Source organism: Lepisma saccharinum, unplaced genomic scaffold (assembly GCF_977018435.1).
Source record: "Lepisma saccharinum unplaced genomic scaffold, izLepSacc3.1 HAP1_SCAFFOLD_476, whole genome shotgun sequence".
NCBI lineage: Eukaryota > Metazoa > Arthropoda > Insecta > Zygentoma > Lepismatidae > Lepisma > Lepisma saccharinum.
The window spans coordinates 133,219-205,307 of NW_028143168.1; the positions used below are offsets into that span (position 1 = coordinate 133,219).

Here is a 72,089-nt window from a genome sequence, read left to right on the forward strand (position 1 = left end):
GAAAATCGCCGACAACGAAAGGCGGCACGTTAGCTTCATCTGTGAACACAACTTTCTACCATTTCCTATCATAAAAATTCCTCGCGATAATAGAGGCATCACAAACCCCTTGTGTCGGTGCTGAGAAAGGGCAAATTTGAGGGTGTTTTCCACGCACCCTCTAACCGGAAAATGCGGAAGAGATGAAAGATGTTGGTCGGTTCTTTCGGGCGGTTTACTTCCTTTTGTTTGAAACATGTCCACTCCTAAAATGGAGATCTTCGGTATATTTTCGCCAAACACAGGGTGCTGGGTTTAGCACCATTGTTACAAAAGTATCTGTGACGTTTACACCGTAAACAATGCGCGCCACTCCCCTTGCCCCCCCCCCCCAGTGCGCACAACAATGCCGCCCCTCCCCTCCAAGAACGTCGTTCATCCGCTACTATTAGATCATCTGATTTTGTAGCAGAACTTCTGGCTTCCAAGGAACAATCTCCCGAATTTTTCAAATCTGACCTGGCAACACTGCCCCGAACACCGATAACGGCAGGGAAGTTGCGCGAACGCTTTGGACGGAAGGTTTTTTTCCTTGTGGTCGAGCTATAGTGCGCTATGCTAACCACTCCGCCACGGAGGTCGGAAATTTTCGAAACCATAACATATTTCTGAGTTTTCCTTTGCTAAAAAATTAGTTAGCCGAATGGTTATCGCTCTCGTGTATGGTGCAAGGAGTCCGGGTTCGATCACCAGTGGAAACTAAAAAAAATCAATGTTTACTCAGCGAGGGCAACCAGGGAGCTACTTGAAATAACAGTAGATTCTCAGTTCTTAAAAGCCCCCCCCCCCCCCAAGAAACAGTGGCGATGAAGTTCAATGCATGAGAAGTTGCTTAGCAAGTTTTGGTTCCCAAAGGACTGTCGCGTCACGTTTTAATTTTTACTTCTCTGATTTCATCTTAAAATGAAAGAAACGGGAGTTAGCACCCCTCCTTGCCACGTTCAAATTCAACTTTTTTAGATGACGAAGGAAACTTTTATTGCATACTTGAAGGAAAGGTGTCGTCCTCTGCAATATCGTTTCTGCGATGAGCTCTCTTGGTAAATGTCAAATTGCAGAGGTGCTAGATTTCCTTGGAGTCCCTTGCATTTTTTATGTGGAGGAAACACTTTTCGTCACTATGTTTTAGAACGGTCTTCCCAGAGCGCCCGTGGAGAAATGAAATTTCCTCAGAGTCGGAGAAAAGATAATGGAATTTCCATCCCTGCGCTGCTAATCGAATAACGAAGTAAGTTAATTTACGAATAAGGGCGAAGACCTTAAAAAGAGAGAGAGAGTGTACCAGGAGTCTATCCGTGAGAAGGAAAACAAAACTGCTGTTGCTTTGAAATCAACAAGGAAGATAAGGTTTCAAGCTTATGGGAAAATAGATCTACAAAACAGTGGCGTACAGAAGGTTGAGGGAAATGAGCGGGAGAAGACATAAATTGATCTGGGTTTTCTCAGGAACTACACTCTCGACAATACGTCTCTAGTTTCTGATTTAGATATAGGCATATACCTTAAATATTGCCTTCCTAAACCCTCGCCTCAGACGAGGCTTGAACATTAAGTGTCGGCTTCCTATGTTTAGGCTTGGGGTTTCCTCCATTGTAGTAAAATGCCCAAACCATTATATTGCCTTCCTCTCTCTAATGTATTTTTTCTTGCAACTGCACTCTAATAGTGATATTTCTGAATCTGTCTCTTCTTGTCTTTCCTATTGATCTTCTTAGATCATCTCGATCGTTTGGATTCCATTATTTTGCTTTGGTAGTAACGTCAAAGTCTCTTGTTTCATAGAGTAATGTAGGATTGTAGATTGTCTAAAAAACTGTCCGTTTCTCTTTCACTAATTAGTGTGGTGTTGAGTTCATAGTATACCTGGTTTGCCTTCTGTACTCTGCTATTCACTTCCTCGTCCATTCTTCCATCTATTACTGTTCCCTGATATGTGTATCTGGCTACTTGTGCCAGTTGATTTTCTTTCCAGTGAATGTTAGAATTTTCCCTGTCCTTTAGCACTTCCATAACTTGACTTTTGTCCACATTTATGCTCATTCCTTCATGTTCCATTCAGGCACGTATCTAGAAATATGTTTCGGGGTGGAGTCCGAACCAAGTGTCTCAAAATAATAATAATAATAACGTTTAAACAAAAATAATTATTATATTAAATTAATTAAAATAGTAGCTATTAATTAAAATATTCAAATTAATTAATATATTTTTATTACATGAATAGGCAAAAGGACGGTATAAGAATAGTGATAAACAGCACGTACTTGTATTCATTATCTATATACAGTTGACGAAAAGTAAAGTTCCTGGTGATATTTTATGAATGTTACGTTGCAAGTAGTAGTAAATCTTAAATAAATCATCTACTGTCATTCAAAGTCGTATGATCACAATATAATCCTTTCCTTCCAATAAGTTTGAAGGAAATAAATAACCCTCGATTAAAGAAAAGCATATTTTTATTATTTAATTTTTGTACTTGATAAATCTTTCGGGGGGGTTAGACCCACTGGACCCCCTAAATACGTCCTTGGTTCCATTGCTGCCCGTTCGCATTAGAGGCATCACAAAGAAAAAAGAACATGGTGATTGTCAATTGAAAACCCAACTCCGCAGCGTGTCTGTATTTATAAAATTATAAGACTCGCCACAGTTTTGCAATCCTGCAACCCTAGCTGTTTACAAAGCACTATATGAGATATGAAGTGGTCTTTACTACAGAACTTGCAATACGGACCTTGTTTTTGTTTAGGGATGGTAGGAGTGGAGTGGACATGGGAGTTTTAAAGTGGATCGAAAGCAATGAAATGTGCACCACAAACGATATCGAACCGGGACTTATTTATTTTAAAGGAACAGCAAATATTTATAAATGTAACGCGTTAAACCAAAACGTTCATAATACGTAGAAGGAAAGTCATCCGCATACTGCTGAAACCCCAGGAGAGAACAACTTCCGTAATTAATCTTGGGGAGAGGAAGGGGGGTTGGAACAAATGTTTGTGATGTGAAGGGTGGTAATCGAAGCGTGGAACATGCGAGTGAATTTCCGGTTAAGGTTTCGCTTGTTAGTCAGTGTTTTTTACGTGCCAACCACCCCCTCCCCTTCCCTGTGTCTTTCGCTTTCCGTGCATCAGACACTCGGCTACCTTTGGAGGATAAATGACCCGAAATAATTAAATTTGCTTATGTGCGAGCACGGAAATGTTGTAATTAGACGATTTTTTTCGGAAGGCAAAGTTTTTTTTTAATGTCCCCACAATTTGATTATCACGAAACACAAGCATAAATTAAGTTAGGTTGCTCGTAGGAGGTCTGTATTAACGATAGCCGTTCACTCCGCACGTAAAACTGTCACAACGTGTGAAGTTCTCAATGTACGAGGGCTATTCAGAAAGTAGTTCTCGTGGAGTTAAAGAAAAGCGGCACACATTATTGGTCACAAATTTATTATGGTAATAAACCTTACGCAAGTGCTACGCGATTGGTTATTCCGTTGGCGCTCTTTCTAGTAAAGTGCCGCAAAGAAGAATATACCTTCCGGAATATATTTTGGTTGCAACGCTGCATTAGTTATATTGTTTAAAATTCCAATGAAATGCACAATGGTTGTTCCAAACACTACGATAATCACACACAGAGTGCCAAAGAGATTCGAGAGAGAAAATTGGCTGTGCCGTAGATCTTTTGTTTAAAGAATTATCATTTTTTCACCTATTAACACACTAACTAACTAACTCTCTAGCTTTCTTAAACCCGAAGGTTCATGGCTGCAGCAACACAGGCCTTCCATCTTTCCCTATCTTGAGCAAGTTCTATATACTCTTTTCCATCCCTACCGATTTCCCTTAGGTCCATCTCAACGTTGTCCCTCCATCTTCGTCTTGGCCTTCCTACAGGTCTCTTACCATCAGGTTTCCCAACAAGAATCCTGTAAACTCCTCTTTCCTCTCCCATTCGTGCCACATGGCCTGCCCACCTAAGTCTTCTTGCTTTAATCATTCTAATAATATCTGGACATGAATACAAATTATGTAGTTCTAAATTATGTAACCTTCTCCACTCACCTGTCTCCTCATCCCTTTTAGGTCCAAATATTTTCCTAAGGATCTTATTTTCAAATACTCTCAATTTATGTTCCTCTTTCAATGTAAGGGACCAAGTTTCACATCCATATAATACTACAGGCGAAATTACTGTTTTGTATATTTTAACTTTTAGTTTCTTAGATATTAAACGAGAAGACAAAAGTTTATGAAGAGAGAAGTAACATGCATTTCCTGAATTAAGCCTACTTTTTATTTCCTCTTTAATATAATTTTCATTTTATGACAATCAGTTTTTGTCACCTACTTTTTTTATCCTAGGTTTTCGTTATTTTATATTTTTCTGTAACTTCGTATCCGCTTGAAGCTTCGGTAGAAAAACACCACGTGTCTGAACCTTTTGTGTTTCTCTGCTTTTGTTGACTTTTCCCCCTTTCGGTCGTAGGAGCTCGGGACCAACGATGTGCTGTGATAAATCCTTCACTGTTTTTGAGCGACTTTTGTGCATTTGGCGACGGGAAAGTCAACTTGGGAGGCCAATTACTGGAAGGAACATGTTACGTACCGGATGAGGGTAGAACTATTCTTTTCACCCCATTTTTAACGCAACACGTGTGCTTGAAGAAGCTGGACCAGGCAAAAAAGGGACGCTTGACCACCAACGTCGTAACTCCAGATTCCCGCGCCTAAAAGTCAGTCCGTTGTATTCGAAGTTTCAAGCTGTCTTTATATAGTGGCAGAACGAACGAACAAGTACAGTCTAGCGCCAGTTTTTGAACCGACAACACCTCTGCGACAGTCGGAGTAAAGATTCGGGACTTTGTCTTTTTCTACCGCGCCGTGTATTTTAACCTGCGTGAGTGAGTGACAGTGACTAGTTGTACGAATACGCAGTGTTAAATTAGTGGCCTGTGCACTGGATTCGCGTTATTCGTTTTGTGACGAGGAACATTAATACCACAATGGCGGGCTAATCACGAGAGAAGGAGGGCCTGGGGTCTTCCTAGCCTGCATGAAGCCGACAACGCAGCAGATCATCGCTCAGCGTCGCGACGCCACACCACTAAAACGCCGTCACAAACACCACATCGCCACGAATAACGCCCACAGCCCGATTAGAAGCCATGAAATGATACCGCCGAAAGCCGAAGCCGAATCAGCATCCTAGAGTACTTCGACGCCGACGCCCGACGAGAATTCTACGGAGAGAGAGAGAGAGAGAAATTGGAAGATGAAGCGACACCAGCCCACACTTAGATCTACCGTCTAGAAGAGAGATTGAGATAATGAAGCGACACCTACTGCGTCTTGAGACGACGCCGACGTCCCGCGTGAGATTAGCAGCGAGAATCCACGAGTACCCCCGGTAAAGGAACTTCGCCCGTTTTTCGCCGTCCCCCGAGTAGAGAGAGAGACGATGCGAATCAATTAATCGCTCCATTACGAGGCCGACAAGATGACAGAGAGGCTGTTTTCCCTCGTCTATAATCGCCGTGATGTAGGAGCATAGAAGGAAAGTGTGTCAAAGAAGATTGCGAAGTGCCGCTACAAAGAAGTAGCGTGGGGAAGTGTTAGTGTGGCAAAAAGGACCGCGGATTGACGTCACCACGCCGTTTAGAGGACTACGGTAAACGTCGCTGAAACGTCTAGAACGCCGAGATGGTATAGTATACTACTGTTAATTTTCTATATGTGTGAGTGATCATCTACCCAAGCCTCCAAAGATCGGCCGTCGGACGAAAAGATACCGGTATTTAAAGTTAAAAGTCGCAAAGGTATTGATTATAATTATTTCTCGCCAGCATCATCTAAATTTCACGACAATTGCTAATTCGGAAGATATATTCACAGCATACTGTTGTTTTTCCACGCTCTGCGCCGAACTGTTGAGTAATAATTTTTGTTTATGTCATCTTATATGCTTTACTCGGTAAAAATTTGATTAAAAACAGCATAAATCGTGTATCTATTGCAGAAATCATCCCTCAAGTTTGCTAAGTGAGGAAGTAAATTAACTGCGTGCTATTTTTAATATATATTCATACATAAGTGTCTTCATTTTTTCTGTAAACATGTATGCCTTGCAGTTGACATCTATGTTGCACGAGTTGCGTGCCCTGCCTAACGTTACTGAAGTTCCAAGGCGCATTAGTAATAATTTAAACAATAATTGTTTAAATGTTTTGGTAAATTGCAAGAATAAAAAGTTTACGTGTCATGCCCGTTGGCAGAATGTAATGAGCACGCGCAGATGAAAGTTTAGTATCTTTAATTCTAAGCCAATTAACGTCTTCGGGCGCAGTTTAATATTCATAAGAAAAAACTAAATATTGCATGGTGTCTAAAAAAGGGCCAATGTATTTATCTTAATGTAATTATTCCCCTGCGGTATGAGAGAGTGTGTGAATGCTTGAATGATAGTGAGGGGTTGTGTAATCTGTCTATTTTTGTGTGTTATATAATATACATTTTTGTTATTTATGATTTGACTATGATTTGTGTTTAAACATATAGTATACTTATCCTCATAACTGGTGGTATTGATATTTTAGTTCAACGTTAAGTCAGCAAAGCATTTCTGCTGGCTAACATCAATTATTATTATTATTGATTATTATTATTATTATTATTATTCAACGTCACTTTATGCACGAGTCGGCTATTCGTCGGGGGTAAAAACCGATCCGGTCACACGTACCCTGGAATCAAAACCGTTAGCTGGGCCCGGCACCTAGGAAGGGGACTTCGGTCTCCGGACTAAGTGTCAAACATAGGTCATGTAAAAAGGTCCCGGTGAGAATTTGTTAATATTACTCCTAAGTATTTGAATTTGGAAACTGTTTCAAACCAGTTGTTATCAATAATTAGATTTTGATTATTACCTAACACTTGGTTTCGGTCTGTAAGCATATATTTAGTTTTCTCTTTGTTAACTTCCAAACCTATCTCTTTAGCAGTTTTGAAAAATATTTTAGCATTATTCTTAATTGTATTCACATCATCCCCCAGTAAGTCTACATCATCTGCATATGCTAACAACTGAGTCACACCATTTAATTCTAGTTCTTCTTTAGTTTCTTTTACCTTCCTAACAGCATATTCTAAGGCAAAATGAAAGAGCAATGGAGATAATGCATCTCCTTGTTTTAACCCATCATGAATTGTAAATTTTCAGACATATTAATACCCACACGAATTTTACTTTCTGTTTCACTGGTGCATATTTTTATCATACTAACAAGCTTCTTAGGTATTCCAAACTCTACTAATATGTTATATAATTTATCTCTTTTGACCGAATCATATGCTTTTTTGAAATCAATGAATAGCTGATGGACATTTAGATTATATTCCCACTTTTTTTTCAAGTGTCTGTCTGATGTGAAAAATTTGATCTGTAGTTGATCTGTTACGTTTAAAACCACACTGATAATCACCTATAATTTCATTAGCATATGGGGTTAGTCTTGTTAAAAGAATGTTAGACAATATTTTGTATGTTGTAGAGAGTAGAGAAATTCCACGGTAATTATTGCAGTTCATTTTGTCACCTTTTTTAAACACAGGAACAATTATGGATTCTTTCCACTGTTGAGGGATTTCTTCTTTATTCCATATTAAACAAATTAATTTATGAATTTGACATATTAATGAATTTCCACCATATTTAATTAACTCAGCTGGTATTAAATCAATGCCAGGTGCTTTGTTATTCTTTAGCCTTTTAATAGCATCATTAACTTCAGTCAACTTAGGTTCTGGAACTAAAGGTTCTGCTGTGTGGACTTCATTTACTTCTGATTTATCTCCTACATGGACATTTAAAAGGTCATTAAAGTAGTTCTTCCATCTATTTAGAATATCGCTTGGGTCTGCTAGAAAATCACCGTCTTTATCTTTTATCAAGTTTACTTTAGGTTGCCACCCCTTTCTAAACTCATTTACACCTCTCTGATATTTTTATTTTTGCTGCTTGTTTCAATTTCGTTAATTTTACTTTTCAAGTAATCTCTTTTTTTACTTCTAAACGTGCGGTTAACTTATCGCTTTATTCTATTATAATTGTTTAGATTTGTATCATCAGAGTTATTTAACCACCTAAGTCTGGCCTGATTTCTTATTTCTATTAGATTATGACATTCATTATCAAACCATGGCTTACTTTTTCTTGGTTTATGGTATCCTATACTTTCTTTAGCTGCTGATTCTATTGCATTAAGTATGTGTTCCCAATTCTTATTTACGTCTGTTTCATTTATATTTTCATCATCATTTAAATCCTGCAAAATATCAAATCTATTTGACAGTTTAATTTGGTAATCTTTCTTAATTCTTTCATCAGTAAACTTTCCTGTATCAAATTTTATAACTTTTAGATTTTGTTGCTTATGATTTATCACTGAGAGTCTTTCTCTTAATTTAACAATTACTAGGGACACAAATTTATGGTAAATAAAAACTGAGGAGAGCGGTAAATAAAATGTTAGATCAGCGGTATATACCAGCGGTGAAAAAAAAAAAATTGCACACACTTTTTCATTATGAGAGGAAACAACATACAAAAGAGCTATAAATTGATAAACTACTTCATATTTATATACTGTACACATGTACACACTTAGCTGTCCAACCAAAAAGAAAACATCAACACAAAATCACTTCATTTCTAAATTGCATATCTCAAGTGATTTATTCATTGTATGTATTTAAAGGATATCCTTGCTGTCCAATAAATAAAATAATCACTACTGCACATACACAAACACATGTTAAAAATCACATGATGATAAACAAAATTCATTCATGACTGAACACCAATGACACCATTGTTTCCCTTGATGTGCGGCAACAGACTAATCTTATCGCTGCTACAGTTAGCAAGTTCAATGAAACTGGAAGTTGAGTAGACATTCGGCGGAAGAAAGGAATGCAGCTTGACAGGGAACGAAGTTTTCGAACTGAGATTATGTGCATGGTAAATCCCAATTTGCAGCGTCTTCCTGATGTGATCGAAGATAAAACGTTCTTCAGCTGCTAGTGGTAGGAAACTTTAGGCAAACGTTTCGTTACAAATCGACAGTTTGCGCGCGCAACCTCGATTGCCGGTTTTTTGCCCGTTTTCTACTTAATTTGATGATATTTCACGGTTATTTCGCGAAAAAGCGTTCATTTCGTGGAAAAGCACACATTTCGCATTACTTCGCGAATAAAACTCCTGCATATTTCATCATTGGGGGTGTAGTTACGTGCAGAATGTTCAAAATTGAATCTTTTTTTCACATTTCGCGATTTCGCGCATCGCGAAAATTCAATGTCCCTAGCAATTACTAAATAATGTTCACTGGCACAGTCAGCACCTCTATGTGTACGAACGTCAATTATACTAGTATGCCTTCTCTTATCAATGCGAATATGATCTATCTGATTATGAGTTTTACCATCTGGAGAAGACCAGGTATATTTATGGATATCTTTATGTTTAAAAGTGGTACTTTTCACAATTAAATTCTTTGAGGTTGCAAAAGTAATCAATCTTATACCATTATCATTACTTAATTCATGAAGACTTTCTTTACCAATCGTAGGTTTAAATGTCTCTTCTTTGCCAATCTGTGCATTACAGTCACCTAACAGAATTTTCATATCATACTGAGAAAATTTATCAAAGACCTGTTCTAACTCTGTATAAAAATCATCTTTAGTATTATCATCTTTATCTTCCGTTGGTGCATGTATGTTTATTAAAATAATTTTACACCACCTACCCTGTAAAACTGCATATGATATCCTATCATTAATAAATTCTACTGTTTTAAGAGCCGAGATAATTCTATTATTTATGAAAAAGCCTGTTCCAAAATTATGATTTTCAGTACCACCATAGAAAAATGTATAATTTTTAGTTTTACAATTCCCTTCTCCTGGCCACCTAACTTCCTGGACAGCTACTACATCTAATTTATACTTAACTATCTCATTAACTGTACACTGAAATGCCCCAGGCCGGTAAAGGCTCAGAACATTCCAGGTGCCTAATTTAATATCCTTATTCCTAACGTAGATCTTATCCTTAGTCCAGGGACCTCCCAAAGTAGTCCCCACCCGGAGATCCGAACGGGGGACTATTTTACCTCCGGAATATTTTACCTTGGGAACATCCATGGCCTTATATTGCTGTTTCTTGACTTTTTTTTTTTTACAGTGCAGAGTTGTCAGCTCTACGCCTAACCTATTGACACACGCTATATATAAGTCTTTATTGTTCTTATGTGCTGGGGAAAGGCGAAAAATCTGGTTAGGGTAGCATTATCTACTAAATCCACCTCAGATTCATTGTAGTAGGGCATTTCCTACAAAATTGTGTTCTAGTGCACTCAATAAGCCCATACACTGCGAACCAAACTTAAATATTCCCACCACCCCACCAGAAGGGCGGAATATTTTTCCTCTCTTTATTAAATATGTAAAGTTTAATTATAGTTAATTATAGAAGTATAAGCCAGAATAAAACTTTAACTATCCTTGAAAAGAGAGGTACAATTTATTATATTAAATGGTATATATTCAATTAAATTAGATAGGAATGTTGATTACACTTAAAGTGATCAGATCGTTCATTAGACTTGTAGACAGAACTGGGCAATATTTCATGATTATTCGTGTATCTCAACTCAAACACTTTAATTATTCATAACTCAAAAAAAGTCAAGTTTGATGTTTCTGAAGGGGAAATGTGCAGGAACGTATCTGGAACTATATATCGAAAGGGGTGCGTATCAAGTACTTCACATGTAATAATAATAATAAAGTTTTCGATTAATACGTTTACAAGATCGATATGTTCATTAATAATAATATAGGTCAATTATTAATAGTGAAAAGATGGTAAGAAGATTATATCTAATACTGCACGTATTCATTATCTGACAGACGTATGTCGAGTTACAATCACTAAAATTTGTGTAAAGCAGGTGTCTTTTTAAATAAATTAATGTCATTTTTTTAAATGGCTGATTTATTGAATTAAAAAAAATATTCTCAGATCCAGATGATGAAAAGTAAACTCCCTGATCACTAATTTTTATGCGTATTATTATTAGCAGCGAAACACATAAATGTTCGTAGGCACTGTCAACGCAAGGCTTTATAATCGCAATCTAATCCTTATTTATATGTAAGTTCTGCGGAAACGAATCAAGTTTATATAATACAACATTAAACTATTTAATTTTGGACTTTGTAAGTCTTTGGGGGGGGGGAGGGGGAGTTCGGAGTCCCCTCTAAATACCTTGTTGGAAATGTGATATTCACAAGAACGTAATCCAGTAAGACAGTAAATCTTTTGTGATGTCTTGGCTGGAACGGGAAGAAAAAGATTGTCCGTGTGAAGTGCCCCTATCCACGTTTCCAGCCAGTAAAAGAATAACAACGGGTATTCTTTTCTCAGATGGCAGAACTGGAAAGCCTCCAGGAAATTCCTCCTCCGTCATCCAGAGAAACTTGTAACCGTTCCAGCTGGTCCAGATGTTCCCTGGGAAACAAGAGTCCTGGAGAGCTGTAATAACCCAAGACCTTCCAATTGTTTTATTTTCGGTTGTTCCGAGGAAGCCATCGGCAGCTGTTTTGGCAAACCACGGCTCTGTGCTATTGAAACCGTTACGATGGTGGTAAAACGTTACGACCCGGCATGTTTTCTTCTTTCATCGTATGAGTGTTACGAAGACTATGAAAAGTTAGATTACACGTGTTTTCATCTTTTGCCGTAAGTACGATTATTACTATAACGGTAACAAATTTCTCTTAAGCGATTCCTTCTTTCACCGTAAGTACGAGTGTTACGATGACGGTTAAAAGTTAACCGTAAGGCTGGCTTTCCCTTCTCTCTGCAAGTACAATTGTTACTATTACTGTGAAAATTACAGCAAGTCTAGCCTCTTTCTTTCTCAGTAAGTACGAATCTTTATTTACTTTATTTATTACGTCTTGTTTATCATGGCGAAGTTAAGGCTTTGTTTCTGAAATTTTAGTGTACGAAAACTAGAAAACAACATTTAACCATTACATCAAAGGATACATATTGGAAACAAAGAAATAAAAATATAAAATTACAAGAAAAATAAAAAAAAAGAATGAATGAAAGTCTAACCTATATTCACGGGCATACAACAAAACATACACACACACTCTCACATATTCATGTTACTATGACGGTAAAAGTTACGGTAAAACTGCCTTCCTTCTTTTAAGTGCTTTTCTTTGAATAATCCAACAGCATTTCTTCAAAGGTGTCACACAACATCAATACGAACATTAAGTAAATCGATAGAGTTCATCGAGTGTTTAAGGTGATCGATCCGTATTCAGGGTGTTTCTTGTTAATTTACTAAGGTGAATCCCACAATAATGTGGCACTGAAATCTGGTACACAGTCAACAACATCCCTGGAAACTCTTCGTGCGACCATTGGTCACGTTGTATTACGCTTCCGAAGGGTCATTTACGTTGACGGCGCGCACATAAACTAAAAATAAAGTTTTGCATGCATGTCTGACTGCTGTTTGTTATTGCAGCGCCATATTTCCATCTGATGGTGAAAAATTAAACTAAATTATGTCAACAACATTCGCTTCCCCACTGTCTCCATAGCCTCCATACCAAGTTTCACAGCAATCCGTTGCTTCGAACGGACTCCAGAGGGCTCTGTGTTCAGGATCTTTAATTATCAGCGCCACATTTCCACCTGGCGGTGAAAATTTGAACTATTTTTTCCCCCGTCTTTATCTTCTCTACCAAGTTTCACAGCAATCCGTTGCTTCGAACGGGCCCCAGAGGGCTCTCAGTACAGTCAACGGCAAAGATAATGGTAGGCAAATTGTCTACAACTATTTTCATTACTTTTTTATTCTACATGCTGTGTTGTTTTAAGGAATGAAACTATGTTGGTTCTCTGCTTATTGACGTCATTATTTCAATTCATTGTCATCACATTGTGTAATACAGACCGAATGAAAATGGTGGTGGACAATTCGCCTACTGTTTTTTTTTCGCCGTTGGGTGTACATGAACTTTAATTCTCAGCGCAACATTTCCACCTGGCGGTGAATATTTTAACTATTTTTTTCGGTATGCATTCGCTTTATACCTTCTATACCAAGTTTCACCGCAATCAATGCTTCGAATGGGCTACAGAAGGCTCTGAGTACGGGAACTAATTTTGGTCATCCGATACCTTTAACAACGGCTAAGGCTCTTCTTTTTAATCGTTCGTTCCGTCTTCCTCGCCGCGTTAACTTGTTGATACAAGTAAATAAATCAACAGCACAATAAGAATCATAAGTAGGGCTCGAAAGTTGAGGAAAAATCCTTTTTTTTTTCCTAGTGTCCAAGGACGAGGCCCAACATAATATATGTTCATTTTGGGTCATTGTAGGCCAGAAAAATGTGGATTTTATTTGTCCTTTTTTGCCTTTTTCGGCGTTTTTTTTGGGCTTATTGGTCCTTTTTTAGCCTTTTTTAGGTCTTAACGGCTTTCTTTTGCAACTTCACCTTCTTTCGACTACGTTTTTACTGCCCATTCTCAATTCGAATCATCGTTAGTTCCTGAAACGAGAGAAAAACATTTTTGGACAACTGAAGCAGGTACGGTACAAGGTCCTTTAACCGTAACTTGTCTGGAAGGTCGCGCTGGAGATCACTATTGTGATATACTGCAATGCCAACTGAGGTAAGGTTTCCGAAGTCCTATTTCTGTAACCCTAGTGTGGTTAGGCCAAATATGATTCTTATGATTTTTCAAATTATTTTAATCTAAAAAATATATGATGTCTGAAAGAAGATGCATTTCATTCATATAGTTTTTTCGTACTGTGTGTTCCATACCACCAGAATTTTAAATTTTTTTATTAATTAAATATGTAATTAAAACTGAAGTTATTAATTAATTTGGATCACATTTATACGTCCTTTTTCCCGTTTTTAGGTCCTTTTTAAAATATTTTTAGGTCTTTTTATGGGTCTTTTTTTTGGCAATTTATAGGTCTTCAACTTCCAAGCCCTAATCATAAGAATTGCACACTGTAAAGTACGTAAACCCTGCACTTGTATTTCAAGGGTGGATAGGCCTTTCTGAATCGAAAGCTTCTGTAGAAGTTGTTTCTGAACTCATGGCGCATCTCCCGAGAAATCCACAGGGCTTTGTCCTATTTTAGTTTTGGTCTCCATCCCCTCTTTTTTTCATTTATAGAGCACTCTTTATCTCTCTCTCTCTCTGAAACGAACGTGCCGTTTAACTGTTACGGAGAGATTGACTCCCCCCTGCTCATATAGATTCTGAAAACGTCCACTCCAACCGACAGTCTAACAGAAAATGGGTTTACTGGTGGCGCCGGCGCCACTAAGCTATTACCAGAGACCGGGTACAGGACTCGCAGTTCCCATGGTCAGACTCATCGACGCTGTTAAGGGATTTCCAAGCGTCCTTGCGTATTCGATATCGCACTAAAGGAGTCCCCTTTTGTCCCTCTGAAATGGTAGTTTCGAAGCAATTCAATCGACAACCAATACCCACATGTTTGGCAATTGCCACTATGCTGAGCTATGCCTTCTCGTAACAAGGCCTGCGCAGAGTCTGCTTTACATGCAACGTCATCATTGGTAGGTCAAAGATCGAACACTATACCAGCAGCCCAGTTGTTGAGTAGGAGAAAAATTGATGTAAATGTAGCGAATATAGTGTAATAGCTGCAATATGGTGATTACTGTTGCTGATATCTTGTTGCGATTCATGACCTACCAGTGATGACGTTGCCTATTTTGCCGCCAGGGGAGGATTTGAACGAGGCAGTCACCTCACCCGTCAGAAGATTACTACAAGCAGGGGCGTAGCCAGGGTATTCTTTTTCGGGTGAGTCCAAAACTTTGATATAGTGATTTGCGAGAAAATGGTGCAGAAATGGCGACTTGCAATGTCTGTGTCCCTATAAATTATTACTACTGCGTTTTACCTGTACAGGGTGGGAAATAACCTTTTGCTAGGGGTCCACAGTAAAAAGTAACAACAATTAAGAAATTATGGTAATACCAAATGTTTACTACGACAATTGTGGTTACAAAAACAAAATTAAAAGTTAGTATGTCCGCAGTTTGCTTCTCTCACAGCACGAAGACGATCAGGGTAGGAGCTCAGAAGATTCGCAAACAGTCCGTATTCCATTCCATGTCACGGAGGTCTTGTTCCAGATGTGCAAGGAGTGTTGCCCGGGAATAGCGGTCAGGTCCGTGTTCCACTATCATCAGGGAATCAGAATAGCCCCAAAGTGCTCCGCTGCATTCAGGTCCGGTGATGCACCCGGCCATTCAGAACTGCTGAAGAAGTCAAAGCCACTTCGCCGAAGAAGGTCTTGCTTGGGTAGCATTTGCCTTGAAGCAAGGTGCTTTGTCGTGAACTAACTTTTAATTTTGTTTTTCTAACCACAATTGTCGTAGTAAACATTTGGTATTACCATAATTTCTTAATTGTTGTTACTTTTTACTGTGGACCCCTAGCAAGAGGTTATTTCCCACCCTGTATATTCGCGAACGTCTTAAACTTGCATGACAGAGAATTTACGAATTACTACACTCTGTTCTTCACATAGTTGTTTTCAAAAATAAATAAAATTCAGAACAATCAAACACTACTTTGTGTAGCTCAGACGAAATAAGTGCATCATCGAAAAAGATGCAGGAAGGTGCATCAAAACGCATCAATTGATGCATTAAAGTGCATCTCGACTGATAGAAATTCTCGCATGCATCATATGATGCACTTTGGCACGACATACGAAATTCATCAAACTGTGAATCTTGATTCTTCGCAGAGGCCATAAAACACACTTCAGTACATCAATCGATGCGTTCTGATGCATCAGTCGATATGATGCATTTAGTTTTCTGTGTGATGGTTCGGGTCCCACTTTAAACGGTGTACGTATAAACAGAAACTCGAATCCGGGACCACTTGATTGCAAGATGAAAGCGTAACCATTACGAGTAGGACACGAAAAACAAATAATCTTCAAAAGTCACGTGATATTGTTTACTGTAGCTTTGTTCTTACATTGGATGGAGAATAGGGTACAACGTGAACGGTAGACAGAAAGGAAGCAACAGCAAACAAGACGTTTGTTTTGCAATTACAATCGAACCAGCCCGGAAGATACGCCACTGCTTTCTGGCATTAGCATTGACGTCAGCATTCGCAGTGGCCATTGTCCATCCTCGCACGTTCTACCCAACGCAGGCAGAGGAATGCGCCCCTTGACAGGAGCTAATAATAGAGGTGGTTGCGAAGGAAAGTCCGCTGGGACATGTCATTACGGAAGGTTTCCGTTCGCTGAACTACTTTTCGGCGAATGGAGGAGGTCCCACGATGCCACCGTTAGTCCTCGGGCGGAGGAAATGAAGCTTCCGCGATGCGAGACGATGGGATGCGACAAAGAACACTTCCACTGTCGTGATTGCGATAGCGAAGACGAAATCTTACCGAAAAAACACTTTTCTTGATCATGGAACCGAGACCAACTTTCTAAATCGACTTTTTCTTTCCTCTTTGATTATCTATACTGCTAGCTTTTATTTTAAATGTACCGCTAGGCTATCCACGTCGAGGAGATCGATGGAAGTAAATTCTTGGCCACCTCAGCATTCGACTGATGGCTAAAACAATTAATCGAATGGGGTTAGCAAGAGACAGGTACAGTTGCCAGCAATAAAAATAAGGTGACTAGATCCTGAAACACACTCTTCCCTGCAGTGCATTGTGTGTGTTGCATAACTTTAGGCAAGCGACATTTCTTACCGTTGAGGATTTGCTATTTAATCGTCGTAGATTTAGGCAACACACATCAGTGATGCTGATGGCGTCAATGGTAACACGCATCTCACAGGGAAGAATTGAACATTGCATTATATTTTGGCCCACACAAGAGGAAACTTGACGAAATGGAGACTCGACCAGGACTTGAACTTAAAAGTAAAGGTAACGTTACCCGTGCATATAGCACCGTGCCAAGAAGGGGGATTTGCCATTTAGGGGATTTGGGGCTAGGGCTGTGGAGGTGATGTGATGACCACTTAACTGAATATTATAATAAATTAGGGTGGATTAAAATGAGAGAAAGACGGAGGTACAGAAAACTAGTGTTGCTAGGAAGTTCTTTATATCTCACAGACAGATTGCTTCCCTTAGGAAACCCAGAGTTATCATACACAAGATCCCAAAGTTCCAATCTTCTGACAATTAAAACTCACAAAACTGAATTTTTTAGTAACTCTTTTACTGTATCAGTGGTTAGGGACTGGAATGCACTCTCACATGAAATGAGAAAATTAATTTCCATAGGTATCTTCAAAAGAAGATTAAGAGAAAGTTTTATGGAATAATTTTTTTTGTTTTGTCAAATTAATACGTTTAATAAATATTTGTAGTGGCCTGTTATGTATATAGTAGACCTATGAATGAGTGTGTGTACATGTATATATATGTTTCATGTATTTCTTTGAATTACATATTTTTACCGCTGTTGGTTTGACATGAAATGTATGTGTGTGATCGTTATTTGCAATGTTTGTATATGAATCAATTTATGAATATGTTCTATATTATGAAATTTTGTATGTTGTTGAGTGTAAGAAAAGGCATGAGCCTTAATTTCCGCCACAAAAAAATAAGAGACAAATAAATGAATAAATAAATGAGCGCCACTCTCCGGCCGCCTTCACCCGTCAGGGTTGCTCCTAGTTACCCATTGATTTGAGGCTGAGTGAGCTCCAGTACCGCATTTTGCGGGGAAAAAACCGGAAGAATTTCGACCTTAGATCACGCACCTCCGGGAATCGAACCCGGGTCTCCCGCGTTGCAGTCAGACGTTCTATCGACTTTTTTTCTTTTTAAAAGGAAAACCCCTATGCGGAAGCTTCCCCCATCATACTTCATTCACTCATTCATATTTCAATTTCAGGACTTTTCAGGACATACAATCACAAACATCCATGTCCGAGCCAGGATTCGAACTCGGGACCCCCGGCGTCGTAGCGCGATGTGCTAACCACTCCGCCACGGGGGCCGACGTCGACTAGACCACCGCCGCTCGGACTCGAACATAGATGTGTATTACATTTATTACAATTTACACGCTTCAAGAAGACCGTTGTGCTTTGCAACTCTATAAACTAACCGAAATACTTCCTGAATTGACAACAGCTGCCACAGTTCTTGGCATGAGTAGATGACCCTGCCCATTTCCCTATACTTGTCTTTGAAATGTACACGCTCATTGTCCTCAAAACAATTGTTTATGCATTTAAGACAGAATCAATTAAGGGAAGTCTAAAATTATTAGATTCATTTTTTCCCCCGATATATCGTTCGGCGCCTAGGGCCGACTTCCGCCGCCCCCTAGCTACGACTCTGAACTTGATAAAACTAAGAAAAGGAGTCAATGCGAGCGAAGCGATCAACAAAATTTTACGAAAAGTATTTTTATTTGCATAAAATTTGAAATTGGGGACGGTAATTGCCCCCCTAGAAATCATTTTTGTCCAAGTTTGGGGTTAGCAACCCCCGTGCTTCCGCCACTGATTAGAAGAAGTCCAAGACTGTGAATTTTAAACTCTACACTACTCTTTTCCTTAGCCCGAGCTTATGGGAAGAAGACATGCTATGATGACTGTCCATCCGCGTCACCCTCCTTGCGTATCTGCAACGAAGCAAAAGAGATTGACAATTCGGAAGGAACTTTGTCGGTGGTTCTGAAACCGGATATGGCTGTCCCGGGATAGGAATGACGAACACCGTCATACTTTGTCACGAAGAACATGCTCAGTGAGGTTTACCCAATTCTTCTTGCATCACAATTTATTTTATGGACAAGCTGCGCCAGAGAGAGAACTTATATCCCTACCAACTCTTCCCTCTAGGCACGCTGCTGCCTGAATTCGTCTGTAAATTTTCTGGAGTACAGTTTCTGGGAGAAAAACCAGATTGTCGGTCGCTCGAAGACTTTCTATGCAACATAACACTAGCCATGAACCTTCAGGCAGTAATCATTTTCGTTACCGTCGTCCCCTCGCCTCCTCCTCTGTCTTACGGGTAAAGAAGGAAGAAACAGAAGAAAAGTAGCCTTGTTACATGGGTTTCTTAGAGAAGATACCATGCTTGATTTCGAGTTTTCTTCTTCATGAGACCAATTGTGGAAGCGAACCGTGTAAAAACAGGAAAGTTTCTTTTTTCCGTCCGGAATTCCTGTGGATCAGTGGTCGGAGAACTCGTGCCGCTATTTGAATTGCTTTTTGGTTTCTGTTTTCGTTGAAAGCGGAGTGGGAACGACCAAGCTGAAGGTAAAGGACGACAAATTCGTGGGGATCTGCTAGTCTTGAGAGTCTCAGCAAACGACCTGCATTTATTTATTCAAGATGGATGATTTTTTTTTCCAAAGCTTGATTACAGTACATTAAAAGCCATATTGAAATGAGTTGATCGAGTCCGCTGAGGTATCTAGGTTCAGCAATGCTCCAAGATACTAGGTGATCTAAAAATTTCAACTCACTGTCTCTCAATAGTCATTCTTCTACGTTCGCAACATAGGAAATAATAGATTTTTTCTTTCACAATCCAATGCCTGAGAATTCGATCAGAAAACCTATCATATAGAAAAATTGGTTGATTGAGTTGGTGTTTTAAGTCCACCTTATGCACTGTAAGGCTAATCGGTACTGGACCTACAGAGTTTTTTTTTTTAAAAAAAAGTGGGATCCGAGCCAATTAGAGTCTCCACCGGGTATCGAACCCGGGACCCCTTGATTACAAGGCGACGACGCTACCACTGCACCATCGGGGAGGTCCTATACAAAAATAAATCTGTTAACTTTAACCCCTGCTACCACATCACTCCCATACTTCTTCATTTCTATCACTATTATTTTTTTTCTACATCTGGTGAACTAGATTCTGATAATCAGTGGTAGACAAAACTAAAAATAATTATCTAAGCTATGAAATATGTTAAAACATTTAATTTATTAATTAATACAAGACTGGAATAAAAGTTATTAATTCTTGCACTGGAGTGGCCTTCGTGAAAAAGGCTTGACACGTCCTTTCCCAGTGCACTAATATTTATTGCTATCAATTACCTTTCTCGTTGTACGAATGTTTATTGTTCTTTCCTAATTACCTATCTCGTTGTACAAAATGTTTATAGTTATTAATCTTAATCTCTGTTATTCATTTTGTTATTCTTGTGGTATTTAATATTTAAACCTAACACTGATAATATCAGGATAGTGACGGACCTATATGTACATATCTTGTATGAGCCGTTGCCATTGGAATTACGATTGTGTTCTGTCTTAACTTTGAGTTCGGGCTTTGAGTTTTAAAGAGTTGTCAAGTTTAATTGTAAGAAGCTGTTATTTCTTTGAGTGAAATGGATTTAATGCACATAAGTATTTATTTTGCTGAGAAGAAAAATATACTTATTTTCTCTTAGTATAAACTTGACTTTGATTTTTATTTGACCAACGAACGAACAGATATATTACCCAATACCCTGAGAAGCATCACGTGAATGCTACGAGTCTTCATGTGATCATTTTTATTGCGTTTTAGTTAAATAGTCATGTTCTTTTGACTAAAAGAACGTGTGCTCAACTGGTAAGAGCATGAATAACTATGCAATACATTCTCTACCATATTGCTGCAGATATTAATTCGGCTAGCAATAAACAGTGCAAAAATTTATAAGATGAGGCGTATTTTTCTAGCCCGGGTAATAATGTATTTTTTGCTGCTATCTTTGTGACAGATACCAAGAAAAGGCGTGCTCTCTCTTTTTGGGATGGAGCAAATACATCTTTTTAAATGAAGGAAACAACCGCTAAGAAGCAGCAGCAAAAAAAAAAAAAAATACTGAAAAAGTTATCAATATGTACAAAACTACCCAAAATGAAAAATATAAACACTGTTTTTCTTTTAAAAGTACGTAGAAACAAAGTAGTACTGTATTGCGATTAACATTGTACCGGCTCGGTGGCCCAGAGCTTTTAAGTGGTCGATCTCGCCTTCGAAGTTCGATGGTTCGAATCCCGACCTGAGTGTTCTTTGTGACTGGCACTTTGTCAATTTCATCTAATCATTCTCAGAGTCTCGATTAAAGTGGCAGAAAAGCGGCGATAAATAAGAAACGCAAATAATTAGCATCGCCTTTAAGGTTCCGAAAAAAAAAAAACATCAACTTCGAAACCTTTCTTATTGTTATGCATCAAGGCATGCAAGAAAAACTAGAAGAGTTGACCAACTTGTTTTGAACTCTGTGATCAAGGACGTATTTAGTTGCGTCGGGGGGGGGGGGTAAACTTACTAATTACAAAAATGAAATAATAAGATAACTAAAATTAAATAATAAAAACATACTTGTTCTTTAATTGAGAGTTATTTATTTCCGCCAAACTTATTGGAAGGCAAGAATTATATTGTATTCATACTATTTTGAATGACAGTGACAAAGTAGATTTATGCAAGATTTATTAGCCTACTACTTACAATGTAACATTCATAAAATATCACCAGGATATTTACTTTTCGTCAACTGGATATACCAATCTTTTTATATATTTAATAAATATTCAATCCTTTATCTATTCGACATCAATTTACTTGGCAAATTTTGCCGAACTTAACTACGTAAGCTGAATCCGTGCTGTTACATCACTATCCTTATATCGTCCTTTTACCTATTCATGTAATAAAAATATATTAATTAATTTGAATATTTTAATTAATAGTATTTTAATTAATTTAATATAATTATTTTTGTTTAAACATTATTATTATTATTATTATTTTGATTGGTTCGCCCCCCCCGAAACATATTTCTAGGTACGTACCTGTAGGTGATATATCAAATTCATCCCCCATTCCTTCCAGAGAGAGAGAGAGAGAGAGAGATAGATAGATAGATTTAAACGCTAGGTTGGAAACGATTGTATTAACGATTTGACAATAAGCTCTCTCTCTCTCTCTCATTCATTCTCCGCGTGGCTTTTCGACGAAAAGGTTTCTATTCCGAAGCAAGACGAGAAAAAGCTTTCCTGCTTCCAGCTACGTCGAAGTTCCACTAACAGTATTGCCAACTGATGTTGGAAATTATCCCTACGAACGAGCATTACTTGTAATTTAGCGTCGCTTTTATTCCACTTCTGGCTGGTCGCGATGATGAGGATAAGTGATGATTAGGTGAATTTGATGAAGGGACATTCACAAGGAACACCCATGCCCTAGACTCGAACCTTGGAACGTCGGTGCCAAGATCAAAGGTATATCACATAACGCCATTTTTCGAATATCTACGCAGCACCCCCTAATTTTCCACAAAGGCCAAATTAATGGTCATTTTGGCTCAAAATATACCATTACATCTCCCTAAATACTAACTTACACCCCCTCCCCTCCGAGGGAAAATTCTGTGTAAACACCCCTGTTTACGTCACTCACAATTTGGCTGCCCCGTGTTCAAGTTCGAAACACCCAGTGTCTCTTCCTTGGTAGTGTACTTGAATCAATTTCGCGTGTAGTTCTAATTTTTCCAAACCTTTTGCTTTGTATACGAAATTCGTCCTCACAATTGTCTATCCACACTTAGTGAAACGATCCCAGGGTTGCCAAGACTGTCCACGCGCCAATTTCCCCTCCTCGCTCCCTACCCTCTCGCAGCTTCCAGCGGACCATCTCGTTGCCGCGGAGACGGTCGCCATGGCAACGCAATGAGATGAGTGCGAGAGTTTCCAGCCACGCTTCTGCCGCAGAGCGTAGAGGGAGGTTTAGTTCGCAAATAGTTCGAGAGGTCGCGCCAGTGTAGTGAGTATTGACTGAGGCCAAGGCTAAAGGACAATGACCTGTCTGTTGTTCCCGCCGTGGTAGTGCTCGAACCAACGATCCGGCGTCTGGAAGCAAGAGGTAGGGACGCTCTTACCTACTTCTTCAACACGTTGTTCCTTGATTTTATCCGCGATGTGCTTGGTGTGGATATACAGGGTGATTCAGTGTTGTGTGGTTCATTTTTCAGGCAGAAGAAGATGGAGGTTGTGAACAATGCCACGTGCTCATCCACTGTCAGTGTTGCCAACTCATAGGCATTTTAGATGGGCTACATCTGTGAAATATTTGTGCTGTCTCGGTGGTACTGAAGAGAAATTTCGTCGTGACGCCTCGCCCAGTTTGCATGTCGAGGTGATTTTAATTCCAATTGCGTTTCTCGTGCTGTAAAACTGCGAATTACAATAACCCGATAACAACACGATGAGGAAAGTCGGGATCCACCGCGGGTATTGAACCCGAAACCCCTTGATTACGCAAGATTCGGAAGCGAGGGCGAATTTAGGGGGGGGGTCCGGACACCCCGAAAGACTTTATTAAAAACTAAAATTAAATAATGAAATATTATAATAACTAAAATTAAGTAATGCAAATATGCTTGTTCAATCAAGGGTAATTTATTTCCGCCGAACTAATTGGAAGGCAAGGATTATATTGGGATCATACGACTTTGAAAGACACTACCAAAGAAGATGCATGCAAGATCTATTCTTGTTTATAATAATATGCATAAAATATAATCAGGTACTTTATTTTTCGTCAACTTTATCTAACATCCTTTTTTGATATTCAATAAATATTCAATTCTTTATCTATCTGACATTAATTTCCTTGCATAGGCAGCTGTTGTTTTTATATAAATTTTGCCGACATTAGCTGTACGTTAGCTAGATAATGAATAGGTTGCTGTTATATCACTATCCTTATACCTTCGTTTTACGTATTCATGTAATAGAATATAATTAATTAATTTGAATATTTTAATTAATACTATTATGAATTATAAATAATTTAATATAATTGAAATTTTAATTTAAATAATAATAATAATAATTACTATTATAATAATATGAGACACTTGGTTTGGACCTTTCCCGAAATTTATTTGTAGATACGTGCCTGCTAGTGTGAAAAAGATATTTGTGTGCGTACAATTTAATGCACGATTTTTACAGACTATGAATACAGTTAGCTTAAATTAATCAAACTACATGGCTCAGCGACCCTTCGTAGGCAAAGTCCTACCAGGTAGGCTTTCATTGGGTTACCCGTGGCCAGTACGTCGATTCCCATCTTGCTGTTCAGACCGGAGTCCGTTACTATTGGTTTAAAGTTGCTCTTCAACTCTCCTCACTATGCTGGGTGAACACCAAAAAATTTCGGAACTTCCAATGATGATCGAATCGGGGACCGTTTGCACCAAAGGCGACAGTGCGATAACCAATTTAGAAATGGCGGAGAGATGTATGAACGTGTGTAAATGCACAGTTCAGGAACTACACACATGAACGAATATATCACGACATATGTAATTTTTGTTCATGTATTTCTACTATCAAGACATCAAATGTTCATTGTATGCGATTCGTTGGCGGCTAACAAGGCGGTGGCGCCTGGGTCCATAGTTCTCTGTGGGGTTGTGTGTTGTCCTGCTTCATGTTTATTTTTCATGTTTATTTATTTATTTCTTGCTTTGGATGGCGAAATTAAGGCACAAGCCTTTTCTACCACTTAAGCATCTCTACTTTACATTTTATAAATTGATTATAATAGCTCTGCGAAATACTTAGGCTATATAAAAACCAAAAACCTTAAAAACCAAAGAAAATAAAAACACACAAAAGAGTAAACACAGAAAATACATATACGGTACGTACACTGCAAGAAAAGTAAATACATACACGTTAAACATAAACACACACATAATAAAGATACTCAAATTACAGAAAAGTCAGTGGATGTTGGTCTTACAAGTTTACATAAAAGGTTTCATTTTATTTTATTTCCCTGCTTTCAGTACTGGTAAGTCGACTCCAGAAGATGTCTTATTTTTTATTTGGATTGGTCGAGAGAGGAATAGTTTCTGTCATTAAGGAGATCGTTCCACGCTCTGGTAGCAGTGACTGTGAAGGAATTTCCGTAAAACGTTATCATGTTGTGTACCATACAGACTCAAGAGTATAGTTATTGTACATTTTTAGGTCTTAAAATGCGAGCCCCCCCCCCTACTTCCGGTCGGGTTTATCCACTGAAATATTCATGTTGTATTGTTTTGCAAAATACGTAGCGTTCGCTCAACAAATTTCGGAATAACCAGCAAATAGCATGAACAATCTTAACGTGCCATCCGTAATTATTTTCCTACCACTTTTGTTATCTTAGACATAACATTTAGGGAGCTTTCAGACCGATACGACATGCGAGAAGCGAAGCACGACAGGAGGGAGAGGGGTTCGCACTGAAATGTCAACCTTTCAGTCGATAAGCAATCATTCGTCGCCCATACGCGTACAACAGACCGAGCCGACACGACGCACGCCATTGAGAAAACGGCGCAGTCCGAGCAACAACACGTGCAGCTTGTCGCGTGCTTTTGGTTGGAAAGTTGCATTGATTACTGAGGATTCTCTTCAACGTGTCGGTTCGGTCTGAAAGCTCCTTAACATTCAAACATGTTTGTTTTAACAATACTAATGTTATGATTCTGCTTTATTTATTTACGTGTTGTTGCCAGACATCTTAGACCACGCAGTCCTTCTATTGAACCTCGAGGACATTATATCTTTACCATTTCCAGTCAGTTCAGGAACCTAAAAGAAAAGATTGGAAATCGATAACTCGTTGCATTAATTGTATACAGGAGATGTGGTGGTCCACATGTCGACCTCAGTGGCGGAATGGTTAGCAAGTATCCAAGAGTCCCAGGTTCGAGTCCTGGGTTAGACTTGTTTTTTTTTTGTTTTTTTTGTACGTCCTGAATAACAAAGTAGAGAATGAAGTCAAATTGATTGAGACTATTGGAAACAGAATGACAGGCATAACTGCCGTTTTGAGGTTCTTCTTTATATACAAAAACCCTGTATTGTGTCCGACTGCCACGAGGAAAACCCGGGTTAGATTCCAGGGGTGGTGGATTTCTGGTGAGAAATTTTCAGTGTCCTGCGTGCAGAGCGCCCAGTCTCTAGAACAATGTATCTCGGAGCACCCGTGGGGGAGATGGTGGTGTTTGGGGCATTTTCCTCCATATCCCTCGTATGCCTTCACCGCATTTTGCAATGTGCAGGTAGTAACTTTACCCTTTTACGTATACCTAAGTAATTGTTGATTCAATGATTGATATGGCTTCCCCGATGGCGCAGTGGTAGTGTCGTCGCATTGTAATCAATGGGTCCCGAATTCGATACCGGGTGGAGGCCCATAGTGGTTGGGATCCCACTTTAAACTGTAGGTCCAGTCCCAATTAGCCTTACTGTGCATAAAGTGGATTTAAAACACCAACTCAATCAATCAATCAATTAATGCTTTGGTTTATTTTACTTCGCTTTTCTGCCGATTTTGGCTAATCGCGAAGAGTGATGATATGATGAAATTGATGAAGGAACACTCGCAAAGAATACCCATGTTCAGGCCGGGATTCCAACCCTGGACTCCTGGCGTCGTAGCGCGCTTTGATAACCACTCCGCTATGGAGATCGACATTTAGTACAGTCCGGCCAAGGAAGACGAAACTACCTGGAAAGGACGATTCCAAACGCGAGAGGAGAAACAGGGAGATGCACTCCCCAAAACTACCCTGTGGTATTTCGCTTGTTGTATTTATTACCGCTTTTGTGTTGTGTGTGTGATGGCTCTTACAATTCGCAAGAAACCGTTTCGAAGTTGAAGAATGAAGAAAATTGGGACGTTTTGGCCCCCTGTTGCACATTCTACAAAACACCCTCGTTATAGTAGAAAATGTCACAAACCATTCAGTTACTACATTTATATTTATAATACTATATACAATAATACTGTTATTAGTGAATACTATCCTGATTAGTGCTGTGTACATTTGTGCTAATTAAAATATTTACTAAGGAGATCAATTTAATTGAATTATCTGAAATAAAGCTACTGGTTTACAAGTGACGTTTTGAATACTGTCCTGATATGTTCTGTTTGCTGATAGAGTATATGCATGGTTTTAATTTCGTTCTGAACTCTTACATAATTCGTAAACATCTCTCTCTGTATCTTGGCGGCGATGTTACTGCGCTGAAACTTCATTGTTGTTTCCATAGCAGACGATTTTCAAGGAAACAGCTTCCTGCCCAAAGTACGGTCACCCCTATTTAGCCACTGAACACGTCCGGTTGGCGCATGCGCACTTCCGTCCATAGTCTCGGCTAAGGCAGCCAAACAGTAATCTCTCTCTGTATATAAAATTCGATGTATGTGTGTGGGTGTGTATGTTTATTTGTTCCGGCTTAACTCTCGAACGCCTGGAGCAATTTCAACCAAACATGGTACACTTATCACTTGCAATCTGGAAATAATACTTTGGGGGTAAGACACCCCTGGCACCCCCTAGGGGTGACATGTAACAATAATCGAAAACCACAGATATTAAATTCCGCACAAACTTACACCCGTGAACTCTATGCAATCCGCACAACGATAGTGTTTCTCGGGTTGTCTAACATTTAAGCTGTGTTGCGAAAACGACCGATATTAGTGTGGAATCCATAGTTTTCGTGACACTCCTAGTGCGGTTCAACTTCAAGTTCATCAACTATCGACATTTGGGGTGAGAGAGGAGTGAAAAATAAAATGCCACAAATGACCTAGATTAGTGTCGAATCCATAGATTTCAGAGTCGCTAAGCTAATTGGTGACATTCACGATCGCATTTAAAATTATTTACATTTTACACTAGTTTCCTGTCAAATAAATAAATACCCTGGCAACGCCGGGTAATCAGCTAGTTGTGTATAATAAATAATTGTCTAAGCATTTCAGTGTACATTTAGGACATCGTTTCTTTATACATGGAGGGGCCTCCCCGATGGCGCAGTGGTAGCGCAGTCGCCTTGTAATCAAGGGGTCCCGGGTTCGATACCCGGTGGAGACACATAGTGGCTCGGATCCCACTTTAAACTGTAGGTCCAGTCCCGATTAGCCATACTGTGCATAAAGTGGACTTAAAACACCAAATCAACCAACCAACTTTAAACATGGAGCAAGCGAACGAGAAGAAGTCTCCGCGCAAGGAGTGACTCGAGAGGGCTCGACCAAAGAACACGTGAGAGGAGGGGAAGTGAGTGCTTCTTCGCTCCGCCCACTTCGCTTTCTGCAGTTCTCTACCTTCATGCACATCCTTGCTCCATAGATTCCAAAGACAGGTTGTAGTTTTTTTATTTGTTAATAGTCAATACACGTGTGAGTCTCACAGTGTTTGGGCATTATGGAAAAAGAATGATCACCTTAAACTAACTAACTAACTAACTCACTAGCTTCCTTGAACCCGAAGGTTCATGGCTGCAGCAACACAGACCTTCCACCTGTTCCTATCCTGACCAAGATCTATATGCTCTTTTCCATCCCTACCAATTTACTTTAGGTCCATCTCAACATTATCCCTCCATCTTCGTCTTTGTCTTCCTACTGGTCTCTTACCATCAAGTTTCCCACCAAGAATCCTGTAAACTCTTCTTTCCTTTTCCATTCGTGCCACATGGCCTGCCCACCTAAGTCTTCTTGATTTAATCATTCTAATAATATCTGGACATGAATACAAATTATGTAGTTCTAAATTATGTAACCTTCTCCACTCACCGTCTCCTCATCCCTTTTAGGTCCAAATATTTTCCTAAGGATCTTATTTTCAAATACTCTCAATTTATGTTCCTCTTTCAATGTAAGGGACCAAGCTTCGCATCCATATAATATTACAGGCAAAATTACTGTTTTGTATATTTTAACTTTTAGTTTCTTAGACATTAAACGAGAAGACAAAAGTTTATGAAGAGAAAAGTAACGTGCATTTCCTGGATTAAGCCTACTTTTTATTTCCTCTTTAATATCATTTTCATTTGTTAGTATTACTCCTAAAGTACTTGAATTTGGAAACTGTTTCAAACGAGTTGTTATCAATAATTACACGTAGATCACCTTAAACATTTTATTATTTTTGGACTGCAGTTCCGCAAAATTAATAATATAAAATCGGCAGGAAGAATTCAACCCTAGGACGTTCCCAACAACCTCTCGTATCCTGGCACCTCCGTCGGCAACTTCACCACCCACACAAGGGCGGGAGGGTGTAAGGTTCACTTTGAGCCATTGGACTAAACCATAGTGTTACCTGCTAATGCATAATCAAGAAATTAGCACGAAGTTGGCAACCTCGATATTCCGCGACTCATCATCCAAGAGCATGGATACCTCTGCGGGAGAGATTATCCTGAATAATTCCTCAGCATCCTCCCAGGGAATGATCCATGCAGATTGACTCCGGCGTCTCCTCCCTTCGACTTATGCCTCTGGGGAATCCCAGGAAGAGGACGCGGTTGACTCCTGCTAATGGGATAATGCAGGGAAATCGGCGAATCCATCCAAGTCCAAATTGTGACGGACGTGTGGGCCCACCAGCCTCATGCGTTTCAATTAAACCAATTAGTTTTTCCGCAGCGCCCAGACAGAAAATGCCAGGGTAAAAACAATAAGGAATTATCCCGAGGAGGGGAGAGAAATGTCACTCTCGAGGTGGGAACTTCCTGCCCGGTCAAGCTTCATCAATTTTAATGGTGGAGAGGGAAGCCGGTTTCGGAGATCGGCCACTGCTTTGGCAACTGGAGTGGTGTTTCTTTTAGAGCTATTTTCACCTGAGGATGTGCCTGAAAATCCCCAGTGTACGTACAGTGTATAATCGTGATGTATGTTACAGTGAGTGCATTCCAGAGGCGTCGTCAAAGGGAGAGAGGGGGTCCACCCTGAGCTGGTCTTAGTACACCTTTCCTGGCCACTCAAAAAACTGCATGAAAAAATCAGAATAATTTATAGAAGAACAACAATCAGGAACAAAGATATGGATGGAGAGAAACTGGTAGAAACCTTAAAATTTGATTGATTAATTTTTGTTATTTAGGGCCGCTATTCTGCTACTTTTGGCTAACCGCAACGGTGAGGATGAGTGCTGATATGGTGAAATTGATGAAGGGACACTCATAAAGAACATCCATGCCCTGGCCGAGATTCGAACCCGGGATCCCTGGCGTCGCAGCGCGCTGTGCTAACCACCCCACCTCGGAGGTCGGCAGAACGTTAAGAGAATTTAAACAAACATCTTTACGAAATAAAATTAAAAAAACATAGCTTCTTCCATCGATCAGCCATTTATCTTGAATCCTTGTTGGTGTAACAATTGTCGATCTCTGCCAGAGTGGAGTTTATGTAATCAGTACCATGCTCCTGCCGCCTTTACCCCCCGACGGGCCGAGTAAGCTCCTGAGCCGATCTATTGAGGGACATTCTCAGCTCTCACCTGATATCCCCCACTCCCATCGGCAATTGAATCCTGGTTATTTATGCATAACATAACAAAAGCTGAATTTGGTGACGTTGATATTTGTCAATGCTTGCTCCGAAACACGGATCATTTGCAAGGGCGCATCCAGAAATTTTACAAAAGCGTTCAGTTTTAAAGTTAGTTGAAAGTGGAGCGACCTATTTTCTACAAAATGAAATATGTCCAATGGGGATTCTGATCCCATAATCCCCTTCCCCCTTCGATGCGCCTATGACCACTTGACTTTGAACTACTCCTCTGCGCAAAAGATGTACGCGACCGGAAATCGAAATTGCCCCGAAGTTTTTTTTATTAAACCTTCCTGTCCGAGATGTTTTATGGGGCGTTCTCTGCAAGCAGCAAACCATTGAAAGGGAAGCTTGGCTTTTCGGAAACAGGTGCTGTGTACCACCAGCTCTTCCGGTCATTAGAGACCCCCTTTCCCTCCCCTTTTTGCAGGTCGACAGCCCTCACTTTTCCCACGGAGCCTCCGCCCCCTTACACCAGGTGGCGTTTGGAACCTTGACAGTGAAAAAGCATGACACGGCGAAAACAAGAAACGAAGAGAAAACAGGACATACGGAGATGATAAAAGAAGTGCTGATAAATTCTTATCACACCGTACAGCATCGTTGAAAAGAATTGATTAGCGCATCTATTCTCCACAAACTGTAAGAACGAAATCCCATTGGCTGATTCTGATGACGGTTCTTGCGCAGAAATGGGTATACCACTCCACTAAACTACTGTAGTGAATTGTGGTACCCTCGCGTTATGAGTTTAATCGCTGCGCCTATTTATGAACGAGCTGAATTAACATGTAACTAATGGGCGAGTATCGCAAGTCACATGGTTTTGCTTATACGGTCTTCAGTCTTACAATAGACGGATGTTAGTGTGTGCAGTGGCGTGCCCAGGATTTTCGAAAGGGAGGGGTTATGTGTACATTTTTTAAGTAACCAGTCCTCATTTTGCCATATTTTTCCAGCCTTTGACGTTCTTTTTTGTTTTTAGAAATACTGGACCAAAAGGGGGGTTGTAACCCCCACCAACCCTCTTTGGGCACGCCACTGAGAGTGTGATAAGAAGTAAACGAAAACAGCAGAGGGTTTGCAAGAAATGTGCATTGTTATTATTTTATTGCTCCTCCTGATACAGTCGCAGGCAGAAGTAGGTTGTGAAAAGGTGATACGCTGCCACCTGCATCACACAAAAAAATGTTGTATTGCGAGGATATCCGCTGTGAGGGAGAGCTCTGCAGAACTTTGAGTTGGAAACACTGACAACCCCCTCCCCCCATGTCTGAATTATATCATTGAAAAGGCTCGAATTAATACTAATTCACCAACATAGTATGAGTAGGATACTGCTAACGGGATCTCCTTTCATTGAAGATCACAAAGGCGTCTCGAGTTGTAAAGGCGACGATGGAGGCACATAGTGGTTCGGATCCCACTTTCAACTGTAGGTGCAGTCCCTATTAGCCTTTCTGTGCATAAAGTGGACTTAAAACAACAAATCAATCAATCGAGTTATACAGGCGAATCTGGATTCTTGATATCGAAGCATCTTTAGGTTTGATTTCGAGTTAGTTCTCGACTTACTTCCTGTGCTCTTTGTAACATAACAGCTGATCGTGTTATGTACACATGTACAAATGCGGTATTAAGAGGGCCAACTATCCACGCCTTCCATATAAGGTAAAGCTACCCCCTGCACAATGAAACCTACCGTGAACGCATATGGAAAAATCTGGAGGTAGGGCCTCACATATACATAACTTTGGACGTTAGTGGAGGTGATATGACCAGCACCGCCCTCCAACCGCCGTTACCTCCAAACACCCATTTTATTTTAGGTTGGGTGAACCCCAGAGCTCTATGCAGACACATCTGAAAAATACCCACGTCGGGAATCGAACCCAGATTTCCCGCATAGCAGTCAGACACCATCGCGACAGAACCACCGTGGCTCTTTCATAAATATCTATGTACTTCTAAATATTTATACATAACTAAATAGTAGACTTTATCCATACGTGAGAAATATAACAACATACAGGTAAATAGTTTACATCCTGTAATACAAGTGTTTGTAATGTCCACGTATGTTGGCCGAGGCTATGAGTGAGACAAAGAGTGGTTCTAGAGTATAGATCCACCAAGCTTTCTGAAACCTCGGAAAATATGCGAACTACAGGCTTCCCCGTAGCTTTAACTAGCGACACTAGCGCCACTGCTCCCGTGCTAGGGCTTCAGATGAGTTGGTGGATCTATATTGCTGGATTGATGTTATTCAGGGTGCAAATTCCTGGGGGGACGGGGGGGGATTTCCCCCACCAACAATCTTGGCCTCAAAAATCCCCCCAACAAAAATTTCCTGGGGGAGAGTTCTTGTTATGACAAACAAAAGATAAGCAATTACTTTTAATTTCAAATATATATTTTACTAAGAATAATATCGAAAACACACACACATTGGTGTAGTTGTGAGTATTGAATGCTTTCTCTCTCTCAAAGAGTTCATTAACAAATCTACATCAATACGCACAATAAAAGGAAAACATGAATGCAAAACAATAATAACTGTGAAATCTAATTGATATGTGTTACGATAAAGCACAAACTAAACAAGAACTTACACATAATAAAACCACTTGAACTATTTCATAATTTATTAACATCTTTACCAGTTAATAAAGGAATTAATTAATAATAATAGTAATAACAATAATAATATATTTTTAATTGAGTAATTTATTTTTACTTTTAATAATATTCCAAATATGTATCTTATAATTTACACATATGTTTGTGGGGGAGGGGGTTTGTAGATAAAGAACTCTCTCCCCCCACCAGTTTTCAATGATTCCGCATCCTGTAATGTTATTGATTTTGAAAGCATCGAATAAAGTAAGTTCTACCGGCTATATGTATATGCACGTGCGTATGTGCTTCAAATTTGGACCAAAATCTGCAACACGCACAGAGGGTAACCGGAACTTAGTTTGAGAAGCTCCATTGCCTCGTGTTATTACGTAAAGTGGACATTCGTAAAATCCGGAATGAACTCATAAATTGTAAACTTCCGTAACACATACTGCGTGCTAACTGACCTTGCCGATTGCAACTAATTAAACACAAGCGCGTTACACCCTACATATCGCACACGAGCGTACCAACCCGATGCATGTGTAAACTGCCCTTTATGTATTCCAATTACAAAAACGTTAACACGCACGTCAATAAACGTAGGATTTATGTCGTGTGATATTATTACGTGAGCGAAACGTATGTGTTTTGTTCGTGTCTTGTTCCTCTAACTCGATGAAAGCTTTGATTGCCCTTTTGCGATATGTAACAGCGTTGCAAGGAGACTCTTCTCAGGGGCTTTCCACGTGATGTCTTGCTCTAGAGATCTGATAATAACGTCAAGAGGACAATTACTGCAGTCGTGACTGGAATGTGAGGTAATTCGTAAAGAGCAAAATAGCTTACGATTATGAAAACAATTAAGATTATACCACACAGAATGAAGATATTAATTGTTCCTTTTTTCAAAAGATGGCTGTTGTTCTTGTGGTCTAATGTTATCTATTTGTTTCACCACAGCTGTTTGTGAGCTTCGACTTCCTTCACAAACAATCTAAATAATTTACAATTTAATAGGGTTACGTAACCACGAGACCATTGCGAATATCTAGATTTGTGATTTGATTTGCTTTATTTTACTTCGCTTTTTGTGTCACTTTTGGCTAACTAACTAACTAACTAACTAACTAACTAACTCTCTAGCCTTCTTAAACCCGAAGGTTCATGTCTGCAGCAACACAGGCCTTCCATCTGTCCCTATCTTGAGCAAGATCTATATACTCTTGTCCATCCCTACCGATTTCCTTTAGGTCTATCTCAACGTTGTCCCTCCATCTTCGTCTTCCTACAGGTCTCTTACCATCAGGTTACCCAACAAGAATCCTGTAAACTCCTCTTTCCTCTCCCATTCGTGCCACATGGCCTGCCCACCTAAGTCTTATTGATTTAATCATTCTAATAATATCTGGACATGAATACAAATTATGTAGTTCTAAATTATGTAACCTTCTCCACTCACCTGTCTCCTCATCCCTTTTAGGTCCAAATATTTTCCTAAGGATCTTATTTTCAAATACTCTCAATTTATGTTCCTCTTTCAATGTAAGGGACCAAGTTTCACACCCATATAATACTACAGGCAAAATTACTGTTTTGTATATTTTAACTTTTATTTTCTTAGATATTAAACGAGAAGACAAAAATTTATGAAGAGAAAAGTAACATGCATTTCCTGAATTAAGCCTACTTTTTATTTCCTCTTTAATATAATTTTCACATGTTAATATTACTCCTAAGTATTTGAATTGGAAACTGGTTCAAACGAGTTGTTATCACTTTTAGCTAATTTGCGAAAATTGGGATGAGTGATGATATGATGAAATTGATGAATAGACACTCACAAATATCCATGCCCAGGCCAGGATTTCAACCCGGGACCCTGGCGTCGTAGGGCGATGTGCTAACCACTCCGCCACAGGGGCCGGCCTGAATATCTAGACAACAGCAAAGCAAACCACGCGAAGATTCAAGTGAATGCTCTGGAAGAAATTCTAAACACATTTATTTCTCTCCGACTTTGGAAAGTGAGGAAATTTTAAAAAAAAAACAGTTTCGCTGTCGTCGGCCAAAGGTCCAGCCAAGCCTTAATCATAACATCACAACACCAAATTTCTTGTACGTAATCCTTGTGACAAAATATAGAGAAATGTATCAAAATATTTTTCAGCTGCATTGCAACGATATAATTTCGTGTGAGAACCAGAGGGGGAGAGAGGACATAACTCCCAATTAATCAAATTTACAGCAGAAGAAACAGTTAATTAGAGATACGTAGCTACACCTTACTGCTAAGGACCAGAAGTGGAGATATATAGATCTGAATCCAAGTAGAGTTCTTCAGACAAACAAAACTGAAAACAGAATTTTTTGGAGTTCCTGTAGTTCTGATTCGACGATTTGTGTACTGACTTCTAAAAAGTATTTACCGTAAGGTTGCGTCTATTAGTAAATAAAGACTTGATGTAGCTTATGGATGCAGAAATGTAAGACCTTTTTCGCACTAAAAAACGAAACTCCATGGCGCAACAGCGAGTCCCATCGCCGCTGTTTTATGGCTCTCGAGACTTGATTCTGCAAACTTTTTCTATTCAAGTAGCTCCCAAATTGTCCTCACGATGGTTGGTCAACGCCGATTTTTTCCCCCCCGTTTTATAAAAGTTTATTTATTTATTTATTAAACAAATGATGCCACAGAACATTGTTCCATTTAGGCATACATACATTGTGTGCATTACATATATTCATGCATTATATTTGTACATTACATATATTTGTGCATAACATAAATTGTTTCACTAGTTACTATATTGACGAACCCCTCACTCCGTTCTCCACTGAGCCAGTAGGGCTCATTTGAATGATTGAAGTGATATATTGTTTATATCAACGCTCGGATCATTTGCTACCACTTCATTATAATTTTTACCCATTCTTCACATCGGAGATATCTTTACATAGTTGGTTGGTACATGAAACAACCCGGGTTTCGGTCTGGTTCTCATTTGAGGTACACGATATTGTAATGCAGATACTAACCGCATAGAGTCTATTTTGTTATTTTCAATTTTATATAGCGTGATCATCAAATTTAGATTAAATCTTTCTTCAATTTTTCCAGTGTTAATCTGCGATACAAACTCAGAGTACGGAGTGAATTTAGGGTTCACTTTGACTTTTTTGTCAAGATACCTCAAGAATTTGGACTGAATCGTCTCTACTTCCCTCATATGTTTTTTGGACAAAGACTGCCATATTACCGATGCATATTCTACGAGTGAGCGTATTAGGGAGACATACAAAGTTATTAATATTGATGTACTTTTCAGATCTCCCCCACATCTTTTTATGAATCCTAATGTCTTATACGCTTGTTTAACGATATGATGCATATGGTCTTTAAAGCATAGATTTGCGTCATATGTGACACCAAGATCCTTGAATTTTCTGACCCTAGTTATTTGTTCTCCTCCCATCTGATATTGGAAGGTTCTTATTGTTTGAGCGTTTGTTATAGACATTACCTAACATTTATCAATATTAAAAGAAAGTCTATTATTTTCGCTCCCATTGCAGTAATGTATTTACGTCTGCCTGCAAGTCAAGGCTGTCTTCCTCAGAGCAAATTGTTGTAAATATTTTTTTACATCGTCAGCAAATATAAGGCAACGCGATTTCGTAATAATTTTCGTGAGGTCGTTAATAAAGAGTAAGAAAAGGTGTGGGAGTGGGCCCAAATTGGAGCCCTGCGGCACCCCAGAAGGCATAGGGTATTCCCGAGATATGCATACTCTATAATTGACAATTTTCTTTCGGTCCATTAGGTAAGATTTTATCAGCATAATTACGTTTTTAGAAATATTAAAATATGATAGCTTCTGAAGTAAAATATCATGATTAACCGAATCGAACGCCTTGGCCAGGTCAGCATAGAATACACCTCCTTTCGTCTCCTTTCGTCTAATTCATAAGGTACAAAATGTGTAAATTCGGCAAGGTTTGTGATTGTCGACCTCCGCGATATAAAACCATGTTGCATGGCAGATATAGCCGGTCGTACGTTGGCCATTATCCTCTCGTACAGTATTTGTTCAAACACTTTGCAAAAAGCTGGTAGAATTGACACTGGCAATTAATGTTATTTACATTTGTCTTTTTTGGGATGGGATTAACTTCAGTTATTTTCCATTTTGATGGGAAGTTGCGATGTTCCAAAATGTTATTGAATATTATACTCAACGGTTTTATTAGCGGTTCAGCGCACCCCTTGACCACATAGGAAGGAATGTTGGCCATCCCCGCTGCTTTTTTGGGTTTCAACGTTTTAATTGCTTCCTCGATCTCATTCAGTTCGATGCCCGATATATCGAGTTGGGAAAGCACTCCGGTTTCGCACTTATCCGATTCAACTATAAGAGTACTGTGAAGCATCTTTGTACACTGATAGAAAATAGGTAGCAAATCCATTTACAATATCGTGCCCATTGTGTAAGATTTCATTGTTGTATTTAAAAGTATTGCTACTCGAATTCCTCTTTTTATTTGTAATATAATTCGGTACATTATTTACATCTATCCTTATGATTTCCTCCGTCTCACGGATGTATATTTTGTACGCTGCTGTTACCCTTTTTTATTTCTTTCCTAAGATTCTTGTATTTCCCTTCATGTTACTCTGCGTTGTAATCACCTTTTTTTCCACTTTTTGTAATGATTTAATTTTATTTTCCTAATAATTTCACCATTGAACCACACAGAATATTTAGATACCTTGATGCGTTTCAGTGGTACCCAGTCATTTTGCCGGGTCCCACCGAGAATCGAACCCTGGGCCGGTTTCATCCCAGGTTTCATCAAGGAATCCCAGGTTCGATCTCCGGTGGAGGCACGTTGCACAGTGGGTCGCATTCCACTTTAAACTGTAGGTCCAGTCCCAGTTAGCCTGTCTTAGCATAAAGTGGACTTGTAAGAAACTAAGTTTGTCTCGTCTCGAGTTTACAATTGTCTTGTCTCGTTCTCGGTTCCATTCCTAAAAATAAAGCAGGAAAATTGATTGATTGGATTAAGTTATTTTACGTCACTTTTCTGCCAATTGTGGCTAATCGCGACGATAAACATAAGTGATACGATGAAATGGACGCCCATGCTCAGATCAGGATTCGAACCCGAGACCACTGGTGCCGTCGCGTGCTCTGCCAACCTCTCAGCCACGGAGGTCTGCAAGCAGTAGTACCTGAAGAGTAGATATTAACTGAATGCTTATGTGGTCTGTAAACACTTACAAAACTCATTCATCATTGAACCAATAGATGCGCTCCAGTATTACAGGCGAACGTGCTGAACAGATACGTGAAACATAAAAAACACATTCGGCTGTTCCTTTCAAGTGTGCATTAAACTAGTTGCAGTTCCGTTGGTATTTACAATGCTGCCAGAGCTTCACAGGGGCAATTTTGAACCAGTCAACCTGCTTCCTTTTCAACTATACTGATGATCCAATCTTGACATGAATTTTAAGAGTACTCCGCTCTGTGTTTTTATAATCATATCTAGGTCAAGAAGAGCTTGAAGATGAATGAAATGAGTTTGCATTTCTGAAATCAATTGAACTAATTTTCTGGATTGAAGAATCTTTGCTGCCAATGGTATCCGAATCTGTATAAGTCACGTCGCGGTAACAGCAAGGTTTCTCTCAGAAATCTACTGCTTCCGTCTATCCTAATTATAGGGAATCCACGTCTGGAATCTGTGGTGTAAGAGAATCGTAAAGGATTAAATGCGACATTTTGTTTTGAATTAACGCAGACAGCGTCACACAGGCACATACCTTTAGTTTGTACTTCGGGACGAGATGAAAAAGAAGACAAGTCTCTGTAAAATCGAGACTTATTGAGAGAGACTCGCGTCTCCTTCCAGACTTTGATACACAAGAATATGTGGTATTTAAAAATTTCAAGTAAACTAAGTGGGGTGGCTAACTCGTTGTTTATAGAAATGATAATTGCGAAGTCAATGCACTGGTGATAACTGTCAATCTGTGGAGCTTGGTTGCATAAGTTTAAGACAACATGGGTTTTATTTCAAGATTCGTAGCGTCTAAATGAGACGTTAAATTGGAAAACATTATTAATTAATTATCTCTATAAGCTGTGGGAGTTTGTGCAGTGACACACACTCTGCTTACACTATATTCTAAGACGATAACAAAGCACGTTTTACATTCACAAATTGAGACGAGACTCAGAACGAGTCAATAAATCAATTAGAATATAATGCTTTGATATACGCAGCGATACTCTGCTATACTGCTTGAAAACCAATTGCGATACTCTGTTGTTTGTAGCTAGAAAGAATACATAATGTTTCTGCATTAGCTGTTTGTAGCCAGTAAGAATGTACTGCTTGGAAATTCGCAGCGATATTCTGCTTACGGCTTGGAAATTTGCAGCAATATTCTGCTGTTTGTAGCCACCAAGAATATATTCCTTCCTTGGACATTCGCAGCAATATTCTGCTGTTTGTAGCCAGTAAAATGTACTGCTTGGAAATTTGCAGCAATATTCTGCTGTTTGTAGGCACCAAGAATATATTCCTTCCTTGGACATTCGCATCAATATTCTGCTGTTTGTAGCCAGTAAGAATGTACTGCTTGGAAATTCGCAGCGATATTCTGCTTACTGCTTGGAAATTTGCAGCAATATTCTGCTGCTTGTAGCCAGTAAGAATATATTCCTTGGAAATTCGCAACGATATTCTGCTGGTTGTTAAAGAGCACTTGTAAACACATTTCTGAAGTTATGAAATTTCCACTGGTGCTATTTCTCCCCGAAACAAGACCAGGTTCTTTCCTATGAACACGGCCCAGCTCGCTAGAGCTTAATTAATTGAACGCCACGAAGATGTAGGAAGCACTTAAAGCTTTCTTCTTGGTCTCTGTTAAAAGCAACAAGGAAAGACAACGAAGAAGGCGAGGGGCAATTACGAGGCTGGTTCCTTAGGGACGCCACCCCAGAAAGAACTAATTAAAAGCGTCTGCCTGCGTAAAGGGTAGATGGAAGAGACCACCAGATATACTGGGGCCATTTTCAAGACGTGGCCAGCAAGTAATACAGTTCAAGAGGGCGTAGCTTCGACTAGCCAGGGGCAATGGCCCCGAGAAGAGAAAGAGTAAAGAGAGTAAACGTTAGAACAGAGTACTTTATCCACTACCATATTTGCACCTCCGACAGGAAACAGTGGCGCTAGTGTCGAATGTTTAAATTACTGGGCAGCCAATAGTTTGCATATTTTCCGAGGACATAATATCTTGGCGTCACGACTCCTCGTGAAGGTGTTTGCACCCCATTAAATTAATGCTTCAGAGGCGAAGATATAGTACACCCAACGGACAAAGAAACAGTAGGCGAATTGTCCACCACCATTTTCATTCCGTCTGTATTACACAATGTGATGACAATGAATTGAAATAATGACGTCAATAAGCATAGAACAATGCCTGCTTCGAACCAACATAGTTTAATTCCTTAAAACAACACAGGATGTAGAATAAAGAAGTAATGCAAATAGCGGTGGACAATTTGCCTACCATATCGTTGCCGTTGACTGTACTAGCAATGCAAGCACTGCTTGCGTTATTCGAATATCATTTAATGTACTTGATGTTTTACCCTTATTTAGTTTCCATCGCACTCGATTTCGCGAAAAATTACGGCCCCAAACTCCCTCAGCAGCTCTGTAGCAAGCACCAGGCTCAATGCTTGCGGCCGCTCTGCGGGAAAATAACGCACCCGAGGGAGTCACATGGCGAAGCTTGAAACTCGGGTGGAACCCGTCCACAACGCTTCTACAAAAATCTCTGCTTCCTGAGCTTCCGAAAATAGCCGAGCTCACCCGAAAGCAGAAGGATATATCTGTGGATATATTGCCAGCAAAAACTAGTAACGAATATTTGTCTTCATGAACACGTAAACAAGATAGTGTGCACCCTCGTCAAGAGTTTCCCCAGGGAGGGAGGGAAGATTCGACGGACCTTCGTCTACACCCTGCGTCCGGCTCGGTCCAGCTCAAATTCCGTCAGAAGTGTTGACCGCTACCAGTGTTTGCAACTGGCAAATTATTTACACAGTAATTCAAGTGAGCTGTTTCTCAAATTTTACAACTACATTCAATAAATTGACTGCTTTTGAATAGAACTTGGGGTGAAAATAAAGCTATCTGAAAAATAACTATACTGATATTTGTACACAGCACAGAAGTAAATCGTATACATTGTGCACATTGTGAACAGAAGAACATGTTTTTAGTTTTATTGTTGTTGTTGAGTTCGTGTTTTAAGTCCACTTTATGCACAATAAGGCTAATCGGGACTGGACCTACAGTTTAATGTGGGTACTAATAAATAAATAAGAAATTCCGTACACACCTTTAGTCGTTTGCGGAAAGTTTGCATATGTAAGAAGTCTACTACCATATGAATAACTTTACCATGAATTTTGAAAGTAAATGTGACGTTTGCGGATCATATGATTTATTTTTAGTACGTTCACTTTATTATGATATTTTGTCAAATTCAGTGAACGGGCCAATGACGCTTTAAACCTTGAATGCCCCCCCCCCCCCCTTTCGGCATGCCATTGTACTACATGTCTTGTTGCACTGAAATATCGCTTGCCGCCTTCGTAAGACTACGCTTGGCTACTGATGCTATTGTAAGTTTGCTTTGCAAATACAAGTCTAAAAATGTTCTTCCTCGATGCAACCCTACTCAAAGTTATTCCAATGTAGCTACGTCTTGTTGGTGATGGTGTGATATACAGCCACGGGCACTTCTCGATTGTTTTGATGCCATTGACTTTCAATGTGGAGGTGGAGGCATATTGCACAGTGGTTCGGATCCCACTTTAAACTGTAGGTCCCAGTCCCGATTGACCTATCTGTGCATAAAATTGACTTAAAACATCAATTCAATTCAAATGAATGATGACTAAAAGTGTGTGCCGGAGTGTTTTGAAAATCCGAAAGGTCGAATTCGTGAGATACGTATTTGATATTATTTCTGCAATGCATGGACCTTACGGGGTCGAACACTTTTATATACACGAATATTAAAGAAAGTATAAACTAAGGGAATAACATTTTTCTCAAACAAGAGTAGGGCGTCGAATTCAGTGAAGAGGGCACCACAGAGCTACGGGGCTATGGAACATGTTTGAAGGTGAAGGTTTTGATATATTTTTCTTTTCTTCCTGAAGAAGAAAATTATCTTATGTCGTGTATATCATTGTGCACCTTCTATTTAGTAACCAAAAATTTACACATTGCACACACACGCGTAGCACACACATTGTACACACGCGTAGCACACACATTGTAACATGCGAATGCACTCAAACTAATGAATTTTGTTTGTTGTTCTCAGGCAGGATGAGCGAGGAGGTGCAGGTGGAATCGATAGTCGTAGATTCGGAGGAGAAGAGTGACGACAAGAAAGAGATCGAAGAGGAAGAAAGGGAGAAGATGCTGAACGAGGAGAACAAGAAGGACGTTGAAGAGGAGAAGGGCAACGAAGAGGAAGACAAAGAAGTGAAAGAGGAAAAGGAGGAGAAAGAAGACAAAGGCGAGAAGGAGAAGGAGAAAGAGAAGACGAAGAGAGGAAGGCTCAACATCAAGGTTCCAGATTTCCTTAGGATGAAGTCCAGGGAGCGATCCAAGGTAAGAGTCGGTTTCTTTTTTCGTTCCTTTGTTTTTGATATTGTTTTATTGCCACAAGATTTTTATTTCTTGGCCGTAGTTCTGTGGTGTTTTAAGGCAGGGGAATTCGAGAAATATATTTTTCAGTCCCTCAGGAAGTTAGTGACGCCATACATCTAAGAGTTTCTAAATGTCTTCATTTACTGAGCGTAAGAAGGCAAAGTTCTCTACTGTGAATTGCAAAGTAAGACGCACACATACTCGATCGTGGTCAAAGTGAAGGTGATGTGATCAGCACCACGTCCAGGCCGCAATAATATATATAATCATTAAAACTAAGACACACTATTCTCTTTACGCTGCAATAACAAAGTCAGTGCAAACAAATACCCGTGGATTTTTACAAATTCCATTGGATATATCAGTACGTTTGTAGATAAAGCCATCCATGCTACTCACCGAAGCTGCTGTATTGAAGTAACAGCTACTACCAATATATTCAAGTCTAAAATAATACATTAAGTAGGCTAGAGAAACTATTCTCAAAAGTAGTGTTGCCCACGGGACGAGACGGGACAGGCTTTTAAAAATTCGAGACGAGACGAGATTGACCATGTGCCATAAGACAAACTAATATTTTCGAGACGAGACAGCATTTCCAAGAGACTCCACGAGACGAGACAGGCCAAAGTCTTGTCTCGTGGGCAACACTACTCAAAAGTTACTTGGTTTTGTTTACATTAACTTCGCTCTTATAATCATAGAGAGTAGAATTGTAGTTTTGTGTAACTTTTAAAACAGGTTCTAACCTACATCATAAGAAAATTTCCTGGCCTCCCTGATGGCGTACTGGTAGCAGCGTCGCCTTGCAATCAAGGGGACCCAGGTTCGATACACGGTGGAGGCACATAGTGGTTCGGATCCCACTTTAAACTGTAGGTTCAATCCCGATTAGCCTTACTGTGCATAAAGTGGACTTAAAACACCAACTCAATCAATCAAATAAGAAAATTTCCGAAACCAAAAAGGTGCCACATTCGTTTCGCTACAGACACGAAGGTCCAGTACGTAGTGCGTCTGACTTCTACACGGAAATCTCCAGTAGGAATTTTTCAGCTGTACAAAGGCCGTGGGACATGCCCAGCCTCTAATCACATCTTGTGCAAGCTACATAGCTTGGCGTTGATCGCATCAGCCCTATGTTCCTTTCCCGGGATTGGTTTGCATTGCAAAGGCAGAGCGTGAGTTTACCTGAAATATGGCACGTTGTATTGTGGTTCATGCGCTCTATAAGTGATACTCGATCTATGTTCTGGTTCTTTATCCTTTCTTATCAAGACTGATCTTGCAGCTGTATCGTAACTATTATTTTCGCGACATCTCCGGCAGACTACGCGAGTCTAGCTAGCAAGCCTGCCAACAGCTTAGAGCGTGAGCAAAAGGGTTAGCGATTGGTGCTGTGTGGAGATGACATCAGCTGCTCGCTTGTTGATTGGAGGTTTGGGGAGTTATGACTCGCTCCCAGGCTGCATGACTGCGCGAAACTAGCTAGCGAGCCTAATAACAGCGTAGAGAGTGAGTAAGAGGGTTAGCGATAGGCGCTGCGTTGAGATGACGTCAGCTGCTCGTTTGTTGATTGGAGTCTTCGAGAGTTTTGATTCGCTCCCGAGCTGTAATTGCAGATCAGCCAGAGATGCTACGGAAATAATCTCACTGTACCAACGCTTATGCTATCCGGGCAAACTTTCTTTCGTCGACTGATTTTACTTTCGAACAGATGTATTGCCTTGAAGGCTATCCGTAGAAGTGGAATCTACCACAATGAGAGGATCTGGTCGATCCTTTTTAAAAAAGAGATTTACTGCTGACTCAGGAGGCATCGTTGTTTCCGACGTCAACAGTTGTGACTGTGGCGGTCGTTCCGCATCGTTAATTGGAAGCCGAGCGATGGATCATCGGAGAGGAAACGGTTTTTTGGTCACAGTTGTCTGCTGATGAAAAACTCACAATGTAAACTCTTAAAATGCGACCGCATGGAGGAACCACGTGGTTTTGTTCCTCACCTAATATACGGCGAGGTGTTTCGGTCGGTGATCAAGGGTTAAGAATGGCTTTGCAGTGTTGCTAACTGTGAGGCTTTTTCAGTTGTAATATTGGTTGTTTCTCATGGGTTTTCCAGCTTGATCGCGACTATGAGAATGAGTGATGAAATAGATGCAATAAATGCAGTGTAATGCCCGGGCCTTACCCAGAATTCGTGCTTAGAACTCAGTAGCGACGCTCAAAGCAGAAGACTATTAATGTAGGGTAATTATAAATTCCGTTGGTTTTTTTTAATTGATATAATTAAGCAGATTCAGTTGATGTAATCAATCATACACGAAGGGAAAGACAAACACTCAGAAATATATTTTGTACTGTCCTCAAGAGATCAGTGTGTCCACAGGATGTCATAATGTGAACATTTAGTCCATTTCTACCCACACCAGCATATCAGATGTGACTGTGCTTAGGCGTGCCCAGAATTTTGGAAAGGTGGTGGGGATATATACTTTATTTTTAGTAGTCAGCCTTCATTTTGCCACCCCTTCCTGCTTTTGACGTTCTTTTTTTTTTTTTGCGGGAATGCTGGGTCAAAAGGGTGGGGGTTATGAGTGACCTGCACCAACTCCCCCCCTTGGGCACTCCAGTGACTGTGCTAATGATAGCGATTATTCGGTGTCGCAACCCCCACAAGAAAAAATCGCAAGGGGTCAAGTCCAGCTGACTGTATGAGCGAACTGAAGCAGGCTAAACGCTTTCTCCATCTGGTTCACCGTCATGACTCCACCCGTGGCAGTGGCACCTCTGCCGGCTGTTTTCACAACTACGGCGGCGTAACATAATCTTGCATCGTTTGCCTTCCACTTGGTGTATGAGTCATTACATGTTTCTGAATCGTTAATTATACCAATTTTTAAAAACTTTTCACTGGCTCTATGATTACATTTTATAATAATAGGATCATTATTAATATTAACACACACATATTCTGCATTAACTTTTGAACTTCTGCCAGAATTTGTAATACACCACAATGGGAAGCACCATTCATTAGGGAGGTTTCAGACCGAAGCGACACGCGTTACTTGGAAACGAACCTTCAGAAAACGTGTCGCTTCGGTCTGAAAGTTTCATTAATATTCCAATTGTGAAAATACGCTGATTTTATTATTTTTTAATTTAAACTCTGTGACGCAACATCCCTCGTAAGAGCCAAGGCCTATCAAATCGGCTCTTTCGCTGGGTGACGGGAGGTCGGTCATCGAATCCCATCGCAGCTGTTATCTGGTATTGCAGATAAGGAAGCCTCTACTTCTTTTCAAATTGTTGTCACCATACTGGATCACAGAAGGCTCGAACTAGGAACTGCGCGCACCAAAGGTGGGAGCAATATTCGGTTATGAGAGAGCTCTCTCCCTAGAACAATAATTTAAGAGTCTCTCCATTTCAAAATACAGGCTAAAAGCCCATCCAGAGGAAGAGGACTTTGCCTGGAGAATGGAACACAAAGCAGGACATCTGAAATTCCTCGATAACTTGACTAGCCATTTTCATAGCCTCGATTAGCTGGAAAGGATGGCAGTGTGGCATATTATATTTAGTGTTATTTTGCGTCGTGTTTTCTACCTCTAGATTAATCACGACCAGCATCCATATTTCAAGCTTTGGCCTTGAAGTAGTGGCGCTAGTGTCGTATGTAAAGGCATGGAGAAGCCTGTAGTTCGCATATTTTGCGATGCCACAGATATCTTGGCGCTACAGTAACCAATATTCTTATCTACGAGACGAGTCATGTGGCTCGGTACGATAACCACTCTCCCACTGACATTGACTATCAGAGTGACGCTATGCAACTCGAATAGAAATATCAAAAATAATGATACGTGGGACGAATTTTCTTTGTCGGATTGAAGACCTAGACAAATCCAGGAATCACAGTTGGCAACACTGAAAGCATCACAAAGGCAGAAACAGTCCTCATGAAACCGAAGCGATTGTCGTCGATTCGCAATGGCTCTCCTCCTGTCAGAGCAGACAGTAAATCTAAAGCTCGTCCTGGAAAGCCTGATGGGGAGGGAAACGGCAGCTGCCAGGATCACCGAAGCAAAATCATTCAATGGCTTCCTCCTGCGCTGCATTCAGATGCTCCAACATCCTGTGACGCGATGAAATTAAAGTGATATCTTCACACACTTAACATCTTGCGACAGGACCCAAATTTAGATATCGAGAGCGAGAGGTAGGGTCGGTACTGCTATATTTCAATAGTTTAACACTGCTCCCTTTATGTCCATTTCTTGGCACAGACACTTTCAGTGCAACGCAGGAAATGAGACGGGTGTTCAGCTTGGTGGTACTGCACATTAGGATTTCTGTAGACGACAATGAAGCCTGTAGTGGATAGTTATTCTTGTCTTATAGTGCAAATAGTGTAATTGTAACAGTAAATATATTTTTCTGCTTCCATTGTTACTTTATCTCATTGTTTAAGTTATTGTATTCACTTAATTGTATTTAATTTTAATTGGTTTTATTCTCGGTCGAGGTTCAGCAAATGCTAATCTACCACCTAACCCCGTATAGAAAAAGTATAGCACAGTATATGATTATGTAAAAAGGTTATCCTTGTATCCATGGGCGTCGGCAGGGAGGGTCGAACCCGTCGGTCGATCCCCCCCTGGAAATTTCCGTCTACTTTTTTTCAATTTATGGCAATTTATAAACGAAGCACTTTATTTCACCTCATTTTGCTGCGTCATTGTTTAAAAATGGTCTTGAATATCGAATTTGGTACGAAACTTTCATAATTTGCAACACTGAAACTCTGTTAATTTGTAACTTTCACACGTTTTGACGCTTTTTATACTACTGCGTTTGCTGCTGTTACTGGTACTAATGTTAGAAGTAACTATTATGTAACAAGTACTATATTATTCATATAATAAAATTATTGGATGCTAAAATAAACTAAACTAAAACTGCTACTGCTACTACTACTAGTAGTAATAGTAATAATAATAATAATAATAATAATAATAATAATAATAATGACATAATTGAAAATACCGATAATGCAATAATTTTAAAAATGGACCCCTCTTTGACAAACTTCTTCATATGCCACTGGTCTGTATCACAATATTTTTGAGGGGAGGGGGTGTCCTCGACATCTTCGATTCCACCCCCCCCCCCTAGCAAAATTTCTGGCGACACCCATGCTTGTATCTTATTGCTTACTATCTATCCCTTCCAGCATTACCATAATATATATTTTTTTTAATTGCGCACGTACCGATTGGGTAATACTGCTTTTCCAGTATGTTTTCTATAATTTTCTATAGTTTTTCCTAACCTAAGCTGCATGGTGCAACAGCCAGGACCTGTAAAGCCACTTTTTCATTGGGTGACGCTAGGTTAGCTCATGGAGTTCCATCGCCGCTATTTTCTGGCTTCCGAGACCGGATTTCTATAAACAGTTTACTTTAATACACGTACATTAACACTGAGATCAGTACGTTCCATTTTCATATTCCTACCAACCCGATGTATTTTAAAGTTACCAATCCACCAATTCGAGAAGTTTGGCGGTTGGAATCATGACCGGGTTAATCCCATGTGAAGTCGCGTTGACCTGTTTTTGTCCTTGTGTGTACAGAGTGCACCTATACAGCATCAGCTTTTAATAGATAAAGATATTTTTATTTTTGGAAACGAAAGTTTTAGTTCTTGTTGAGTAATGTATAAATGAATTCATTTTAAAAATTGAGCGAGAAAGTTTTAAGACATGTTTTATTTTCTTGCCAGATCGCCTGTTCTCAATTTTGTTTCACTTAAATGGTTTATCCCGTATTATGCCACGGGCAAAAAAAAACACAGGTTGTTCCGCTATAGAATAAAAATGAATGAATTTTGAGTGGGATTTATTGAAAATGAAAATTTTCGACATTCAAAAACACATAGGGGTACTGCTGCTTTTACATTACAATTTGGAATACACCCTCGCATAAATTTTTCATAAAAACAAAGCAGTCAACAATAATAACTTTGGCTAGACCCGACAGCTGGAGTTGTGATCAGCAATCAGCTAAAAGCATGTTGTTATCCAATGATGTGAGGAGAAAAGGGGGGTTAGGGATAAACGTATAGCTAACACACGCGGTACAAAAGCCAAGAAGGCAACATAGCGTGCATTTCAGTTGTAACATAAGAGGTAGTACAATAAAAAAATCTCGGTAACTTAGCAGCTGTACTGGTCCGCAACACACGCTCGTTGGATTCAATAGTCTGTCCAAGCCCCCCCCCCCCCCCTTCCCCCTCGGTTCCTGCGTGCAACCCAATCGAGTCCTTCATATGCGGAGCTGGTTAACCAGCGTGAAAAAAGTTCCTCAGTGCCACCTGGCCGCTGCTTTCTGCATCCCCTCATCCCTCAACATCCCTCACGCACGTATGCGTTGCACTCCACTCCATACGCGTCTCTTTAAAAAGGACCCCTGCCACTTCACCGTGTTGAAGGTGAACAGCAGGGAGCCAGAAGCTGCCGCTGTCCTGCAACTTAGCCACCGCGAAACCGATTTCAAAAAGTTGCGCAAGCTTTATCCACGGATATGTCAATGGAAGACAAGAATGGTCAAGAACTCGGAATTTTTTTTTCCAACCACGAATTCTCTTTGTGACGTAGTCCATTGTGCTTCAGGGGCTGTCAGGCAATCACCAACTAATTTTTTTGACTGAACAATTCGTCGCCAAAAATTTGAGGAAGCGGAAAATTTCGAAGTAATGTGCAAATTGTCGCCTAAAAAGGGTCCAAAGTTATGCCCAACCACAAGAATCATGGTGGGCTAGTCTCTCTTATACCAATAGGTGTGTAGAATTATATTATTTATGATTTTTGTTTACAGTTATCTTGGTGAACCCACTTGGTGACCGAGCTAATTTCGCAACTGAAGTTTCCTGGTTCGAGTCCTGGTCTGGGTAGGGTGTTAGTTTGTGCTCGTCTCTCCTTAAATATCATTTAATCATCACTGCACTCATCCTCATCGCCAAGAGTGGAAGAAATGCGACGCAAACAACAAAAATACAAATAGTTATCTTCGCAAGTTCTTTCATGTCAACTTATGCAAAAGTGGATTTCAAAACTATACCCAGAAATCCTTGATTACGAGACAAGGGGACAGCGTTAACCTATCGGGGAGAGTTGGCACACTCTTTTGTCTTTAGTGTTGCCCACGGGACGAGACGGGACAGGCTTTTAAAAATTCGAGACGAGACGAGATTGACCATGTGTCATAAGACAAACGAATATTTTCGAGACGAGACAGCATTTCCACGAGACTCCACGAGACGAGACAGGCCAAAGTCTCGTCTCGTGGGCAACACTATTTGTCTTGTCTTCGTTCCATCTGCAACAGGGCCCGGTTGCATTTAGATAAGGAAAATGGCAAACGTTTTCGAATTCCGATGTTATGAACGATATGAATTTCATGTTACATATTTTTAGTTTTTACATATTTTGAGATATATTGCATATTTATCAGTTTAGAGAACTTCTTTTTTTATATACATAAAATGCTATATTCGCGCCATTTCTCTACTTTTCAGATAAGTAATACACATCCTATTTGTGGGACAAATGTTCAAAATATGATTTATCTAAAAATTGATTGTGGTAGGGCCGTCACAATTTACATATTTATTTACACATTTCGCATATTCTGGCCACATCAAAATCCGTGCATTAGTAACAACAAGACCAGATTTCAAGGTTCGCACGGTTTGTCTGTCTGTAATGAATTGCTATCTGTTGGTCTCTTGCATAATTGAATGCGAATGACAAGACGACAGCAGTCAAAAAGTCTGCTGCAGACACGGGACAATTTGCAGAGTGATGCATTGGAAAAGGAGGAGGTTTCTGAGGAGGGGAGAAAATTAGCGTGATACCGAGGGCTGCGAAGGAGTTTAATTTCGTATTGTCTTCTCTAGACACGCGGCACTGGCTTTTGAAGCGTTGGCAAGAAGCAAGTTGAGAGCCTCCATTTCCAGAGATAGCAATCCTTCTCCTCTTAATAAGCGATTCTTTCGAAGCAGATGATGGCGACCTACCCTTCCTTTGCAAATGAAATTAAATCGCAGCTTTGCATTAGGGCGTGGGGTTAATCCCCCTCCCCTGCTTTCCTGACCTTTCCACAGGAGCAATTACTAAAACAGTTTAATTACAGAGGGAGCCTTAGTCGAATGCATTGCTACAAATGTCACATTGCTTCCCCCCTTTTGTTCAATTCTTTCTACTTTCTCTCTCTCCCTTTAATTTCGGATCAGTCAGATATTATTAGACAAGCTGACTCAGGTAGGGGCTCTGCCTCACATCCGGTGTATTCTCTTTGCGCGTTGTTCTATTGTTTACCGCGCTCGTAAAAAGAGAGGCGCACGTGGACATGCGCAGTGTTGCCAACTGCCTTTGCTTTTGTGTGTTCCAAAAGATCGTGTAAATAATGACTAGATCAAGAGATGGCGCTGACTGTTCTTGATCCATTAAAAGCGAAATTGAACATCGTGAACGTAAAATAGTCCTGGATCCGGCGTATACCCTCACAGCGTAGAAATTCTTAGGTCCAGAAAGAAATGAGGATTAAACTACGAAGTGGCAACAGTGTGTACGTAAGTGAGTCTTCTCTGGCTCCTAGTTATCCAGCAGACGACGTTTTCCTCGATTGTGATTGGAGCAGAAACTGCCGTGCAATCGCTAACGTGGGAAGAGTAACAGGTTCGACCAGAAGTTTTTTCAAAAGACTCCATGCGCACCCTCAAAGTCATAATTGTAGTCATGAACAAATGGCAACAAATCACACCAAGATGAAAAGCAGGATATATATATATATATATATACAGGGTGACAAGAAATAACCCGTACAAAGTTTGGCGTATCCTGCCAAGAACGTAGTGTATCGTAGCCAAATAATTGTTGTGTTATTGGATTCTCCATAGTCTTTTGTAACTGTACTTGTTGTTTCGGCTTCATAACGATTACAGTCTTTGTGTTTCAGACTGTCAACCAAACGCAGTGCAATTTTTTAACTGTGGCGTCAGGGAAAGCGTCAATGTGAAATTGTTCGTTTGCTGGGTGTTCCAAAAATGACAGTCTCAGATGCAGTTCGGCGATTCAAGGAGCTCGGCCATGAAGGCGACCGTCCTGGAAGAGGAAGAAAGCCTACCATCAACACGTCCCAGAACCGCAAGATCATCAAAAAGCGAGTTCAGCGAAATCCGAGGGTCTCCATGAGAAAAGTCGCCCGTGAGATCGGGATCAACAGCGAATCAGTGCGGCAAATGGCGAAAAAGAACATCAACCTCAAGGCGTACAAGCTCCAAAAAGTTCAACTTCTCACGGACGAAATCAAGCGCCTGCGACTCAAAAGATGCCGCCCTCTGAAGTGCCGGGCCGCAGGTCAGCAATGGGAGCGCATTCTTTTCACAGACGAGAAGCTGTTCACCGTGGAGCAGGCGCACAACCACCAAAACAACTGGACCTGGTCTGCAGGGGCTCCCGGTACCTCAGCCATCGTCCAACACCGCCAAAATCCGCAGTCGGTCATGGTGTGGGGCGGAATTTGCGCAAGCGGCAAGACGACCCTGGTTTTCGTGGATCAAGGGGTCAAAAGCAACCAAGAAGTGTACCGCCGCAACATTCTCGAGAACGTTGTCCTTCCGTGGGCCCAGCAGCACTCCGGCGATACACAATGGACTTTCCAGCAAGTATCCGCTCCGGCCCACAGGGCGAAAATGACGCAAGCGTGGTGCAGAACCCATTTTTCGGACTTCATCGCATCGACGGAATGGCCGCCCTACTCGCCGGACCTCAACCCAATGGACTACAGTCTGTGGTCGATTTTGGAGGCCAGGGTATGTGCTAAATGCCACCACAGTTTGGACTCGCTGAAGCAATTGCTGTGTCATGAGTGGAACCGATTGTCGCCCGAGGACCTGCGGCCCATTGCCCAAAATTTCAAAGCCCGTTTGGACCTCTGTATCGCCGCCCAGGGAGGCCACTTCGAAACCAGTTGAACATCTTGTTCCTAAGGTCCCATGTCATTGTTCTTCAGTGTTGTTTTGCTCAATTGTGTCGGTTTAATAACTTTATGATCACAAACATTAGTACGGGTTATTTCTTGTCACCCAATATATATATATATATATATATATATATATATATATCAGGAGATAGGCTCCCATTGAGGAAGACAGAGAGTTATATTTTTCTCTGTTCAATTGTATTATAAGCTAGCTGTCCGTGGCTCATCTATATGCATGAAACTCCTAGATGACAAGCTTGTCAATTTTCCAAGCAACTGGATTTTGCTTCATTCGGGGAGAAGGCCAATCTCCTGGTGTAGCTGATAAGCAGAGGGTCCGGGATTATCTCATAACGAAGATTGCGATATCTTCAAAAGCATCTCTCCGCGAATGTCCCCACGCGAGCGTCTATATCTTGCTTTCGTTGCCATGGTGGAGGGAATGAAAGACCAGCGACGTGGTTTACTGCAAGCCACCCTCATCCATTATGGTCGACAGGGGTTGCTGAAACTAGTGAACTTCTTAAATTGTGTTCAGTGACGGTTAGAAGAGAACGCCTTCTTGACGGCATCGGAGCATGCAAAGTTTTCGGAACGGCAGATAATCAAATCCAAAAAGGATGAAGCTTTCGACAGCCACTCACATTACCGTGCCCAGCAAGTGATGGTAACATTCACCATTCTAATGTGGTTTCCTTGTAAAAACTATGAATACACGAGAGAAGAGGGCAAAACATAGCACGAAGTACTAAAAGTGGAACCATTCTCCATCCACTTTAAGAATGAATTGATTGAGTGTTTGATTTGATTAATTTTGCTTCTTTTTTTCTGAAAAAAAGAAATGCTCTACATATGCTGACGAAGGCAGTCTATATTTCAATTTTTTTTAAAAAAACGTAGCGTTGCTAAAAATGTTTGTTTGGTTTCAAGTCTGAAGAAGACCCTGATAAACAGTCGAAATGTTATGGTTTTTTTTTGTTTTGTTTTTAAAATTGAAATATAGACTGTCTTGGTCAGCATATGTATTGTTTTTCTGTCATGGAAACAAAGCTTAATTTTGTTACCATCCGCTTTCTGCCACTTTTGGCTAATTGCGAAAATGAAGATGAGTGATGAAAATTACGAAGATGAGGATGAAGGCTATACGATAAAATTGATGAAAGATACTTACAAACAACCTCCAAGACCTGACCGAATTCGAACTCGGGAATCCCTGGGGTGGTAGCGCGCTGTACTAACAATTCTGCCATGGATGTCGGCTGTAAGAATGAAGTTAATGTAAACAAAAACCTCGTGACTTCTGAGAAATAGTTCTTTATATTTGTTAGTTTCTTTCTTATCTTGCTCACGTATAGCATAAGGTTCTACAACTTCTATATAGCAGCTATATTGAGTGATATGGCTTTTATCACATGCACTATGTCTACCTACGTGCAAGATTCCTACACAGCTGCCACTGGAATAACCAATGGGTTTTCTCACAAGCCACGCGTATTTGTTTACATTTACTTCATTCTAACAGCGGACAAAGAATAGGCCTCCTTAGTAAAGTTCTTTCTTTGCCACTGATTGAACCCCTGCTTGCCTTTGACGGGACTTCGTACAGCCATAATGAATTGAATTGATTGAATTTCTCCTTTTTAAGTCCACTTTATGCACAGATAGGCTAATCGAGACTGGACCTATAGTTAAAATGGGGAACCACTGTGCAATGTGCCTCCACCGGGATCGAACCCCTTGGGACCCCTTGTTTACTGACCGACACAAGAAAACAACAGCAGCATTCTGAACGATGAAGAAAATTGAACCAAAAAGTGACGCAATAAATTGAAGGAACTTGATGCATTCTGCAAATCTCATTATAATGTCAGCTGAATCAGTTCTGAAAATGCAGAAAGATAAGCTTCATTGAAGTTGAAATGTTACTTGTTGAGAACTTAACTTGCACTGGGATGTTTTATTGGGTTAGAGCTATGCAGGGTTGTTCCCTTAATCCCAGTTTAAATCATTGTGTATTATTTGTCCTGCTCAGTTTCTGGATAGTGCTTGTAAAGTTACTTTTGAAAACTAACTGTTTTTTAAATGGTTACCGTTACGTAAAAAAAGTAACTGCATTTTATTTTCACAGTCAATTTACTCTAGACAAAATACTCCTAGAACGTGTTACGTGTCTGAATGCAAGCGGGCTGTTTAAAAATTAACACTAATTTTCATTAAAAAATAATTGTACTACTTTACTATACCGGAGACACCTATCAATGATTTATTTCGCAATTTTTTACATTACTAACGTACTATTCTGCATTGCGGAACATTTCTTTAGGTGAAATAATGAATTTCTAACGAAAATAATGTCGATTTCTTACATTAGCGTACTTACTGTTGTTCCGTATTTCCCACAAACCATCCACGGGTAGCCCCAAAAACCTTTGATGTTAGCCCAAAAATTCACGATAGCCTCACGAACCATCACGGGGACGAGGTATGCCTACTAGGTTAGGTTAGGCCTGTTAGGTTAGGTTCCATTAGCACTCCTTTCGTTCAATTTATCATATACGGACAACATCGGCTTGTAGCAGCAGCAATATCGCGTATTGTGCTCTCGTGCAGAAAGCAAATGGCGGCAGCAGCAATAGCGCGTCGGAAATAGATTTTCGTAGAAAACCACATGCATTCGCATTAAAATGGATCAAAACTACATTGCCGAACATCAACAATGCTACAGAAAATGATTTGCGTAAGTACTTTCTCCTGTAAATTTGAAGAAATCCGTCTCCGGTATAGTAAAGTGTTACCAAAATAAGAAAATCTCACATGTTAAAATATGAAAATGTAGAAGAAAGAAAATTGAAAGTAAATCCTCGTGTATGAAGAAATTGCGTGTAACTGATTTCCGGGAACTCGTTTGAAAAAGTGACTATAGTGTAAATCACCAACCCCGAGACCTTCTGTAAACAAACCGTCTCACCGGTTCGATGTATCACTGAACACGGAGACCTTCCCGCACGCATAGAACTCGCCATGTTGAAAGTGGCACTACTTCGTTGCTGTTCACATGATTATTTTTAGAAAATAACCAATGTTATAAAATATCATGAAGTACACAAATCTCTAAGCTCATTGAAAGTTACAATGCATATTCCTACAAAATGTTCACACTTATCTTGCCTTGCCATGTCACCAAGTTATTTTACGAAATGCACTATACTTGGCGGAACAAAAATCGTTATTAGAATGCTTGTCAAAGTTTCCAACCGGAATAAATTTACGAACTTTTTGTCTTGTTTTGATCATCATCATCAATATATTTATTGGACTTACAGCATTGCATATGGCTGTTTATGCCCATTATATATTTTATTTACATTTAAGATACAATTTACATAAAATCTACAAACAAATTTCAAATACACGCCTATCTATATCAAACTTTAGAAATATACATTATCATGTTATATCATTTTGTCTAAAACAATGCAAGTAAAATATATTCAATTCGCATGCAAGAAAGAAGTCAAATTTATGGGAAATGATTACTGGTGCAAAGAGTTAACCATAAAGGTGAAGCGATGAGTACAAAAGAAAGAGCATTGGGTTTTAAGGAGACGTCATTTGCGGCAGCGTATCCCATACTACAAATTGGGCGTTGTTTTACCTTACGTAATGAATCCTGTAACAACGCTGGATTTTTGTGTGGATTATTTTACTTCTATGAGTTTGCAATGCTTTCTGCATTAACGAGATTGGGATATGATATCAACTTTATTTGGACACCTGGATATTCATTAGTAGAAGGGAACAATATAGCAGATACTTTGGCAAAATATGCAGCGAATCAAAGAATCCAACGGCCGCTTTCAATAAAGTTTCCGTTCGTAGTTTTGGAATCACACACTAAAAAAAATACTATTTACTGACTGGCAAAGCTTGTGGACAAATACTGGCACTCAATGCGGTAAGACCTACTTACTATTCTATACAAGAAAGAATTCCAAAGGAATGTTGGTTCAAACAGATTCAACTCTCCGGAAGTTCCCTCACAACTATAATGCGCTGCAGGTTAAATCACACTATCGCCGCAACTCACCTTTACAAGAAGAATTTAGTGACTTCACTAGTTTGTTTGTGCAATGAATATACTGCAACTCCGAACCACATTATATTTCAATGCAAACTTTATGAAATTTACAGAGAACCATTTTTACAGGAATAGTACAGGAGTGGACATCAAGTGCCACGGACACTGCCTTGTTTACTGACTTCTCCTTCATCCTCGATAATCAATATTCTTACAAAATATCTTAATGAGTCGAATATAATTCTGTAAAAGTGTAATGAAATTTGGTAACTATTTATTATGAAAGGAATAATTGTGAGTAAATATTATGTGCATACATGTATATAATACCAATTGATAAATTGTTAACTGGTGCATGGATTTTGTCCACAACCAATAAATATTTTATATAAAAAAAGTGCTTTCTGCATGCACGTGGTTTTGTTTACAGAAGGTCTCAGGGTTGGTGATTTAAACTTTAGTTACAGTTTCTGTTACTTGCAATACAACTGCGTTACAATTACCTCGTTACTTCCAAACAATGATACTAGTGGAATATTTGCGAGCTATTACGAGTTCCCCTCCACCTGGATCTATTGAGAAGAGTATATTAACAACCTTTTAAAATCTTACTATGATCAGCTTGTCTAAATCCTATTAACAAATACTTCCCAGCGATTAAACCCGAAGTGAAAAATTTGAAATTCTAACGTACCCCCCTCCCAAAGGAGAGATTTAGGTGAATGGAGTTTGACAATGGTATTTGCTGTGTCAGATTGGTATGGTCGGTCGATGCTTTCATCCGTGACAGGAGGTGGCTCCGCTTATTTTTTTTCTCTAAAAAGGAGGGGGCTGCACGTTTTGGCTTCTGCTGCGTCCATCGCGTTCTTTTCATCACCTACTTCCTGTCCTCGACGCAACAATGTCTTCCTGGACAGCAGTTCCATCCAATTACAAGACTTCGTTTTTCGTCCAACAAAGAATCGGATTAAGAGAGATGAAAGAATGGGGGGGGGGGGGGGGTTTGCAGAAGGAGGGTGAGGGGGCAAAAGGGACCCTTTTTTTGGGAGCTCTCCCCAGAAGGGACAGCAGCCGACTTCAATGAATCCAGCAGCCTGTAAAATGGCGGATCAACCACTTGAATGCAACCAATAAAATAATCTGGCCCGGGAGCCGATGAGGAGGAAGATAAACAATCCTTTGTGGCGGACCACCTCCTTCAAAATGGCGCAGGGGTACCGAAAGCTCACAGGGGACCCATTTCTCTGTACGCACCAGTCGAGGGACAACAATGCCGCTCTCGAATGTGACATTGGCACGTAAGGGAAAAGCAGGGAGGGAAAAAAAGCTCATAATAATGGTAGACGCAATAATGATGACGTGTCTCTCAAATGTTACCGGGGGGGACATAGTGGAGAGAGGGTGCGTAGCAGACGCATTCGTCAATGTTGCGTTGCCATGGCGACCCGCACGTGCTAAGCGCCATCTGCGCGATGCTTCAGGTGAGCGAGTGTAGCCAGATTCGATGTGGCGCCTGCCGCGATTATTCATGAGCTTGTTACCTTATTTTAATAATTGGTTATTCATTCAGCCAGGCTGAGGTTTCTTTTTATCTGCAAGAAGTGCGACAGCTAATGAATCATATCAAATAAAAGTATCTTTTAGGATGTCGCTGCGTGTCGAGTACTACCACAACACTTTTGAGCAATGTGATCCGTCATAAATGGGTCTCCCTTATCGCACAACACTAGAGCAACCTTGCGTTCTGACGAGGAATGCCTATGTTGTTAGATTACGTCTGTTAGGTATGGTTCTATTAGCATAAATACAGTGCAAATGCATTATTTATGCTAAGAGAACTAAACCTAGCTAGCCTAACCTAACAACTTAGGCATTTAGCCTAACAATAAAAGCATTCCCGGTGACGTCAGGACGCAAGGTTGCTCTGGTGTTGTGCGATAAAAGAGACCCGTCATAAATCGCCGAGCCCGAAGTATGACTTCTTTCTCTCTCAACATGAATCATCCATTTCTTTAAGCCATTGCTTCATATACAAGGGTAAGCAGGTTAGGATGTGTCTATATTAATATATAATAAATGTATTAATGTATGTACCATTTCATGGTTCCCACTAATTTTTTCCAAGCCACTAATAAATAACTTTCAAGATCCCTCTATAATGATTCGGTATGCTAATAAATAAGTTCAATGCCTTCAATGTTGTATGCTAATCAAATTAATGAAGTTTATCCAACATTGTTGAAAATAAATAGCAATAAATAAAATAACACTTTGTACAAATATTCCCAAAACAAAGCAATTCGGAGGCGGCAAAAGTATCTGTCTTTTCAGTTTTTTATTGGTACAACTGAAACAGAAATCAACATGCTGTATTTAGAATATAAAAGTAAAGAAAAAATGCTCTAATTTGGAAAATGGAGACATTTAAAGCTGGTCCCAAAATGTAATGGCTCTCTCTAGGTAGGATTAAATTCCGTGTTTTGGGCAGCCGCATGAAAGTTAATTTAGCAATTTCACACTTACATTACATCCAAATAGCGAGTACGTTACCCTGACTAAACTGGATGCTTTTTTAGACTTATTGATTCGGAAAAACCGATATTTTGGGCACTCGATGCACATTTGTATAGTGTAGTTTATTCGTACCATAGCTTCCATTCAAGGTTGGGCTGGGTTCATGATGGTAGATCGCGTCATTGCTGCGTGGTTTCTGCTAGAAAGAGAGGAACAGCAACACGGGTTAGTCAAATTACAGATTTTTTTATTCCATATTTCCTAAACTAGTAATAACTATTCTTCTACTGACAAAATATTCCAGTTATGAAAGCATGTCTTGACTAGGGGGCTTTTCCGTGATTGCTTTAAAAAGTTAAATATGACAGACGTGGCTATGGCGGGGATGGTTGCCAGATAATATGTTATGTAAATGTCGATAGGCTGTAATTCAATTGGCCTGTTAAGCCTTCAATTTTTCGATCTAACTAATTTCTTCCGTGGGTACTGGACATTACTCATTTTCTTAATATACTTTAGAATCGAACTGAACGGAGTGGTGCGAAGTTGGGTTCGAATCCCACCTCACGGGGATGGTTCGGAGACACAGGCCCGTATCGTCTCGTGAATAAGTCGTGGTCTCGGTTTCAAATGTCTATCTTGTTCTTGACGTGTCTTGCCAGACCCATACTGTCTCCTTTCCTTATTTAATGGCCACCATGTTCAGAGATAACCTCCTTCCTATGCGACTGATTTCGCACACATTAGCTACAGCTTCGCCCCTTTCTCGACCCCCATTTTAAATTTCTAGACAAAATAGCATCTCTTCGGCTACGAGGAATCAACACAGAAAGTTTGTATCCATTTCGGAATTCGAATCCACCGCAGCAAATTCAAGAACAGCTTTAACCAATACGCTACGCCGGGACCCATCTCCCCAGTATATGCGCCTTGTTGCCTCCAATTCAATATTTTCTCACAGTTAAGAAGCATGTGCAATTTTGCCCCTAATCTGAATCAAGTAAATACCCAATCAGCATTTCGTCTTTTCATTTTCAATTAATTTCAAATATGTTCTATTGCTCATTCCATTTATCATGGTAATGAAAGTGTGGAGAATCCTAATCGGCAATTTCAATCAGCGCCTGTGATGGGGAATGAGAAATGGAGAACAAAACAGGGGGAATGGAGGATCGTTGGAGGCCATTAGTGTTGTGCTAATTGCCAATTATTGAAAAGAGTGAATGAATGAAAATTGAAAAGAATGTCATGTCAGAGACAGAACCAGAGAAGAGAATGCGGTAATGCAAACGAATGGAGATGGAGCAAGAAGGAAGATGTACAATGAGCAGTGATCGAATAAGGAAGTATATCAGACAAACAGATAGAGATTTAAGTGAACAATTTAGCACACTGAGAGAAGAGAGATTTAAGTGAACTAAGTGATAGTTTCTCTCTTTGAAAGGAGAGAGATGATTCCTAGAGCCGACACACAAGCCCCACAAAGACAACCAGGGGTTCCCAAACATTTTCGTTTCACGGCGCCCTTAGTGTTTCAAGATCTTTCCGCGGCGCCCCAGTCACAATGTAGGCCAATCTAACACTTGCAACGCTTAGTTAGTGTGGTGAGGTTGCTTGCCTTAATTATAAAATAAACATGCCCAACAACTTCTTTTACATTAAATGCTTCAAGGCTATCTTTAGGACAAAGATCACTTCTCTACAGGCCACAAACCATTTACAACTCATTAAAACACGCTCCGGGCTTCCATTTATCAAAACAGACTTACAGAACGGCGTGCATAAAGCAACTGATGAGTAAATAATGTTATTTTTGCCCTAGTTGTTATTATTCTTGTTATACATGCATATGTGTGTGTATGTGTCCATCCTATTATTTTGTTTATTTCTTTTCCAGTTGATATCCTGATGTAAAACGGATTTTTCTGTATTCAGGATTTTTCAAATAAATAAATATATACATTTCAAATTCAGAAACGTTTTATGTGTAAAACGTACTAAATAAGCACATATTTGGATTGATGCGATAGTCCTATTCTAAAAACATGTGTAGATTAGCAAGTAAGTGTCATTTCAGTGAATTGGCGCCACGGCACACATTTGCGAACCCCTGCTATAGCCCACATGATTAATATCCAGAAAATAAACAAAGAAAAACAAGCAATTAAGTAATGTCAACACTAATCTCTTATCATAGTCAATATCTGGATCGGTATTTGTACAGAACCCCCCTTCCCGCGCTTGGAAACGCTGGGTTTGAGTCCCGGGCGGAGTATATAGATACTCCGTTGTGTTTGATCTTTCGCTCATTTCATCCAATCATCGTTCATCCTTTTCGATGTGATTAGCAATTATATAGAGTGGCATAAAGAGTTGTTTGCAACTAACACATGAGGAGAAATACATACTTTAGAAGATAATGGAGATTTTTTCAATGCCAACCTCCGTGATGGAAAGGTTAGTACAGCTAGTGCTTGTACTTGCTAGTTAGCACTAGGGGACGGGTTTCGAATCCTGGCCCGAACATGGTTGTTCTTTGTGAATGTCCTATTATCAATTTCATCATATCATCATTCATCCTCATCTTCGCGATTAGCCGCAAGTGGCAGAAAAGTGGAAGTAAAATAAAAGAAACCAAATCGATCCATAACGTTTTTTATTCACTATCCACGTGCATTCGCTGTTAGCTGCAAACGTTACGAAAGTAACCCGACTCTACATTCATTGCCTTTGCCCCTGACGTCGTACCTTTACAGGATTGGTTGATTTGGTATTTTAAGTCCACTTTATGCACAGTAAGGCTAATCGGGACTGAGTTTAAAGTGGGATCCTAACCACTCCACCGGGTATCGAACCCGGGACCCCTTGATGACAAGGCGGCGACGCTACCACTGCGCCATTGGGGAGGCACGTACCTTCACAGGAAAATCAATACACGCACTTTCGCTAGATTCTTCCAGCAAGCTACCAAACTTACTTACCAGACTCTACGGGAGATCAAACGTAAAAACTCCAAACATATTTATCAACCATCGTAGGATTTACTGGGAGCAGCCATTTCTTGAACCAATTTTTGGGACATTGATTCAATTGATGGTGGTAGGGGAGTCAGATGCACGGTAGTAAGTCTTCGTAAGGTTGTCACTGTGTCCTCTGCTCCCAGCATCCCTTCAGTGATAATTCTCGCCAAATCCTCCTGCTTGGAAGGGATGAAGGGAAATAACTGTAGTAAGGGTGGCAGAAGACGACCAACGGCCAGCACTTCTCCTGTATTAAGATACGTGACGGTGCGTAGAAACTGCTTCTCAATGAAGGAGCTCAAACATCTTTCCTTGCTTCCTCAATTTCATACCCTCCTCAATCCCCCGTCGGAAGCATTCGGTCTGAATGATGAAGCGCTGGTGTCGTCTTTCCTGGATGAAAATTCCGTCTTAAAGCATCGAATTCTTCTCGCCAGTTAGAAAGAAGAGGGACGAGTAGAACCAAGGGAAGGTGTGAAGGGAGTTTGTACCTTGTAATTGTACTGGTTTCGCAATTAGAAGTCACCAGTCGACAGGGCGTCTGGATGCCATGCGGGAGAAACTGGTTCGATTCCCGGGCTGAGTGGAATTTCTTCGCCACTATTCAAGCATAAAGCGGCTCATTAAGCTACACTTTGTCCCAGTAATCTCTGGAGCAGGCGACCGAAAACAAGTCTGCCCAAGTAGCGACACGAAACGGCTCCACCAATGAACACGTGAGAGGAATGGGGTTACGGGGGGAGCGACTGCAGTTAGTAGTCTTCCCAGCAGCGCTGCTCTGCAAACTCGCTACCTCCCCCTCCTCTGCTGCTATGCGCGGCCTTGCTCCAAAGATATAATCAAATGGTACCTGGGGGAAACCATAGTTGGAGAGAGTAAATGCTGCAGAAGCGTGGTGCAGATCACTTCATCTCGAGTATGTTGTGAACCTTCCTGGTACGTTTTCTTGCAACGGGGATACCTTTACTTTTAACTTGACTTATTTTGCGTCACATTTGCCACTTTTGGCTGATCGCAACGATGAAGATGGATGATGATTTGATTCCTTGGCTTCTGCGCCCCTTCTTGCTAATCGCGAAGATGAGGATGAGTGATGGTATGATGAAATTGAAGAACACCCATGCCCAGGCTGAGAATCGAACACGGGACGGGACATCTGGCGTCGTAGCGCGCTGTGCTAAGGGAAGTCCGCAAGATGAATGATGATTAGATGCCAATGATGTGTACTTACAAACACACACACTTGTGCTGTGGATCACACCCGAATACTGCGGTAGCGAGATCGTGGAGTCCACCACGTAACGCACTTGGCCACCAAAAGAATCTTGTAGTGTCAGCCCAAAACACAGTGTTTCAAGATATCATACTAATCTGCCAATATATCTGCACCTCTGACGTTGAAGTAGTGTCGCTAGTGTAAGCTTTGTGGGCAACTAAAGCTGAAGTTGTGTGTTTTTGTTTTTAACATCACACAAGATTTTTTTCCCCAGATCCAGAAGAGCAAAGAAGTACAGCAATACCTCATTTCGTTGCTATCATCATCATTATTAAGGACAAATTCCGGATCAGAGATGCGTACTCATCCAATTACCATAGAATGTTCTGGCATCACATAGAAATAAAATAGTAAAAATAGCAACACCGTGACGGAGGGGCACGTGGTTATTAGACATGCTGTGCGAAAGAAAGACCAAGGGGATCCTTTTTAGTTTGCAAATTTTCGAGACTACAGATATCTTAGTGGCGTAGCACATGGAGGGGCTATAAAGTACGTCTTGAAACAACACCTGGTGACAAATGTTGAAAACATTTTCTATCAACCGGGCACATTCTTTAAAGGTTTGTGAACTGTCGAGGGCGGGCGCCACTCTTTATTTCAGAACGAAAGATTCTGCGAGCACTTCCAAACTGTTGCCTAATATCCAATAAAACAGCAGACGGAAATTAACAGAACAGAGGACGTAAACACGACTCGAAATTTACGACCAAACGTTCACTTCAGCTGCTTTCCGTCACAATTATCTAAGTGCCAAATTAACACATTTTAGCGCAATTAATCCGGCGGGGGGTCATTTGTACACCGTCCCCCCTCGGAGACGCCAGGCTGCAATTTATCCTCAATTTGTAGATGACGAGAATGCTGGGAGGTAATATAGAGCTCGGTTATTGCAGAAGCCGGGCATGTTCCGGGCGCCTCTGACCAGCCCTAAATGAACTCGTTTCCTCGGAAACGGGGAGCGTTCGGTGCACGCGTCCTCGGAATTAAACCGCTGAAGGGGGAGCCCCCCCTCCCCTCCTTAGTGCCACCCTGCCTGCTCGCGGCAGACGGCGCTGTGCGCAGGCACAAACAAGGCGTGATCAATATCTGGGTGTAAACACAGGTAGGACGCAACGTTATTTGTCGATACGCTTGTCCGAGGAATTGTCTGTGCGAGGGCGGCTGGTAATCCTCGGTTATTGCCCGGCTTGCATTACGGAAGGTGGTGCAAATCGAGAACATGACGTTAAAGGGTCGCTTTCGCTTGCAAAGGGTGCGTTTATTGAAAGGATAGATTGATAGGAATGTTCTCTCTCTTTCTCTCTCTCTTTCTCTCTCTCTCTCTCTCTCTCTCTCTCTCGTCGACCTCCATGGCGGAGTGGTTAACACAGGACCAGGCGAATTCTGACGTGGGCATGGATGTCCTTTGTGAATGTCCCTCCATCAATTTCGTCATCATCACCACTCATTCTCATTGTCACGATTAGCCCAAAATGACAGGAAAGCTAATTAAAATAACCTAATACAATCAATATGTTTGTGTGTGTGTGTGCAGGATCTCTCAACAGCGACATATTTACGGTTCCATTGTTCAGTCTCGGGAGCTAAGCGCATTGAGTGATCGATTCACGACTTTGCCACCAAAGGTTCCAAGTTTCAACTCCTGGCCTGAGTGTTCCTTCATCATTTTCATGCAAGGATCATTTCACCGGGAGTTTGTTAAAGTCCACTCTATCCACAGATAGTCCGGTCAGAACTGGACCCACAGCTTAAAGTGGCATCCACCGGTAATCGAACCTGTGACCCCTTGATTACAAGACGACGACGTTACCACTGCACCATCAGGGAAGCATCATTGTCGAGATTAGTTTTTTTAAAAAAAAGTGGTGGAGAATCGAAGTAAAATAAGAACAATACAAACAACTGACTGCCTGTCTCCAAAGAAGAAGTTTACATCAGTGAACGCATTACTTCAGTTGCAACCCCAGGAGAGAAGAAGAATAATAGGATGTACAGCACATATTTCATCTACCTTGGCAAGGACTAATGGCAGAAGAAATGCCTACCCCTGAATATGGAGAAGAGCCAAGGATTTGAGGAAGTTTACGATCCCAGACTGTATGCATACAATGTAAACCTTTTTGACGTCTTAGGCAAATAAACAAAGCCGTGCCTACGTGGCTTGGGTCTTACTATTGATCTAGTTTAAATCGAAAACGGTTTCTTGCTGGTTTCTTTACGTGAGCTGTGGATTCAGCAACCACATAGGTCATCATTGACGAAGAGAAGTAAAGAAATCAATCGCACTTTGGTTCAGCTCTTTCCCACTCGACAATACCTTAATCAGCTCCTGTAGTGGAAAAGTATGGTCAAGCTTGCTTATTCTTTGAATTCCATTTGAACGTACTACTCAACAAAGACGAAAAAACATCCGTATGCTGTTACGAAAATGTTCAAAACTTTGCCCTCATTAGTAAAACCTTTAATTCCATAGATGACATACAGTGAAATCGAAACACAGTTAGTAATTATATTTTTTAAGAAAATCAACAAGAAGTACACACATTCACATATGCACACGTACTCTGTTCATGATGTCAGTCTCTTGTTGACCACCTCTTTGCCCGGAAAACGTATAGTTTTCTTATCATTACATGCCGCAGAATAACGAGGGTCTGGCGCCTGGAGTCACTGCCAGTATAATAGTGTAGTGTCGTCCACACGTGCTTGCTATTGTCCCTTCATCCATCCCATTTTACCACGATTAGCTAAAAGCACTGGCATACGTAGAGGAGGGTTCATGGGGCTACAGCTCCTCCGATTTTTTTTTTTAAAAAAATAACATTTTCTAAAAGAAACAGTGAAAAACTTGGGAAAAAATCAGAGTGGAAAATGCAAAACCCTCTTAAAATAAACTCCCAATTGCTGTTTTTGAGAGCAGAAAAATTTTAAATATACGAAATATCTTATTGTGTATACCGTCTCCTTAGAAAGCAGCTTATAATTCGAGGCCCTCCCGAAAAAACAAATCCTAAATACGCCAGTGGCCAAAAGTGAAAGAAAAGCGAAATATGATAAACTAAATTAAAAGAAAGCTACTTCAATTTCATTTAGGAAAATATGAAATTAGTTATCTTCTTAAAATTTCACCCATTTCGCAGTAGAGCTCACAAGAAAGTTCTGCAGTGTGTACCGATTTTGCTTGAGTACTGCGAACAGGAAAAAAAAATATTTTCCAGCTATGAGTTCTCTCTTTTTAACTCACTGCCGAACAACACAATGTTTATCTGATGAACATCTTATGAAACCCAAGAAATGAAATCTTAAAAGAGAAGGAAATGATAAACAAAGTGAATAAAGAAAGAAATGAAGCAAAGAAAACCTAATATTGTTCATGGAATGGGGAGAGGAAAAAAAGGTTTCTCGTCGTACGAAAAGACAAAAGAATCTGCGACCCCAATGAGATTTCGCTGATTAGGAAACCCCAGGAACTTTTAATTAAGGAGAGGATGAAACAAAAGGAGTACCGACGGGCTGGCCAATTACATCGGGATATTTTGAGGGAAGAAGATTTCATTGTTGGAAGAATTCATACAAGATTCGTTGGATTTTGTTATTGTGTCACATTATTCTTGGAAAGATTGTTGTCTCATTTAATTGTTGGAAGAATTCGAATTGAAGCTTCATTTCATTGTTAGATGATTTCATAGTAGATTTTTTTTAACTTGTACACTCTTATCGTCGTCAATTCTATGGTAAGAATGAACAAAAGAAGACTTTTTTTTTTAAAAAAAAAAAAGCAAATGGAATTCGCTGTTAGTTTTCTTATGCATGCTTGGTTTGTTGGTCTTGGCAAACTCCACTCAAACATTTTTTTCAAATAATGGAGCACCGGTTTCTTTCCAAATTCCTATTTTATGCTTCATTGGTTAAATGTGAAAACATTCTCTGCTACATCAAGTTGAGCCAACATTCACTCATTAATGCATGTTTACATATTTATCACTGCTGTACCAAAACTATATATTTCGTATTTATTTATAATTAGTATGTATACAAATTTCATAACACTGTAATCGTGATGAATGGGATAAACCTAAAACATACTGACATTTTACACTTATAGGCTAATTAGTACTTTTACCATGAATCTGGTTGTTTGAAAATGTAAAAGTTGTAGGTTTTTAAGAATATAATACAGGAAAATTTCAAAGAATGAAACATAACTTCAAACGGTAACAGACGATATCTTGAAAATTATAAAACTGTAAAAAATACGTTGCAAAATGGAAAGAAAATGACATTGCACTTGTTTACATTAGTTCGCTTATTATACGTCACACTTTTTCCTGATGAGATTAATTGCAGAAACCAGGATAAATGATAATTCTTCTTCTTCGTGTTCTTCTCAACAATCTCGTGCTACTGTTTCCTATTTTCTGCTGCTTTTGTTCAAATTTTAAACTTCTACATTTGCTTCCTATATATTTTTTGGTCTTCTTACTCTGGATGCAAGTAGTCTCCATTTTGTTTTGTCTCCATTTTGTTTTGGCGTTTCGAGCTTAGGCAAGATAAATGGAAAGAATAATAAGACAAACAGACCTACCAGGATGGGACGTGAACCTCGAACCTTCTGTAACGAGTTTGTGAATTGATTGCTTAACGCCCTCAGCCATTAATGAGCCAACAATTCATAATTTACTTTATATAATTAAAGAAATGCATTGAAGGAAACATCACCATTGGAAAGGCGTAGGTAGTCAAGGTTCCTCCATATTTTGTTTCGGTTTGGAGGGGTCGTGTTTCATGGTTACATTACTGATGTGTTGATTGTAAATATCTGTTGGAATCGACTTGGAATGTGTTAAAGACTGGATGTAAAATTCAAATCGAGAGAAACCTCCCCGTCTTGTAAAATTCACTTGTCTTTGAAGTGGGACGAGAATATCAGGGAAGTCATTCTCGAAATTTTCTCGATAGTAGAGTGATGCCTCGTTCTCGATGTGATTTATATATACACTGTCGTTCTCAGATATTGTCCCAAATTGCTTCGGGTCTTTCTCTACTTCCACTGAACAAATAGGGAAGATGTATTCACACAGTCAACATGGTTTTAGCTAAAGAAAAAACCGAGTCAATATTCCCTTATTCTTTTTCCTTTTACCATCCCTGCAATTTCTCAGATCGCACTGCTTTCTCTCATGTTTGCCAACGTTTCCCATAGTTTTCCGTTTCCATCAACTGTTTTTCTGTTAAAAGAGAAATCGTCGAAGATTGACACATATTTCACTTCTCACAGACAAGGAAATCTTGGTCATCCTCGAAACTGTCATTTTTTCCTCCACCTAGGAATATGGAAGTATGAAGCGTAAAATTACTGCTGATTCTTCCCGTGAAATATTATCTGGCACTGTAGAAGTTACTGACGTGAAATATCAAGGAAATAGCTGTCCTATCACGAATAATATTACGATATTCTTAGTTACTTTCAGTAAATTTTCTAATTCTCTAGATTAATTGCAACAATGAGGACTAATTGTGAGTGGATCAAAAATAGATGAAGACTGGAGAATTTCCCACTTACACAAATCTGTTATTCGTGTGCAACGACATTTTCGTATAAAGTTTCCTGAATGCATGGGCATGCAGTTCGTAAGTGTTACTCCGAATTTAAGGGAAGGAACTTCACATGTAAGAAAAAGTAGACAGGATCCGCCAGTAGAGGGACCAAGTTCTCGTGTTTTCGATGGAAACCATCATATGCACGTGAAGTTAGCCTCAGGCTTCAGCCTGAGGTGCGCATCGCTTAGTGACGCTAGCTACAAATCGTTATTCCATAGTCGCCAATGGCGGGAACGTAGCTACAGCTAAATCAAGGTGCAGGGTGTATGATGTAAGGGTTTTCAGGGATGTAAGTGCGTAGGCTTTAGAAAAAGTCGTACAGGGATGAATAAATACTTTTTATAAATTTCATTTAATATTTCGGTTGTATTATGTATTTGTAAATTTACAATCATTCATGTATGATGTATTTTATTTACATATGCATGTACGTAACGGTAGTCATCTTCCCATCTGGTGTGTTTTGGATTGTCTTTTGGGTGCTATATTCACGTGCGCGAGTCTTCAGGCTGGTTTGTTTTGTATCAGACTAACTTAATGGTAGTGCATACCACGTGGCTGCAAGGCAGATCAACAAAACCGTTTGAGTTTATATTCCCATCCGCACCAATCTTGTGCACATAGATTCTATTGAACGTGAGTGACCTATGTTTGAAATCGATCACAACATAGTAGAGTAGTGTCCCCGGTTCACCAACCGAAAATGAGGCTCGGTGAGGCTCGCCTTAATGGATTTCTCTCGTAAGGCATGAGCCTCATTTTCTCGCAGTGTTGCCAACTCCTCACCCGAAAAAATCACCAAGGTTTTTGGGTCTAACCTAACCTAAGGCAAAGAGTTGGCAACACTGCAAAGCAAGCCTCAAGCAGTGTTGCCAACTTGTTCTTGACCTATTTTTTATTTTACGACGTTTTATGCACTCAACTAACCTACAATGAGAGTAGAGTAGTGTCCCCGGTTCACCAACCGAAAATGGCGCTCGGTGGCGCTCGCAGTGTTACCAACTCCTCACTTGAAAAAATCACCAAGGTTTTTGTTTTTGGGTCTAACCTAACCTCAAGCAAGGAGCTGGCAATACTGCTTGAGGCTTGTCTTGGAGTATTGCCAACATCTTACTTGAAAAGTCACTATGGTTTTTATTTGGTCTAACCTAACCTCAAGCAAGGAGCTGGCAATACTGCTTGAGGCTTTTCTCGCAGTGTGGCCAACTCCTCACTTGAAAAGTCACCAAGGTTTGTTTTTGGGTCTAACCTAACCTAAAGCAAGGAGCTGGCAATACTGCTTGAGGCTTGTCTTGGTGTATTGCCAACATCTTACTTGAAAAGTCACCAAGGTTTGTTTTTGGGTCTAACCTAACCTAAAGCAAGGAGCTGGCAATATTGCTTGTGGCTTTACAGTGCATAATGCAATTTGCCAACCTACTGGTATTTTTGCCATAGCTTTTTACAAAAAAAAAAAGAGAGAAGAGAGAGAGGGAAGAGTTAAACAACCGATAGTGTTGCTAATATTTACCTACAGCTTTTTTTACTTGGCAAGGGCTTAGCCAAATTTATATACTGGCGTAACATACACTGGGCAAGAGAGCCGGCAACAAATATATACTGCCGTAAAAGAGAGAGAGGGATGGATGGATGGTAGCACAGTATGTGTGTGCGTGTGTGTGTGTATAATATGTAGCATTATTAACTAGAGTGTGTTGGCAACTCGCTTATAACTAAAAAAATAGAGATGCCAATGTTGCTGTAAGATAAAGAGAGAGACTAAGCTGGCAACAGTGGTGAGCGAATACGTATTATTTCCAAGTCCCGAGCGCCAATGTATATCGTGATTTTTGTAAACCTCTCTCGCGAGAACGATGTGCCACACATGTGTGCGCGTGCTTCTTATTATTTTTGTATTGTGATGCAAACAAACAAATAATAATTGTTTTTTTTTTTTTAGGATTTCTGGCCTCTATAACCTCGCCAGGGTGCGTGGGTGCTCAACACCAGTTCTAACGGTCATAGCTATCAAAAGCCTAATGCCTCTGTAGAGTTTTGTGAGTTATTATTTTTTTAATTTGCGCATCGAACTAACTTATATTGGATTTTGATCGTAGTGTGCAGTGTTAATTTGATCAGAGGTACCTTATCGGCTGGATTGTTGTTATTCTGCAGCACTGTTGAGGTGAAATCCAAATTGTACATGTGCTTGTCGAAATGTTTTTGTATGCGTGGAAGAGTGTGCTTGGACCAGTAGGGAAATTTATTTTTCGCACCGAGGTCTGTCGCGAAAGTCTTCGTGCTTGAATTATGCGAGAGAGTTGTTGTCGAAGATTCGTCCAATAGGAGTTGGCAACACTGACTAGTTGCTTCACAAATTTTTTGTTTTTTAAATATATGATATTTTACAGGTGAGGCTAACCTACAAGTTACAAGTTGACGGCGTAATCTTCTATAAGATGATAAGTATGCAATAAGATGAAGAAGATGCTAACTGGCAATAGCGGTGTTAATGTTTCCAGCTTTCTACCTCTTCTCATCGGGCTTCCTCCCTCTTATGGCGCAGTGGTATTTAAGGATTCGATACTCGCACAAGTGGTTTTTGAAACTGTAGGTCCACTCGTGAT

At 40.1% G+C, this 72,089-nt stretch overlaps 1 protein-coding gene across 1 annotated transcript; it reads left to right on the forward strand.

Moving 5' to 3' along the window:
• Positions 1-23,046: 23,046 nt before the first annotated feature.
• On the forward strand, positions 23,047-45,088 carry LOC145982938 (uncharacterized). The gene is made up of 3 exons (XM_083116235.1): positions 23,047-23,079; positions 42,611-42,903; positions 45,062-45,088. The coding sequence occupies exons 2-3, from the start codon at positions 42,616-42,618 to the stop codon at positions 45,086-45,088; spliced, it is 315 nt and encodes a 104-aa protein (XP_082972361.1). The 5' UTR covers positions 23,047-23,079; positions 42,611-42,615.
• The last annotated feature ends 27,001 nt before the right edge of the window (positions 45,089-72,089 follow it).

Coding starts and splice junctions, on each gene's coding strand:
- LOC145982938 (XM_083116235.1), top strand. CDS start 42,616: ATGAGCGAGGAGGTGCAGGTGGAATCGATAGTCGTAGATTCGGAGGAG. Junction 42,904..45,061: donor AGTCCAGGGAGCGATCCAAG/GTAAGAGTCGGT, acceptor TGGGTTTTCCAG/CTTGATCGCGACTATGAGAA.